The 72,089-nt window shown below is 41.6% G+C and overlaps 1 protein-coding gene across 1 annotated transcript; it reads right to left on the reverse strand.

Annotated features, from left to right (window-relative positions):
* Positions 1-12,534: 12,534 nt before the first annotated feature.
* On the reverse strand, positions 12,535-18,148 carry LOC148024518 (uncharacterized). The gene is made up of 3 exons (XM_087694171.1): positions 16,247-18,148; positions 14,519-14,646; positions 12,535-13,970 (listed from the first exon to the last, which is right to left on the reverse strand). Exons 1-3 carry the CDS (start codon positions 17,425-17,427, stop codon positions 12,673-12,675), a joined length of 2,607 nt encoding a protein of 868 aa, XP_087550297.1. The 5' UTR covers positions 17,428-18,148; the 3' UTR covers positions 12,535-12,672.
* Between the last annotated feature and the right edge of the window lie 53,941 nt (positions 18,149-72,089).

Consider the following 72,089-nt stretch of genomic DNA (forward strand, 5'->3'; position numbering starts at 1 on the left):
CGACACTGAAGATAAGTTACGTGGAAGAGATCGACGACCACAGCCATTCCAAGCAAACGGTAATTATGGATCTAAACAATTCAATTCAAATTTCAGAAGGTTTAATCCAGGTCGTTTTTCATCACCATCTTTCCGCAAAAATTGGCCTAAACCACCCGCATTACCATCTACTGTCAATCCAAATCCTAAGCCTATTCCACAAGCAAATCCAAATATACCTAGACTCCCAGCCATTGCAAATAATGTGACCAAAGCCAAGCCTATCGTATGCTACAAGTGTCACCAGCCAGGCCATCTCGCAGCAAATTGTCATTCAAAGAAGCCATCAGCACATATCAACTACCTTGGAGCTATGGACGAGGACGAGCATGAGGATATGCCGGACTTCACTGAAGAAGAAGATGATCCTACTACTACTTCCGACACTTTACCAGGTATGCCTACTTTACATTCATTGTTGACTATGAAATGTATGGTGCATGGAAAAGAAAGAATTATATTACATGATGACGGTAGTACGCATGATTTTATTTCAGCAAAATTGGTAAAGGAATTGAAATTGCATACAGTACCTACGCATTATCGCATAAAAGCTGCATTTTTAGGTACTAGGTACAATGGCACACAAGAAGTTCAAAATTTAGAAATTCAAATTGGTCCATATATTGAAAGAAGAAATTTCTTAGTTGTCCCATTACAATCTAGCGACATTATTCTAGGAATGCCATGGAGACACCAACATAATCCCAATATAGATTATTCCACACACACAATGAATCTTAATTTTCAAGGAAAATCTATTACATTATTTGGTATGCATGCATCTCATATGTTTCCACTGCTTTCGCATACTCAAGCAAAACGTGCACTACGCAAGAATACTAAATCATATCTCATTTGGGTGAATGAATTGCACGCAAAAGAAACTCATATGCACCCTAGACATAAGGAATTTCTTGCATATTTTAAGGACTGTTTTGCAGAAGACCTACCACCAGGTTTACCTCCATCACGTCCAGAAGACCATAAGATTGACCTAATACCTGGCACACAACCACCTTGCAAAGCCCCATATAGGCACAATCAAATAGAGCAAAAAGAAATCCAGACTCAAGTAGAAGAATTACTCAATAGAGGTTTAATTCGACCTAGCAGTTCCCCATTCGGTGCACCTGTGCTCCTAGTCAAGAAAAAGAATAATACTTATTGGATGTGTATTGACTACCGAGCATTAAACAAGATCACTGTAAAGAATATGTATCCTATACCTAGAGTTGACGACCTTATGGACAAACTGCAAGGATCTTCTATATTTAGTAAAATTGACCTTAAATCTGGATATCATCAGGTGAGGTTAGATAGATCCGACATATTTAAGACTGCATTCAGGACACAGTTTGGCCATTACGAATTCTTAGTTATGCCATTCGGATTAACTAATGCACCTGCCACTTTCAGTAGAATGATGAACCGTATTTTTCTAAAATATCAGTATTGTGTGATTGTTTTCTTTGATGATATTTTAGTGTTCAGTCAAAGTGAAAAAGAGCATTATGAGCATTTATCATTAGTTTTTCAATTACTGAAAGAAAATCAATTGTTTGCAAATCCTGACAAGAGTGAATTCTTTAAGACAGAAATAGAATATCTAGGTCATATTGTATCAGAAGAAGGAATAAAAGTTGATCCTAAGAAAATTGACGCAATATTGCATTGGCCTATTCCTAAAAATGTACATGAATTACGCTCCTTCCTTGGTCTTGCTAGTTTCTATAGGAAGTTTGTACGTAATTTCTCATTACTTGCTTTACCATTTACCAAACTTCTTAAGAAAGGCATTGTTTATCAATGGACTGAAACCCAGCAGAAATCCTTTGATTTACTCAAACGTGCATTGACCAATGCCCCTGTTCTACAATTGCCTGACTTTAATAGACCATTCTTTTTAGTTGTGACTGATGCTAGCGGATCAGGAATAGGAGCCGTGCTAATGCAAGACAACCATCCAATAGCATATTCTAGTTCTAAGCTGAAACCCTCTGAGCTTAAATATTCCACTTATGACAAGGAACTCTTAGCAGTTGTACAAGCATTGAAACAATGGAAGCATTATTTAATGGGTTCAGAATTCATGATAAAGACTGACCAGCAAAGCATTAGACATCTACTTAGCCAACCCCAAATTTCTGACCGTCATATCAAATGGGCTTCATTCATTCAAAGTTTCCATCCTATCATTCAATACCAACCTGGAAAAGAAAATGTAGTTGCCGATGCATTAAGTAGAAGACCTGCAATTCATAACATTTCTATCATATCTTTTGATTCTTTGATTGCTATGAAAGACACATATCACCAGGATATTACTTTTCATTCTGATTGGCAAAAATTAGTTCAAAATAATTTCATTCCTGTTGATTCATTGTCATATAATGATGGATTTATGTTCTTTGAAAAGAGACTGTGTGTTACTATTCCATTCCGATCTTTTGTTTTGAATGAAATTCATTGTCCCCCATATCAAGGTCATAGAGGTATCATTTCTACATTACGCATGTTAACTGAAGATTTTTATTGGCCGCATATGGATGCAGATGTGTCTAATTTTGTTTCTGAATGTCTGATTTGTCAAAGAATAAAAAGACATCATGGTAAACAGTATGGGTTATTAATGCCTTTATCTATTCCATCTAAACCTTGGGAACATATATCTATGGATTTCATTACTGGCTTACCAAATACTAAATCTAACCATGACATGATTTGGACAATTGTAGATAGATTTAGTAAGCAAGCATATTTCATTGCATGTAAGAAAACTTTAACAGCATCACAAGCAGCACAGTTATTTTTGAAAACTGTTTTTACTAACCATGGATTGCCGAAAGTGATTATTTCAGATAGAGATTCTAGATTTTGTAATAATTTCTGGATTACACTGTTTGCAAATCTAGGCACAAAGATTGATTTTTCATCTGCATTTCATCCAGAAACAAATGGACAAACAGAAGCCACAAATAGCACTATTTTAGATCTTTTACGTGCATACACTATCTCTAAACCTCAGACATGGGATACTCATTTACATTTATTACAATTTGCATATAACAATACACCGCACACATCTACAAAGAAAGCACCTTTTGAAGTTATTTATGGACATAGATTATCTACACCTGTTGCATCTTTGTCTAATAGAATACCAAGTGCCGATGATATTGCTGTTATGCATAACACTATTTTTGATGAAGTAAAGGATATGATTGCTAAAGCCCAACAATCATATACCAAACAAGCCAACAAGAAAAGACAAGCCATGAATTTCAAAGTTGATGATTATGTTTGGCTTAGAATAGAAAAGCGTAGACTGCAAAGTGTAGATAGACATCCAGTTGTCAAATTAGCCCCTAGATTCTACGGACCATTTAGAATCATTCATAAGATTAATGACAATGCATTCAAGTTAGAATTGCCATCTCATTGGAAAATTCATAATACCTTTCATATTAGTTTATTGAGACCATTTAGAGGACAATTACCTATCCACCCTGTCTATGAAAACCCACCTTTATTAGAAGAAGAGACTGAAATCCTTGAACCAGAAGCCATTATAGACACTGACTACATGACCACTAGAACTGGCCGAAGGTACTCTAGATATCTCGTGAAATTTAAGAACCATCCTGTAGAAGAAGCACAATGGATGCACGCTAGAGACCTAAATGCTTTCCCCACTCTGTTAGCTCCACATTGAGCTAATAGCAATTGAGGTCAATTGCTATCCCACCCCGGGGGTATGATGCCAGGAGGCATATTCCACGGTGGATTCCGTGAGGTTTTACGGTGGATTCCGTAAACTTAGATGACCGGGGCTCATACGCAAAGAGGATTCTTTGTGCGAGAAGTTGATGGGGACGCCTGTCCTTTTCGGGCGTTTCATTAATTTAGTGTGTACATGGGTGATTCCATAGCGGGTGATTCCGCAAAATGCATATTAAATTAATAAACGTTTATGAGTTTAGAGTGCGCACTCGTAATAAATTAAGGTTAGGATTTATTTCTAACCAGTTGATTTATTTATGTAGCTGAAGACTGCTAGGTATTCACTTTTGTCGGTTTAATTGTGTTATTTTACTAACGATTGTGAATGCTTCAGTTGATGTGTAGAGATAGCAGCAGTGGCGGAGGAAAGCATTGGAGTCTAGCGGGTTTTCGATCTTTGGACTATATTTTGATAGGCGCCACGCCTATATTTTGTTATGTCTATAGAGACATCGATTATTTATTATTATTTTGTATGCGCTTATGCGCCTGGATATGTTATTTTTATTTGGACATTGAGATTGGGCGTGCCAGACTCTTTGGGCACCATCCATTAGCTTTATTTTCCTATTTTTGGTAGAAAGCAAACTCAAAAGCTAAAAGCTTGTCATATTTTTGTAATTGGGCTATTTTTGAGCAAAAAGATTGGAAATATATATTAAATACATGCTTTGTGAAGCGCTCACACAAGGCATGGGGGAGATTCAACCCAATTTGTCTCTTGTCTCATGTCGTGCTTGTTTTTACATTGGTTTTTGTGCTAAAAAGTAGAGTGCTTTGTTCTTGGGGACCTTTGGGAATTCACTACGTGAGCTACCTGCGTCCGATCTGCGCACCATTCTTACTTTCTATCTTTGAGAAGAAAAATGACTTTCAAATAAACTTCTCGGGTGGTCCTCCATGGACAAGGAGTGGTCCTTCGCGATCCAATAGCACAGCAGGGTGTTCCTCACTGCTAGGAACACGCTAGTATTGACGGATTGACTATAAAGCCCGTTCGTTCCAAGAGCCTTGCCTTTGCGTGAAATGGTAAGCGATTAGAAGTCCTTGATCTCTACTTCGCTCTGATATCATTGGTACGCAAATTGAATACTGGATGCGTATGTAGCGAGCGCTAGAAGATCCCCAAGAATAAATAACTCTACTTTAAGCTCAAAAATCAAGAGGATAGACTTGCACGACACGAGGTAAAAAGACCAATTGGGTACAATCTCCCTCTATGCCTTGTATGAGCGCTCCACAAGGCATGTATTTATAAATTTATTCCTTTCAAAGCTCAAAAATAGCCCAATTTTACAAATAAGCTTGCTTTAGCTTTTGTGTTTGCTTTTGTCCAAATAAGAATAAAGTAATTGGGCGACCCAAAAGTTGGGTTGTACCCAAATACAATGTCCAATAATGAAATATTTAAACCGTGTGCCCATGCACATATAAAATAATAAATATTTGTCAAGCGCTTCAATAAATAAACGCACCTAAATAAATATTAGTGCTAGGCATTTAATGATAAGGTGCGTACCCATCAAAAATGATAATTCCTTCTAGGTAATTTGAATTCACACTATCACCCCCAGTGCTTCCCAACGCCACTACCGCCTGCTCTACACATCAACTAAAGTATTCACAATTGTTAGAAAATAATAAAATTAAATCGACAAAAGTGAATACCTAGCATTCTTCGACTACAAAATGAATAAATAGGTTGGAACTCTGTTCTAACCTTAAATTAATATGAGTGCACTCTAAACCCATAAACGTCCATTAATTTAAATATGTATTTTGCGAAATCATCCGCTGTGGAATCACCCACGTGCACATTAAATTAACATGATGCCTGAAAAGGACAGGCGTCCCCGTCAACTTCTTGCACAAGGAATCCACCTTGTGTGCAAGCCATGGCAAATAAATATAGTTTTACGGAATTTATCGCAAAACCTCATGAAATCCACCATGAAATAAAAAACTCACGGAATCCACCATGGAATATGTCTCCTAGCATCAAGGATATTTTGCACGGGTGGATCATCTTCAAGGTTACACTACGTTTCAACCCGAGAGGGCACTTCTCGATTCACATGCCAAAGATCGAGTGGTGAAAAGGCCAACCACAAAAGTTGTGTCTCGCTCCTAGGTTGCTTGGGGTCAGCGGGGCTCTAGACATCCCTTGCCTAATCCGAAACAGAGTTATAGACTACTGTGAGCCCAACGTCTAGGGTGTTGAAAGATCATATTCTAGATAATGGATGGAAATTATGGTGCCATGTGATTTGGACCGCATACTTCTATTGGATAGAATGGATACATAATTTCTCCTCTATGGGCAGGAGACAAAGATTAACTAGAAAATAAGTTAGTGAACTTGTTTGTCAAAAGGATTGCTTGCTCTATATTCATGTCTGTGCCATAAATTATGCAAATGAACCCTATTCCCTAAAATGCCTAATTAAGAAAACTAACTTTGAATGTCACACATAAATGTGATAGAACCTATTTAGAAAACTAAAGCTATCAAGGGAAGCAGGTGGGCAAAACTCCCGACAGGTTCATCCTACAGCAAGGTGGTCCCAAAGAACTAGGAGGCTTCTCATAGGGTTTTACCGTTGTTTGACTTTTAGGTATGGTTAGGTTAGAACCCGATTCATGCCATTCTAGGAGACCGGAATGGGACTATGCCCTACGGGCAAAGAGGTTGAGCAGTGCATCCCTCTCGTTTCCCATTCTCTTTAAACCAAGTGCGATATGGATCTACTTCAGATTGGGTATCTCTGCGTAAAGTAGGAAGTCCAGAATCGACGCTAGGATGTTATCAAGAGACCTTGTCCACTAGGAACCCAAATTTCAGGTCGATCCTAGTGGGTTCAATCATGGACGTTCCATTGCGAGGTGGACTCTAGAAACCCTAGGCGACAAACCTCATGACATTCCATGGAAGTGCCGGGCAGCTTTGCTTAGACTCGTCTCTCGATGGACCACTAAAAACATGCCTGGACAGCAAGCAAGTTACACTCAGGGATACCTCACTCCACCGACATAGGAGGTGGTTCGGGGGGGTGCTACAGAAATGCAGATGATGTGTTCCCACAATCGAATACTACTCAATCTCATACTGATTCCAGAGGGGTTAGCTCAGATGGGTGTTGTAAAGACAACGATATAATGTCCTCATCTCATTGGTCTAGTGGACACTCATCACCTCCAAGGTTTGTCACACTTGTAAGAACATCTACTCCCATAACTTTAGATTTCACTCAGCCCAATAAGGTACATATACCTTATGGATGAGAAAATATGTCATGATCATGAATGATGAGGGGAGGAGGGTGATGGCTCACATAAGAGTTGTGCTAAGTATTTAGACATAACGTTTTAGACCATTGAAAAAATATACCAGAGAAGCAAGGACTATATGGTAGTGTCCTTATACGAGTTCTCGATACCTATGGCGATAGAGAGATTTTCCACAGAATGGATGATGGATTGTATACGTGCATACATTCACACAGACGATCAAATACACACAAGGCAATCAAGTGTACTGATTCAAAGCCCGAGTGATTAGACGTAGAGGATTGGTGGAAACTCATGGAGAAGGCCGCAGACATCTCCAAGACGATGGCAGCAACAACTAGAAATAGTAAGGGCATGATTGAAGGCAAGGGTCATGTATCATCTGGGAGTAATGACCATAAAACTTATTTAAAGGATTTTATAAGTTTTCTTTTGGTTGTTCTCACTTTCTTATTTGAAATATCTTTTGTACTAATAACCTTATTTTTAACGATGTTACTTTGTTTTCTTTGTAACACTCCATCATAAACCATGATCCTAAAGATTTTGAGACTCAATATGAAGAGAGACACTGTCTCATTACACTCATCAATAGATTGTATACTTGCGATGTCCCAATAAGTTATGCCTCTTTTTTATTTTCAATCATTATCTTTTTTGTGATGCATTATGTATTGTAGATTAATCTTTGGCTGTTAATATTGCAGATTCCATTCAACGCTCCATTGCGTCAGGACGAACTCTCAGCTAGCGAGGAGCTGTAGCAGTTGCTTGGATTCACGGAGTGCACATCCTTTCCTTTTTTAGACCCATGATCCATATAAGCTCTTTCCATGTAACATTCATTGGATATATTTCTCATCCTTTGTATAGACCCGCATACACTACAACAAAAAGGCTCCATAGACGCGCTTGTAGATGCAATATTTGAATTGTGAAAAAAAAAGTCGGACACGTTTATTAAATCGTCTATTTTTGCGTCTACAAAATCGCGTCTAAAAGCGCGCTTATAGGCAGAAGTAGACGCACATTTAGATGCGCCTATAGACGCAGGTATAAATGTGCTACGTAAATATATAATCATATTTTTAAAAGTGGATATATTCATATTGTGTGTCTATACACGCGTGTATCTACATGTTTAACACCGCGTTTACTCTGAAAGTTTTTTACGAGAATAGACGCACATTTATCCTACAATTTAGACGCATTGATAGACGCGCAAAACAGAGGTATGAAAAAAAAACCAGAGAGCTCTTTGGTTCCCCCCCCCCCCCCCCCATCAACATCAAATTGTATACTTAGGGAAAACAGAGAAAGATTATTTCGAAGATTGGATACTGAAAACAAAACAATATATGTAGCACACAAAATTTCATATAAATAGATGAAACGTTTTTACATTATGAGTTCTAGTGCTTGTGACGTCATGATCGCAAGCACTAGCTGAAAGTAATACATATCAAAAATGAAAATTACAAGCCAAGGGGAGACATGCATGCATGGGACTCCTCTATATCTCCTCAGAAGAGACATCATCATTGCTACCACCACCGTTACATGTGCTGTTACCGTTGCTGCCACCGCTACTGCTAGTTCCCCCTTCGCTATCCTCAACTGCATCAGGGTTCGCCTACACAAAGGATTAAAGTATATAAATACCATTACAAACAATAAATCATATTGATCTATACTTTTCATGTAAAAAATAAAACATACCTCTTCTGGTGGTGGAATCCTCATGGCGCGATTATATTGCTCCTCCGTGATGAGTCCTTCCTCGTAGAAATGCTGCCAAGTGGATGCTCGGTTATGACCTCGATGGTAGCCTACCTCTCTAGGAGTAGGCATCCTACCAACGATATGGAACTACAAAACAATTTGAACATACAACGTATTAAAACACACTACATAATGAAGTGAAACAAATTATAAAATTTAATTTTAAAAAAAGAATCAAATAATACTTACAAACTCAGCCTCCCATGACTCCTTACCACTCGATCCATAATGCGACGATCCCATGGTTGCCATCTAGATACGTCGCGCCTCTGCATGCTGGCAACTTGTCATTTTCTCCGTTGCTCTCTTCTTGGCCTCTTTCCACTCCTTGCGGTGGCAATTGGGTGGTTGGCCATATCCAGGGCGCCCCTGCTCTTGTCTCCGCAATGATTCATTGGCGCGCGTCATAAGGTGAGACCTCTTGTTATGAAGCGCGTCTCTCACCTTTGACCATCCCTAATCATCTAAGAATCGAGAATTCTCGGGATTAGGGTACCTTTTATGTACTACCCGCAGCACCTCTTGCCACAAACTATTTTTTTGGTGCTTGAAGGAAATCATACAATCTTTGTATGTGGCATGCACGACACTCCTCAAGTAGGCTATCACTTCCCTCCCCTCGAATTCATGCAAGATACCACCAACATCAGTAATAGAGTAATACATTTATGGAGGCTCACCTCTCTCATTTTCCGATGAGGGTGATCGAGAGCCACCACCTAGGCAACCCCCACAAAGCCCTCAACCTCCTCGTCCTCCCGCACCACTCTCCCTCCTCCCTCGGCGTGCACTATCCTCTACCTCACTCGATACACGTGCCTCTGCAGATGTACGTGCTTCGGCCGATCCATGTACCTCAGCTGATCCCTGTGTAGGCAAAGATGTGATAGGTATCCCAGACATCACACTGAAAACCTCATCTGCAGTGGGAGGGCGACCAAGATAATTGGTCATCTCCCCCATGAATTGCTCATTGTTGAATGGGGTGCTGGAGGATCCAAGATTCCACATCTACACAAAAAAAATCATATTACCCTGTGTAGATAAAACATATTACATACAGCGTCTATACCTGCGTCTCTGTGCGCGTCTATACGCGTCTCTGTGAGCGTTTGTCGGTGCGTGTATCCTCGTGTGTACACTGTAGAGCACACGCGCCTGCACACGCGCTCAAAGACGCCCCCAAAGAAACGTTTTCCGCGTCTATATCTACGTCTACACTGAGATGTAGACGCGCTATCAGACGCACTTGGTCAGATGATATTAGCACACGACCGCCATTATTGATTTACAAAATGCAATACATAATTAAATCACAAATCCTAAATACACAGACAGAGCAGAGAGAGGAAGATAGAAAGAAAGAGAGAGAGAGAGAGAGAGAGAGAGAGAGAGAGAGAGAGAGAGAGAGAGAGAGACTCACCTTGGGTGTTTGGTGTGGCGGGTGGTAGCGCTTCTTCCTTCTCCTTCTTCCTCTTCTTGGTAAGTTACCCTCCCTTAATGCTTGCTTCCTTGCTTGCTGCTTCTTCTTGTTCTCCTCTCTCTTGTTCTCTCTTTCTTCCTCTCCTTGGCTTTCCTTTTTCCCTTCTTGTGTGTTTGAAATGAAAGAAGAGGTGAGTCATGAGGAGGTGAGGCATGAAAAGACTAGGTGAGGCATGAAGAGACTGCATGTTGGCTAAACTCAAGCTTCAGAACCGCAAAAAACGTAGGAAAAGAAAGGCGTAGTTTGAAAAAAAATGATTTAAGTATGATTTAAATTTTGACACGCGTCTATTTTTGCATATATAAACGTGTCTATTTGCGCAAATATACAGACACAAAAATCGTGTCTATTTACACGCACGTTTAGACGCGCTTATAGACGATGCGATAGACGCGCCCGACTTTGTGCGTCTAACATGCGCATCTATGCCTCGTTTCTGTTGTAGTGATATTATAATATCTATAGATACATTTTTCCATTTATTTTGGACTCTTCTCTCTATTGTTCCATGTAATTTTATAAATTGTCATCATCAATCTTGTACTTATTTGAATATTGGATCAAAAAAAAAATTCAACATCTCATGATACACATCTCCACAACAATTGTGTACTCAATTTATAATTGCTTTATATTGGAATATTGTTCAACACATGGTACTGAAAGGTGACATGGCAACATACTGTCCTACCACTTTTTTTTCTTTGTAACCATCGCTATTAACATATATGCATTGCTATGAGCATCAATAAATGCATTGAAAAACGATCCTAATAACGACAGATCCATAAAAACCTGTGTATCGAGGTTTCTAGCAATGACAAGGGTGATTTTTTAGATGAATATTTTAATCGCTGTAGACATCGATATATAGCCTATATATTGTAATGTCTCTTTGTAGCTCTCATGCTTATGGAGCTTACCCCACCTTATGACACTAAAGAGAGATAAGATTCATTAAAACGATTTTTGCCCAATACAGATAAAGAGTGTGTGAGATAAACATAGGGATAGTAAAAGCTTAATCAATTGTAAGACTTGGAACCACTTTAAACACATACAAGAGAGAGGAAGAGAGGCTCCTTTGATACACAAAGACACCTATTGTCTATATACATGCCATGAGAGAAAAAAAGCACTGCTATCCCAACTTTCTCGAGCTTTCTTTAATCCCCAAAAGAGAAGACGCATCTATTGCTTGACCACATGTAATTTTCCTCAAAATTACTTAGGTCTTCTAGTAATCCTTAAAGCATATGCCCCAATGGGCAATGCTTTGAGAAACAAAATAGAGTATATATATAGGTTTTGCTATTACCTCCCCACTATCATTTACAGTAAGGGCCCAATCGCACCCACAGTTAAGGGGGAGTGAAGCGCCACTTCCCCCACTAACCCTATGGTCACACTACTCGAGCTGGGGGAGTGAGATTATGTTAACCACCGCCTTCCCCTGCCAGTATTCCTTCACAACAGAGTTCTAACTTGGTGCTAACACCGTCAATTGTTTCCCGATTGGTTGTTGCTCTACACCGAGTTGTCAGATTTTTGTCAGCTGTTCACATGGAACCAACGAGATTTTATGTTTTTTATTGTCTTTAATCCTGTCAGCGACATCTTATGCTAATATCCCCATAGTGTGCCCTCTCTTTTCCTGGAGTGAGATTACATTGATGATATGCTGTTCTTTGCGCTGTAAGCACTGGTGCGACTGGGCCCTAACACACCCTTGATGTTGTCCTCTCACGTCTCTAATCTCAAAGCATGAACATTGAGCAGCATATCTGAAAACGTAGTATAAGCAAATACGTAAATCTCGTAGACCAGAATCTAAGCTTTTTTGTCGGCAATCATCCGCAAGCGAATCAGTCTACTGCAAAGCGTTGATTCGGACGCCATCGGATAATTCAATTAACCTTCGCTGCGTAGCCTGCCAATCTTTTCGTTGATTAATGTCGTAGTGCGAAAGAATGGTCCTTTACGTCCGATCGTCTCAATTCGATGGTGGTATTCGCAAATCACGGACACAAGCCCATCGATTCATATATCAGGATTATAACAACAGATTAGACCAGTGAGCGCGTCAATTGACATGTAGAATCAGAATGGAAACAGGTTGTACACTGGCTAATCCAATCCTTCGGTTGCTTGATCAGATCTTTGTTGCAAAATAAGAAGACATTAATGGAAACTGCAGAACGAAAAGGACAAAACACCGAGCGAAAAGAAGGGAATTACACACTAGACGTTTTGGGAGTCATTCGGATGAAAGCAATATCAGATCACTCGGCACCCATCTAGTAATTGGCGTGTGCGGTGAAGAGAGACGGCTCAAAGGAAGCAGCTGCTCTGAGAGAATGGAGGTTCTCATGATGGGAGGTGGACAACAGAAGGTCCACTGAATCCAAGCCGGTAGTGTGCTGGCCTGAATGGTTGACAGTGATGCTGTGGGAATTATCACTGGAGAAGGCACCTTGTTGCTGCTGTTGATGCTGCTGCTGCATCAGGCGCGCCAGTATGCCAGGGTTTGCGCCAGACAGGGCTTGCATTAATGGTTTGATGTTGTAGTTGGACGACATCATTGTCTCCTTCTCATCCAACACACTAGTACCGCACATGCCTATGGACAGTGCCAGCTGCTGGCTTGTGCAGGATAGAAGCTGATGGTTATCTGCATGGTCAGCTGCAGCTGCAGTCAGTGGGGAATCAGTGGTGGTAGTGTTGGCAGCAGCAATGTTGTTGTAGTGATGATGACTGTGCTGGTGATGGTGCTGGGCTATGGATAGTGAATTAAGTGTGGGATTAAGATGCTGGTGTGTGGGAGAAGGGGAGGAGGTGATCAGAACACTGGGGTGTTTATTGGTAAAATTTGTAGCTGTACTAGTGTTGGGCTGCAAGACCTGGCCGGATGACAGAAGAGAGAGAGCACGCCCGGAGTCGAGCAAAGCTGACTGCTGCTGATTATGATGAGTACTTCTTGTGGATGCAGCTGCTGCTGCCGCCTCCAGACTTGCCGCGAACAACATAGTATTGTTATTGTGATTGTCAGTGTTGTTAGTATTGGAGGAGGTTGGACCTTGGGAGCTGCAATTGCTGCTGCCTGCACTAATACTTGCAGTACTGCTGGACAGACTCAGGCCTTCACCCAATATACCATTATTGCCACCACTACTCTGATATTGATGATGATCCACATTGTTGCCATTAGACTTGAATGGCACAATCTCATGGCAAGAATTGCTGCCATAATCATTTTCGTAGGCCGAGGCCAGCTTGACATTGCTGCTGCTGCTGTTGTTGTTGTGGTTGTTGTGTTGGTGATGATGGTGGTGATTGTTGTTGTGGTTTTGAGCTTGTAAAATGTTAAGGAGTCGCTGTGCTGCATCTGCTGATCCTGCTGATGCGTTGCCGCTCATCAATGCTGCTTGCGCTCGGCACACCATTGCCAGATTGATGTCATCCAGTGATGAAGACCACGCTCCATTTCTGGCCCTGCTTGCTAATGTGCTTCCTGCATGGTCATATTGCTGCAGAGGCAAGGCTACAGAGAGAGCCGGATGCTGCATGAGGTAACTTAAGCGTCGCATTCTGTCATCTGCAGCCAGATTGTATACCAGATGAGCCTTGCATAGATTGTATACTAGATGAACCTTTTACATGTACACACACAGTGTCTCTCTCTCTTCTAGTACAGAACTCATGCGCTTCTACTGGGGTTGGGGAGGGGGGACACTTAGCTAGGTGTGACTCCCTGCCCCCCAACTGCACCTAGCCAGGTATGCAGTTCCTTCGTTGCAGAAGCCTATGATGTTGTCGTAATTCATGATGTGGAAATTATGGTTGGGAAATTGTCTAAAGCTGCTGCTACTCTTCCTCTCAGTCAAACATGCGCATATATTCGTATAACAATATTTTGTTTGGCTAATATGACATAGGTGTGAGTAATTAACCGTGCAATGAGAGTTATATGGCTAGACAAAAGCTTATATTTATAAAGACGATCTATTGGTGAAATGATATAAAATATAAGTCTAGCGTTCCTTGCGCCGTCTCATAACTATAACAATATCGCATATTAAAGCAACCGAGAAAGACAACAAATATTGAGAGAATTTATCAGATTAAGCAGCAATACTTACAAACCTTGGAAAATGGAGGCTGCGGAGAGAGCGCTCGAATCCTGCGACGATTTTCTGCGCCTCTCGTTGTGTCCCGCCAGCCTCTTCCTGCAGCTCCTCTTTGCATCGTCGAACTCACTCAAGACATGGAACCTATACCAATTATCGATAATAAAATAATAAAATTCATCCCCCAAAAAAACCTAAATACATAAACCAAACTCGGTTTAAAGTAATCCAGTTTCCATTTTCAGAATTTTGGGAAAAACGCCCTCTCAGAGTCTCGATTACTGATAACGTCTGTGTAGAATAAATACCGACTCGAGCGACCTCTCGCTCTCACTCTCGCAGGCGGCATGATGGGGGGGGAGACTGCGGTTCACCCTGCGGGTGCGCACCCACACATTGGAAACAGAGAAAGCAAGTGAGGGTCAGCTTTCTCGGCCAAGGATTGTTATGGCTTCGGCTGACTGATGGAGACGGTTTTTGACAAACCATGTACCACATTTGACAAAGAAGAAGCAGGATGTAATTACGCCATAACTCCCTCTCTCTCCCTCAGACCTCTGTCTCAAAGGCTCTCTCCCAGGAGGCTCCAAGGACACAATACTACCCACCGGTCCTTTAACCACAATCATTGACTCTTCCGCCCCGAATTTACTACCCCTACCCTGCCCACGTTCTCGCATCCGACTTCGAGAATCGATCCTTGATCCATCCGTCCCTGTAAAAGGCACTAGCTTGTCATGATGCTCATCGCATGACTCTGATGCAAGTCTGCAGAGAGCACCACTGATGATGCTGCCACAGTCCGCTTCCTGAATCCTCCCTCTCTTTTTCCTCCCTTACAAGTTGGTGTATCGGAATTTGAGTATCACCTTTCACATCAATATAGTTTCCCAGTGATTTTGCGACAATATGTTCGAGTGATGTTTCTTTCCCATGGCATGCGGACGGGATGATCTCATATCTGAGTATAGCCACTAAAAGATAGTTAAAGAAATGGACAAGACAAGACTGCTAAGATGACACGTTTGATGTGTATTATTTAATAGGTGGCGGACTCCAATGCCATCTCGTAGTATAGGCTAATTAGATAATACTGAAACTTTAAGAGGGATGGAAGTAAAGTCATAGGATGATAATATACCTGCTTGACAGCAGAGGGTGACAGCAGAGGATTGATGGATGTAAAGGAGAGAAAAGAGAAGAATATGTAAGGATGGATGAATGTCCAATGTCCATTGAGGCATGTTAACACAGGGATGGATATAGAAAGCGGAAATACGGACGGATGCAAGGAATCAAGGGACCAAGGATAATGTATTGGTTACGTGACCGCGTTTTTCTTTAAAAGATGATGCCATTTCTTATGCTGTTCCATGGAGAATAATATCAAAGGGTTTTGCCTATTATCAAGAAATAATGTTGAAATTGAAATTGAAATTATATATTAAGCTGCCTGCTAGCCAGAGATGTATGCAAAAGAAACAGGAAGCAAAGGTAAAATGATGACATGCAAATGTTGAATATACCTGCTGACAGAAGAGAATTAAGGATGGACGAGGGAAAATGATCAAGGGCAAACGCAAAGAATGTATGAAACACTAAGCAAAACACATACTAATAATGGGAATGGTTATAACGTGTTGTTATCATACCTCCTGACCTACAGAACCAAAGAATTAGTCGCAATGATGACATTTGCTGTTTGTGTTCGTATATATATACGCATGCATGTATATACATGTACCTGCTGCATTGCTGGCAGAACCGTTGCTCCATGCCGGACGCGATGACACGTGGCGCCTTGGAGTGGGCCTCGCAGACCTTGTGGCGACGATGGTAGTCCTTCTTGGCTTTGCTGAGGTCCTCACGGCAGCCTTCGACTTGGCAGCGTGGCACGTTCTGGTGCTGCATGGGATTGTTAGTATGACCGTTATTGTTGCTAGAATTGTTGTTGTTGTGGGAAGAGGAGGTGCGATGATGCGGCTTCTTGCCAGCCCGACCATAACTCGAGGCTGCAGCATCATTCATCTCGAGGGGACGCTTCGGATGGTGCTCGTGCGGCCCTGTATTTGCTAAGCTAGCATTACTGTTGTTGTTGTCGTCTTGATTATTGCCATTATTCAAATCCTTTTTAGTGCCATGATCATGCATAACACTGATATTCACTACTGTGGATACGTCAGTGGTTTCCGTATCAGGAGCGACTTTCACCGCATGAATTAGCTCGCTTTTGGGCTTCTCTAGTAAATGAAGACCACTGGCCACACGGGGAAACCCTGACCCATCGCTGACATTATACCGGCCGCCGGCCCTAGTTGCTGCTGCCATCTCCTGCATCACTGCATGATCCCCCGCATGATGATCCGATCGATCATTATATCGTCCATGATCATCAGCGGCTTCACCCTTTATGTCGCCCATGAACAGCTGCCATGATCCATTAACGCGCCCTCTTACACCAGCATGACTGCGGCCTTCCTCCTGATCAGACGATGATGTGGAGGAAGGCAACTGCGAAGATGTACCGGTACTGTAATTGAAGCTATTACCATTGGACGGATGGCCGGATGAGGCTGTGGCCATAAAGCCAGCCCCATTGGGACTGCCCTGCATGCATAGTTGGCTGCTAATTCTGCTCCGGCTGATTCCCAGCTGGGTTGGGACGACATTGTTATTGCTGCCGCTGCTGCTGTTGTGGTTGTTGCAGTTGCTGATATTGTTGCTGCTCGAGCCTCCTCTTGGCTGCAAATTATTGAAGCCGCTATTATCTCCGGCTTCTAGGATACTGCCCGGCCAGGACATGGGAGCTGTGTTGTTATGATGCAGATCGACATGTCCCCTCGTCGCACTTGCCTCTGCCGTCGATCCACCTTGCAGGACATCGAAATGATCCCACGTGGGGGGCTTAATCATAACCCACTCCATCTCCCCTTCCCTCTCTCTCTCTCTCTCTCTCTCTCTCTCTCTCTCTCTCTCTAATTCTTCTTCTTCTTCTCTCTCTCTCTGCGCACCTCACGTCCTTCTCTACACACCTACCTTACAGATCTGCACCCCTCCCCCCTTTCGCCTCCCCAGTTACACCCTTCTGTGGTAAGCTTTCCTTTCTCGACCACATAGATAGACTAAAAGAAGGCGATACTCGCATAGTAAGGCTAAAAGAAGAAGATGGCCTAGCTAGCTTGATATTAGGGCCCGCTGGTGAAAAGAGGGCCTCAACACATTGACAAGCAGACGCAACCACTCATATTGCTTCGTGAATTTCTGTGTCGAGGTAGCAGTTCCTCGAGTGACTATAACTCAGGCATGCAGTGGAAGCGGCTGTCTGTCTGTAAGGCAAGGAGTGATCCGATGGGGTGGCTGTCAAGGGCTGGAGCAGGTAGGGTGTTCTAATCATGGAGAGAGAAGTCGTAAATGCAGGCAGGAGCAGCTCATATTTTCAGTACGCTTTTTGAAGGGGGGGCAGAAGGGCCGGTCATGAAAGTATGGAGAGAAAGTGGACAGGAGAGATTGAACGATGGAGGGAGAGAGAGAGAGAGAGAGAGGAATCTGTGTCAATTGAGAGGAGGCTGGAGCTGGAGAAAACTGGAAGGAGTGGGAATGTTTGGGAGGACTGGACGAGACAAGCAAATGAGGCTGATCAGATAAAAGGAGGGTGGGAGGCAGGATTTTCTACTGGAGTTGATGAGGGTACAGGTACGTACGTGGAAGAGAGAGAGAGGCACAGAGAGAGAGAGAGAGAGAGAGAGAGAGAGAGAGATGGCGTGCAAGGAAGCTAGGGTTTTTAGTAGTGATGGACTGATGAGTGTGTGATACTACTAGTATTATTATTATCTTTTTATTTTATTATTTCTAATGTTACGCTTCATAATGAGAAATCCGATATCAATAATCATAGTAGGCGTTTTACTATTGCCCCTCGCTCGACATGGTGTGTCTTGCTGGGTGACACTGCTCCACGCTAGGGCCTAGGGCAAATTGTTTTCCTCCCTTCCGCCCTTTTCATCTCCTTTACGGAAGAAGGCCCCGCTGACGTGGCGGTCCCCATCACGTGGCGCTGCCCGCCCGATTGGCGGACCGTCCCGTCAACTTTTGTACCCGGTCCCTGCCACCCACCGGCAACTTCGTCGTCCGACGTGGCTGACACGCGTCCGCTCTGCGCCGCGCCCCGTCAGCCTCCCGAGCCTAGCTGGCAATCCAGAACTCCGCTTCCTCAGCAACCGTACGCGACCCCCGCGCCACCCGGCAGCCTCTTCCTCCGACGTGGTTGACACGCGTCGGCCCCTGGAGTTCTCCGTGTCAGCATCCCAGCTTAGCTGGCGCTGAACACGCCAGCTGGGCGGGGCGACACGTCAGCCTTGAAAGCCCCATGCCCTGAGACTGCAGCTTCGGTCCGCTTTACCCGCTGTCCCTAGTCCACTGTTGCATTTTTCTTCTGCCTTTGCTTTTGCTGATATTTACTTGTCCGCTGCAGAAGCACATGACTCGTGAGGAATCAGGATTCTGTCAAAGGCTCAGCGTTTTACATGGTTCTAAGGTCAAAGTCTTTATTTTGTAACCAACGCACCAAACATTTTTGGCAACCCGTATATACAAGCTACTAGATAGACATGTGCGTGGATTTATATCCCATTTGGGTTCGAAGGTGGGTTGAGTTCTATAGGTGCATGAGTTCAAACTATTGGATGTGTTTCCCCTTGTGCCATATAAAATATTGGTTAGCGTCTAAGCCACTAGACATCAATAGTAAACCTTACAATTCAAGTTTCTTCTTCTTATGTACCTATCCTCTCATTGGCAATAACCTCATAGACATGCATATTCAAGCCCCTTATTATACTTGTGACATGTATGTGTGTAATAGCTACCTACTACAAGCTACACAAAATAAGAATGCTTAAGGTGCGCATGAATATTGCCCAAAAGAGGCTCCAAGGATCAACAAAAATGAGGCATCAGGTGTTTGTTCAATGAAAGATGTTTCCAAGTCTAAAATTATGGAGAAAGAGGAGAACTTGCACATATACTACCTCACTTTACTTCAATTGATATGATTAAGTAGCTCCACCAGCAATACACATCAACCATTACCATGTCATGCCCTTAACAGCAATGCTGATTACAAACATTTTGTCATTGGAATCCAAACCAACATTGACCATGAGATTTCACTTGTCTGGTAGCATGGAGCAGAAGTTCAAGGCAACACCATGTGTGGAAGGGTCATAACTTATGGTCAAGGCAAGGATCATGGTTGAATCAAGCAATATAACCATTATACGATTTGGGTTTGGCAACATCGTGTGTTGAAGGGTCATAACTTATGGTCAAGGCAAGGATCATGGTTGAATCAAGCTATATAATCATTATCCAATTTTGGTTTGGCAAACTTGAGTATCCACCTCTTCCTAAAGCCCCTATCAATCCCAACGAATCTTTCTTAGCAAAGAGTATTAAACGAGAGGACTTGATGCAAATGCCCCATTTTCGGGTTTAAACATTTGGGCATGGATGATCTACATCACCATACCCTCTTCAACCTTGTATATTCATTTACAAAAGGCTCTTGTTGCAAGAATCCATTTCTAGCCTTACATGAAAAATCAAAGGTTTTCCAATGCAACTACATCAAGGGCATGGTGTCAAGATAATTGACTTGTGAAATCACCATGCCAAAAATATGTAGGGGAGGACAATTTTCAAGTAAAAAAGTGCTCACATTGCAAATCTCCATTGATTATTGAAATCAAGGCACAAATGAGGTATTTGGATAGTAATAAATGGAACTTCTAAAATGAATGAATATGACAAAAATGCACAAGATCCCACCTCAAATTCCTTTAACTACTAATGGGTTTGCAAGCCTTTTCATGAATTGAAGAAGAAAAGGATTAGGTCAAGATTACAAGAAGCAAAGGGAAACAAGAGAAGGAGTTTCATGCAGGCCCCATACAAAGCAAGCTCATCTTTAGAAGCCATCCAACTTACAAAACTATTTCAAACCTTTTGTTGCTATTCTGGTTCTTGACCTAGATTTTACACCCTCTCCTACCTAATGGATTTATGTTCTTCACCCTTTCAATCACCCTAGGCCCTCCACCATCTCCATTCTCCATCCTTCTACCCTAGTGATTAGGCAATACGGCCTTCACTATGGTGCTCGCCACATACCCTTGTGCAAGCCTTCCAAACACACCCATGGCCTATTATTGTAGGCCTTATACACTCATTTGGTCTATTATTGTTTTTTATGAGCTATCAAAAAAGCTTAGAGGCATGTTTGTATGGGCAGTAACATTCACACCAATTGAACTATCAAGAAAAATTATGTGAATATTTGTAAGGATGGTAACATTCACATCAATTGAGCCATGTCTATAAGCATGTAACAATGAATCATACATGTGTCTGTAGCCATGCTACTACATGGGTGCACGTACACGCTGATTTCTAGCACAGAAAAAATAAGAAGTTGTTGATTATTGAATTGGATCTTGAAGCCAACCCCCTGATTATTGGCATCAACCATGTCACACAAAATATAACAATAAAACTCCCAATTAACAAATTGGAATGGAAAATTTTGCTGAGATATATATTTGTAAAAGTATATATATGCCCAAACCAACATTAGCTTGTGTTACAAAAGAGTTTATAGACAATATGTACAAATAGAGGTGCATTCCAAGCCAGATTTAGCTAATTGGCTTACAAAAACGAGAGTTAATATAACCTACAAGTACAAAGAGGCATCCTGAACATGCATGCCTTGTTGTTGTATGTGGGGCTTGCTTCCCAAGAAGCGCATGTCATGGAGGAGGATTATGATCTCCTTATGACAACATATGCATCAAATGCGGAGTAATTGCAACATTATCCTCCATATGCATGTCCATCTCCACCATCCCTAATACATGAAGCAAGTTTAACATAGAGGACTATTGTACCTACCATAAGATATATGACAATGTGTGCCTTCATCTACACATAAAATCTTTGAAAAATAAACACTTTAAAAACTATTGCAAACTATGATGGAGCCTTGCATAGAATACTATTGAGCGCACAAAACACTACAAACCTTTACATAGAGCACATAGTTCTAGCTCGAGGAACTCATTATCTATATCACGTGTGTTTAAGGCCTATTTGTGAATATCTTTATCTGTGAATTTTTCCTTAATAAAACATAACCCTTTTCTATTCAATTTGTAAGTAACCCCTTTATATGGGACCCTTCTGTATGTAAAATATGTGTAAACATGTTATTTTAAAACCATTATGTTGAACCCTGGTGATACACACATATATTTATGACTAAACTCCCCAGGAGTTCTAGTACATTTTGAATCTCATTTATATGTGCATCTTTAATAGTGTTGCTAACTGTATTATAATTGCATTATTAAATGTGCATTTAAATGTGGTGCTACTATATAATAATATTCATGCCATACATAGAGCACATTCTAACAAGACTACATAAATACTAAACCTAAATCCTCAATAGATTAATATTGAGCAATTTATAAGTTAAACATTTGCATACTATTTCTAAAAAAGAACGGACGAACGAGAAATATCATGTTGTTTGCTTATTATTTATGATCCCTTTTTCCTTACTCCTTTCTCTTATACATAAAACCAAAGAAAATAATATTTAAATTTTAATAATAAAATTTATAAAAATATTTGAAACTTATCATAGACAAAGAGCACATCTAGATTACTATAGAGCTTTGTATAGATGTGAAAGCCTTAGAGAATTCACCATATGTATATCTTATATATCACATGTGTTTAAGGTCCATTCATAAATACTCTTATGATAAATTTTATTGGAATAAAATACATCTAATTTTTATTCACTCTGTAAATAACACACTTATATGGCACCCTTTTATATGTAAAAAATATTTTTAAATGATATTTAAAAATACTTTATGTTGAACCCCCATGATACATATATATATTTATGAGTGATCTCTCTCTCTCTCTCTCTCTCTCTCTCTCTCTCTCTCTCTCTCTCTCTCTCTCTCTCTCTCTCTCTCTCTCTCTCTCTCTCTCTCTCTCTCTCTCTCTCTCTCTCTCTCTCTCTCTCTCTCTCTCATCCTAGACATGTAAGAATTACAACATTTTGTTGCATATTGTTTATCAATGTGGCTAATTGAATTTTAGCCACATTGATACACATGCATTTTAACACAACTTGAGTATAGTGGCATGTTGTGCACAAATTACTATTTTAATATGAAAACCTAAACCACTAAACAACACAATATTATATACATGTCTGTTTTTTTTTAGTCGATAAGCTTATTAGCTACTACTCCTCATTAAGTTTACTTCTCATTATTGAGCCACTCTAAATTGATTCATTTGAGGTGGAATTTCAATTAAGTAAGCCAACTCAAAAATTAACAAATTTCTAACAAAAAATAATGAAGGTATACACACACACACACGGGGGAGCCAAAGATAGAGCCTCAGGAGGTGCACCTCAAAAACTAGAAGTGTACTACATGTGATCCACAAAAGGATTGTTTTATTTGAAAAATTATGGACAAATTTATAATAATATATTTATGCAATGGGATTTTTTGTTCTAATTTAGGAAAAACTCCCAAGTTTCTTAATATAAAGGATCATTTTATTATCATATAGTACCTAACACTACAATTCAAGGTTGATGTAGACATGTGTTATAGACATTATTGTATGATGCATCTATAATCGTATTTATATCCATATTTATTAACAAATCTAGTTTATGTATTTGATGCTCCTATAGACATGCTTATAAATGTGCAATATATAGGGATAAGATATGCAAACCTTCCAATAATTTATTTTACTTCTAAATGTCTTATTGAGATAAGGAAGGTGTCTTATAGACACAAATTTATGATGCATGTATAATTGCATTTATATCCACGTTTATCAACAAATCTAATCTATGTATTTGATGTGCCAATAGATTGCATGCTTATAAATGTGCAATATATAGGGATAATATATGCAAAGCTACCTATAAACTATTTTAGTTTTAAATGTCTTATTGAGATATGAAAGGTGGAGGAAGAGTTATGTTAGTATATTGTTATTGAAAGTGGACTCTAATGTTTTTTATTTTATTGCATTTTCATTTACTTTAATGTGTGCTTACTATCATGTTAGTTTAGTGTAATTTTACTATACTTTATGTTTGGCTTTTAACTAAAGTTATTTTTAAATGTGTATTTTAACTTTCCTTAGATTTATTTGGTTTTGTTTATGTGCAAATGGAGCAATGCATAGTTTTCTAAATTGTAGCAATATAAATTCTCATTTATGAGGGTATTATGTGCATGTTTAGCAAGTTGATGCAAGCATGAGTGAAGTTTAGTATAATTTTAGGATAATGTGTGTCTAGTTTTTAACTAAAGCTAGTTTTAACAATCTAGCTTATGTCTCGTATTTTAATTTTCATTAGTTTTGTTTATATGCAGATTGAGTAACACATACCTTTCTACATTGAAGTGAGAGCAATTTTGGTTTATGAAAACATTTTTAAATGAGCACCTAATGGGTATTATTTTGTGCCAAATTTTCACCGAACGGGTGCCAAGCTATCACACAACAACAACTAGGAGGATTCGATCCTTGGACCAATAGTAACTCATGCACCCACCTCTCCCAGTTGGGCTAGCTATGACTCATTGGCAATTTATGACAACATTGCATGTATGTTTAGCAAGTTTATGCAAGCATGGGTGAAGGCCAACACACAAGCAAGCAATATATTTGTGAAGCAAGTTGCCATGACACCAACTACTTGGATATGAGTTTGATACCCCATCACAAGGAAATCTTGATGCTCCTCCACAAGATATAATTCCAGTAGGATGAAGCATTGTATGCACTAACAAGGCATGCATATTCACACAATACCCCTCCCCATAGTGCTTCTATTTGTATATGTCCTAAATTAGACTTATATCAATGCATAATGCATTAACTTAGCCATAATTGAAAATATATCATCTCTCTTTTTAATACTTCAAATGTAGTCTCTCTCTCTTTTGCAAGTGAATGACGACTTCTCTATGAATATCTTTACTCATTGAATAAAATTGTAGAAGTATAAAGTTTAACAACAATGTTTGGGTCTATACATTTTTGTAAAATAGTATAATGATGAATTTTATTATTACATTTCATGCATGCTAAATGTCTATTAATATTTAAAAATTAAGGCCTTTTTAGTTATATTATTGTGGCTCAAAATGGAGCTACAATTCTGTAAGTCGTAGCTCATTAGAATGATAGAAATGGTGCATCTATAACTATATTGATTTGCATGTTTAATCTACAAATTTGATGTGTTCATAGTAGATGCATGTCTCTAAATGTGCATATAAACATGTTTATAGGTTCGTATGTTCATTTCTCAAATCCAAGAAAATATCTATTTATTGTCAACATGCCTATTTCCTTGTAGTGCAACTAAAGGGGATATTATAATACCTTTGGATGCAAGTGATATGGATGAAATCTTATAAGTGCACCCCTTGGGGGAGAGAGAGAGAGCGAGAGAGAGAGAGAGAGAGAGAGAGAGAGAGAGAGAGAGAGAGAGAGAGAGAGAGAGAGAGAGAGAGAGAGAGAGAGAGAGAGAGAAGTTGATCAAATGCTAATTTCTCAATCAATAGGAAATAACAAAGCTCAAAAGCCAGGTTTGTAGGCTAACAAGCCAATGGCTAACCATCGATCTACAGCATAAAGATTGCAAAAAGAAGAGATATTAGCCAATTATTACCAAGGTTAGAAAAAAATCTTGCTTATTTTTATTGTGCTTCTTTTCAATAATTCTGTCATGCACGTTTCCTTACACAATCTATTATCCTAGTAAAGAAGAATTTGGTCTCAAAGTTCAAAGATGTTGTTGAGACATATAGCAATAGAGAGATACCAAATGTTCATTTACAAAAGAGGATTGTTTCAAGTTTACTTAGTTGGTCCAAATTGAGCTTTAAAAGTTTTCAAAACTGTCTCAAATTGTGTAACATAGCACACTTGATTGAGTTGTATATGTGAGGGAAAACAAATGTGCTCTCAACTTAATAACATGTGTGACTTTTTACTCACGTTGTGGATTTAAAATAATATTGAACTCCAAGAGTAAGGATTTGAAGTTATATGCAAAGGTCTCAATAAGCATAACTTCAAGAGCCCATCCATGTACCTATGATTTCATGAACCTAAAGATCAAGGAGCTATGTACAACATCCCCATTGAAGCATCTCGAGGTACACATTTTGGAAAGTTCTAGTCATTATTGATGAAGTGCTAATTGATAGCACAGACCCTTACATTAAATCTATTTGCTATGAAATCATGTATAGATCGTTATAGCTTTGGACTTTGTTACTTTGTTGCACATGAATAGAGCTTAACCTTACAATCATAGTTCAATTTTATGTAACTTAAATATGCACTATTAACAAATTTTGGGAATTTATGTGTCTAATAGTTGTGCTCCTCCTAATTAACTAACATTGGCAAAAACCAACACAAGTTGTAAAGTAGGAATTCACTAAACAATCCTTATTTATTAAGGGATATATTTTCTACAAAGAAGCATTAGGTCATATTTGATTTACTGAAGCTAAGACCATTTGTAAATCCATGTCTCAACATGTATGAATGCAACTTTACTTTTATTAGGTGATCTATTCACAATGAAGTTCTTACTAGCCATAAAGATCATGTGGCAAATGAGCATATGAATTTTGGTGTAAGCACCAACGTTTGTTCTTTCCAATCAATTAGATGAGATCGGAGAGCATAAGAGGGCCTTGTACAATAAGAACGTGTAAGGAAAGCTTCTTAGACTCAATTTCCTTGATGTGATTAATGTGGTAGGGTCAATATATAGCAGTGGTCGATTTCGTGGAAGATATTAAACAATCCACCAAAAGAAATCACATATGTGATAAATTTGGAATAATACAAGGTAGGAAGGACAAAAAATTTTGGGGGTTGGGGACCAAGGATGGCGTGTGGTTTCAATAGTGAAGATAAGGCTACGATGGGTTAGAAATGCCATTCTTGGTCTTACTCTTATCCAATTATGGCAAGGGGTCCATATCATTATCATTATCTTCTTATAGCACATGAAGACATCATAAACTAGTACTACTTAAGGGGGGATCCTCAACTCGGATGTAAGAGAGCACGTGAATTCAGCAAAAGAAAGCTTTGAGAATCTTTTTTTTAAAGGCTTGAGAGATTATAGAAACAAACGAGGCTTTAAATTGCAAGAGTCAAGAGTGTCACACATAGGGGTACTAGTGAAGTGAAGGGTACATATAAGGTGCATGAAACATGGATGTAAGTATGGTGCTTTACGGGTTTGTAATGTACTTAGGGACCGGGGGGCGGGGGGGTTCTGTATAATATGTTCCCGTCCAAAACATGCTACGGTAATCCGAAATTGTTATATTGCTACGGTAATCCAAAATGGTTATACATCAAGATTACGATAAAGGACAAATCTAACAGAGGTTAAGGCGTCTTGAGAAGGTTGCATGAAAGCATGAAGGACAGAGTACCATGAATATGGAGGCGAGACGCATGCATGTGATGGGGGGGGGGGGGGTAATGTTATGTGGAGATGGGGATGGATGATGGTACTTTACTACTACTGGACTGGCGAGGAAGGAATTGGGAGGGAAGCTGAGAATATGACTCACATGGGGGGAGGGGAGGGGAAGGGGCGGGGGAGGGGGAGGGGGAGGGGGAGTCGGGACTCGGGAGATGAAACGGCGTTGGATGTGTGAAAGAAAGGAAAAAGGATATTGTGGAAAGTGCAGTGGTGGCTGGCGCGGCCACCCGACAAAAAGCAGGGCACAGGGCGCACTGGTAAAAATAAGAAAATTAAACCAATAAATAAAACGGGTGAAAAAGGAAAGGGAAGTTGAAGCATCACTCTGAGAGACACAGAGAGAGAGAGAGAGAGAGAGAGAGAGAGAGAGAGAGAGGCGCTGCTGGGGCCAGCAGTCTGCTTTCGACTGTAGGAGAGCGGCAGGCGCTTTGTATTGTACTTCAAACTGCTCGTCCTCTCACATCAAATACCAACAAAAGCTTCCCTTCTCTCTCTCTCTCGCTCTCTCATATTCACTTGACACTGTGACTTGATACATCGTAGGGCCCCCACGCACCCCTTCCTTCCTCCCTCCCTCCCTCCCTCCCTCCTCCCCCTCAGAATGTATGCTTGCAGCAGGAAACATTACATTGTGAACAGTACTGTGCGTGGGGTGCAGACGCCACTTTAAAAGAAGTCATGGCGCTTTTTGGGTCTTGATTCGATCGATGGTGGTGGTGGTGGTGGGGTTGATACATAAGCCTTTTGCTTTTTTACCTGCGTCTATGATGATGATGATGATGATTTCGGGAAGCAAGATCTTATTTGCTGCCTAATTGCTTTGTTGGCCTAGTTCTCTCTCTCTCTCTCTCTCTCTCTCTCTCTCTCTCTCTCTCTCTCAAGCAAAGAGAATATACACACCATCATGCAAGCCTAAGCTTTGAAGGTTGCAACACCCTTTAAAAGGGCATTTCACCCGTCTAGGAAAAGGTGACAATTACATTACCCTTCATATGAATGGTAATAACTTTTTTTAAAATAAAAAAGCTATAGAATCAAGGAGAGCTTCTTTGCAACCTTCCCAATGAAAACATGGGCAAACATGGAAATTGAAATCCATTTAAAAGCCTATAATATTAGGCTTCTCTTCACTCTCTTGCCACCTAGCACCACCTCTCTCCTCTCTCCTCTCTCTACCAATAATTACAAATTACAAAGAGATGCACAAGCAATTCATGTAAGTAATCTACAACCCCCAACTTCTATTCACTTACTAGCCTCTACCCCCAACTTCCCCCCTTTCTCTCTCAACTCCCCCTTTTTGCTTGCTAGTGACACTACAAGTCCCCAACTTGTCATTCACATTATGCTTACCATTCCTTTTCCACACAATGGAGGACCCTCTTAGGTCTTTGGATCGATCCCCATATCCAAGGCCATCAGTTGCCATGGATCTTCAAATCAACAAAGGCAATGACGTCTACAACATCATACATGAAACATATCCCTTTATTTAGTCACATGGGATGTAGACTTGACTTGCCTTGATTTAAGCACATCTTGCGCTAGTTTGTTCATTATATTCCTCATCCTCACCATTTTCCATTACACTTTCCACATGACACCTAGACTTCCACCACTAAACCAAATCCCCTTTACCACTTTGAAGTTTGAACTACATGAAAGCTATTGGTTCTTTGGAGAAAGTTTATTCTCATAAATCTTAGTTTGATTCCACCACATGTATACATCATTGAACTTGCTTCTACACTATAGCAACCTTAAAATGCAAAAGTAATTATATGTAATGTTCAAAATAACCCCCATTGATATGGATAATCTTACCAACACTTACCATCAATTATATGATATGCACTTTTGAAAGCTACAATTATGTGATTGTTTACACAAAACAATGCAATGGATTAGTGACCATAACACATCATAGTAGCCAATTAAATATTTTGTTTCTCTCTTCAAGGTTTTGAATATTTGCATCCAAACATGCTAGACTTAGGATATAACATCACTACCCTCTTCATAATCATAATAATCAACACATTGATGAGTATGACATGATCAATATGCAAAAAACAATATTCTCCTAAAGTGATCAAATAAAATTGCTCACCTTTTGTACTTCTAAGATTTTATCTTCTCAATATCCTCCTAATGATATCCTAAGTCGAGATACATTAACACATGATAGCATCGAAGTATCTTTATCAAGTCAAACTTTTGGTCTAGAACAAGGCATCCTTTTTCTACTAGATTGCTTACTCCATGTTTAGGTCACATAAATCTTGTCAATGTGTGTTTGGCTAATGTCTCATTATTAAAACTAATGTCTTCTTTGTCATTAAGTACTAGATTAAGAAATTAGTACCCATTAATTTAAATCATAATATTCTAAAACTTGTACTTCTTCTCGTTGAGCTAACTTCAGAGTCCACTCTCTACGATTCAACAATTTGTTTCATGGTCGGACATTGTGAAAATCATTGTTAGTACCTTCCATAGTCCTTTCTCATGATTACTAATGGGTCCACCAAAATTAATCAATCTCAGTATGCTTGCATAAAGCCGAAGAAATCTCCCTTGAAGTCAAGAGATCTCTTAATGTAGAAACTTATGCAACTTTACAATTGTACACTTTTAGAGCTACCCATTAAGGCTTACCTTGTAATTCATGAGTTGGAATTTGACCTGTATATAGAATCACTAAATGATATATAACATTGTTTCGATAAGTTACATGCTTATTTGCTTATTTTGCAATAAATGTATTCTTTGTCATTTTTTTCCTAGTGCAGTAATGACTATAAATTAGACAAGGCACGTGGTTCAATCTTATTATGGTTTACTTTGATTCAACAATGAAATGGTAGTGATGATATGAAGACTATATTTCTTGATCAATCTAAAAGAGTAATAGTTAAACATGTCATTTCAATAATCTAATTATGTACGTAACATACAATTGTACTTGCTTATAAGAGCATTAATGATCTACATAACATATCCTTGTACTTGTCTATAAGAGCATTAATCTAGCAATGCTCTTTAAATCTATTAACTAAATGTTGAAACCTATGCTTTGTAATATTTTTGTTGGCATTTCATGATCAATGAAAAATTGTGTGAAATGGAATTCCTTGCAAAATAAAAAAAAATTGTGGCTAGGCCGTAGGATTTCAATGGGCTTAGCACCACATTGTAAACTAGCAAATATAACAAAGACCAAAATTGTGGCATTTCATGATTAGCAAAAATCTACTTGCCTTTCAAAACTTGGATTAGTCCTGCTAATTTCTCCTCTACCATTGTTCTAACTATTACAAAAAACTTATCAAGGAAAAATGTAATAATGTGAAATCTATCAATACAAATGTGCATTAAACTCACAAGTAGATTGATATGTAAAGACACAAATAAACATCAACCTAATTGCTTTTATACTTAACCACTGTATGTACTCACGAACAAAGTTGATATGATAGACGTGAGATACTTAAGAGTCATGCAATTCTAGAAGGATTACAATAATACAATGATTATCAAGCTAGATCTTTAATGTCATTCTCAATGAGATCAAAACTATCTATTTCAATGTCCATGCCAATATTTAAACCTACAAACAAATTGATTCCTACACCCCTAGTATAAATTCTATCCTCATCGTCATTATCACCAACAATGGCTTCATAATCATCCACATATGTGATGGCATTATCATGATTTTCACCATGATCATAACTTGGTGCTAACATGATCATGATCACACATAAAAGCATGGGACATTGATGCTACCACAACAACGTAATTCCCTTGCCATAAATTTGTAGACTTGAGGGTTACACAGCCATTGACATGGCGTTGGATTGTTGCATTGAGACCCGTTTCTACCACATCCTTAAACCACTTAACATCCATAACATATAATTGAGTGTATCTAGATAGTTAAAGATAAAACATTGTGGCAGTTTGCACATTGCTAGCTTGGCTATATATATGCTTAAAGCTATTACTATACTAAGTCCTTATTTGGAGGGTATGTCACAACATGACCTTTCCCACTAGCCTTCTTGGGAGAAGTGCAAGGGGAGGTGAAGCTTCTCTTTATAGGGGTCCAAGAGAGTCTCTCGGGCCCAAAAGTCCATTACACTAAACACCATGCATAATTTATGGATATATTGAATATATGTTCCAATGGTCAATTTTGGTTGCATGGTTGAAAAAGCATGCATGCAATGCTCTAATTAGTATATTAGTTTGAGGCATGTTTTTGTTTCTATAGCCACACCTTTCTATATATACATAGTCTTTGCTTTTATCATAATCTGTTTCCTATGTGCTATGGAACCTTCATAATAGAAGGATATGGTAGGGAAGTATTAACTTTCTATTGTACTTATCTCTGCCATATCAAAGTTTGTGATTCTTCATATTTTTGATTCATCACTTGCTTACAAATTTCATGTACTTTGTTGGATCCTGTTCTCTTAAATTTTTGATGCAAAGGGTATGTCACATTGCCCTCATTATGTATGCAAAATACCACTCTCTTCTTATGCCTTCTTACCTTTCCCTTGTCATACATTGCCACCCATCGAGTCATCTCATCATTATTGATGTGCACACATGTAATGGGAGCTCATGCTCAACCACCAAGACCCACGGACCGCTTATTCTTTCAAGCATTTTAAACGAGCACAAATGGTTATCTCTCACCTAGCCGATGCGCCTTCGATCCTTTGGGGGTGTAGTGAGCTTACCTTGATGCCTGAACGAGTAGCCTCCTCCCTCAAGCAACCGGATAGCTCCACAACTCTAGATGCGAGCTCAAGAAACCTCAAGCCTCTACCTTCAAGCTCCATCCTCCATAGTCATGTGCGAGATAAGAGAAGGGAAGAAGAGAGGAGAGGATGGAGAGCTTCTTCTCCTTGATCCCTCACCTTCACACACTCACTCCCTCACTCCCTCCCACTCTCACACTGCCTCTCTCAAGCACACACAAGCAAGCCAGAAGGAGAGAAGAAGAGATCACGTTTGCCACACACCCAAGAATGAGCTTCTCATTCACTTTTTGGGTTTATATACAAAACCCTAATCCCTTTTGGGTGGTCATCCCCCTTTTTTACATGGTCGGCCATGACCTAGGATCTCTTTCCTATTGTCCCTCTATCTTCTTAGCTCCCTTTCTACCGCCCATCTACCCTTACAATCTGCACAGGAGAAAGCTTGGTACTCTTTTAAAAAAGTTTCAAGGGCGCCTTGCATTTAAAAATGGGCTTTTGACTTTGACTTAGCTTTTGAGGTTGCCCTCGTGCTTTCGGCCGTTTCCCTTCCTACTTCTTTCATTGTGTCTGATTTTCTTTTGGGCCGCCCCTTTCACCTCCCAACTTGCACTTTTCCACATTTTCACTTTTTCTTGTGGTGCTGAGGTGAACATTACCCCCTCCTAGTTGAGTGCCAGTCCGATGGCATTGATGGGTAGTAGTTGGAAGGTGGGATGGGTGTAGCCAGATGGATTTTTGAGTTTGTATACAAGCCCTTGCTGAGGATAGTATTGGCTGGATCTGCCCTTGAAATTGAAGATGAAGTTGGGGTGGTTCCCTCCCTAACACTGACGGTGGGTGGATTTGTCTTTTGAAATTGCAAATGGTGTTGGATGAATTCCCCTTGGAGAATGGCGGGAGGGTGGATCTGTCCCTGAAATTGAATATGGTGTTGGACGGATCCATCCTCTCGCCCTTTGAGGTCGATACGCCGTGATCTTAACATGGCGTTTTCCTATTCCCTTCTAGTTGCCTTATCCCTTCACCTATGTCCGTTTAGACTTTTCAACTTGTGCAGGAGAGAGCTTGGCACTTTTATAAAATGAATTACATTGTGCCTCGCGCTTTCCTTATGAGAGCCCTCGGAGGTTCTCCCTCATCCTTGAGAGAGCCTTGCTAGAACATTTGATGCTTCCCCACGTTCTTTCTGAGCACCTTGCTAGAATATTCGGTGCTTTCCTTCGTTGTTGAGAGCACCTTGCTTTCTCCTCCACTTTTCCTACCTAGGTAGAATGAGCTTCTTCATTCACTTTTTGATTTGGGTTTGGTCCTCCTGTGATTTGTTTTGACTGCATGGTGACATGTCGTGTAACATTACCCCCCCTCCTAGATGAGTGCTAGTTCCATGGCACTTACTGTTTTGAGCTAATGAAGATTCGGTGATTTTAAAGGCAGTTGTGTGAGTTGATGATGATGGGGTGTTGTGGGGATTGGTCCTCGAAAGAAAGTGAGCAACCGTTTGAGGTGGTGGAGGCCGAGAGTGAATTGAGTGGATGATGGGGTCTCCAATGTATTCGTATTTTTCTGGAAAGAAAAGAAGCTGCACTACCTAGGGGTGTGTCTACTTACCATGTGGTGTATTGTGCTCGTGCTAGTGGAACTAGGTGTTGGCATGAAGCCTATGTGTTTTCCCACACTTGAGGACCCAGTTTACGCATAAGAGTGGTGTGGTGAGTGTGGCTTAAGGAGACAGGTCTAACCATAGGCGTGGGTGACCTACCTAAGTATGTCTTGCTCTTGATGTGCCCTAATCGTGATGTGGGGAATCAAAATGGGCTAGGGGGTTAGAGATGGAGCCGGCTAACCAAAGCCACCACCAGACGTTTCCACTTGAGGACCCCTACGTGCTGTGACTCTGACCTATGTGTGGTGCATTTTGCTGTGATTTTTTTCCCTTTTTTTTGCCACATCATTGATCTAGTCATTGCACAGATATCCTTTTCGGCGTTGAGGCCAAAAAAGAGTCGTGGGAGGAGGCATTCTTGAGAAGTAGGATATTGTCTTAAAAACCTTCTACTAAGGAGCCTCGTCTTTCTGCCCCTTTCAAAACTTGGCCCTGCATCTTTAGTCGGCCTATGCCTCTCTTCTTCACTGTGCTCTAGTGGCTGCCTCTACCCTGGTCTCTGCTAACACCCTATCGCCTTCCGCAAGGGCTAGCCGGTGTGCTAAGTTTCTCACTCTTTCTTCACTTCTGTCCACCCATTCATCTGCTTTTTTTGCGTTTCTTCCAAGATTTTTTTGTGATTGCAGATTAACGCCCTTAGCCTCCTCTCCTCTTCCTCAATTTCTCTTTCCAAGCATTGTTGCTCTCCAAGCTCTGAGGCCATCCTTTTTTTACAGATTTTCTATATGCTTTTGGTTCCATTGACTTTTCTCTTCTTCTACCGCTGCTAGTAGTTGCTCCGCGAAACTTTGGATCTTTTCATTTTCCTTTTGCAGGTCTTTATACAACACTACTAGCTCATCATATTGGCGTTGTAGGCTCACAAGGCTGTGCATTTCTGTCTTGCAAGCTTTGCATGCCACCTCTCTCCTCCTCCTCCCTTGACCTCGAGCTTCTCTTTTAGCTCATTGGTCTATTTTTGATACATGGCCACTTGATGGGTTCTTTTGAATTGAGAGGCTACCATCGTCTCTCTTTCAACCTCGAGCTCATCAAGATGGCTATTTTCTTGTCTTCTTTCACGTGCTCCAGTGTGACAGGAGTTCTTGCACATAGTTATCGTAATGTGTAGACAACGGCGGTGCGGTGGGACCCATGGTTGTAGATGCTTCTATCTTCTGACTTTTGGGATTCCATCTGGATTCTGAATCCGCAAGGCTGCCTATCTTTTGCTCGAGTCACGGGGATTCCTCCACTTGTGCCTTGAATTTCCTCTTTATTGACTAGAAACTGCACCCAAGCCACAAGATTGTTGGCGTCCATCGTGGTAGAAGAGCCTTGGGTGGGTGCAGGGACTGGGGTTGCAAGAAGTAGGATGGGTGGGATGGGGTTGATTAAGCCCTTATCCTTACCCTTGATTACTGGGGGTGACAGGTTTTGGGTGCTTTAGAGCTAGTGCTTGGGCCTTCGCATTTGGATGGACTCATGGCAGCTAGCTCTTCTTCCCTTGAAGGCCGCTCCACTAAGAGGCGGATGGTGAGGACTATATCTTCCTCTTCCTTTCTCCTTAGCTCCTCGGCCTTCTGCTTTGCTTTCCTCCTCCTTTCCTCTTTAGCCTTCTTCGATTCCTCTTTTATTCTTTTCGTCTCCTCTGTCTCTCTCTTGTTTCTTTTTTCTATTTTCATCTTCTCCATCTCTCTCTTTTTTCTTTTGTCTTCGGCACTTGGGGGCTCCCTTTGGGCTTTTGTTAGATCTATTTTTTCTTTCTTCCTGCTCTCTTCTTCGGCCTTCTTCTCTGGAGCCTTTTTCTTTAATATATTGGCCCCTCGGTTAGATTGTGCTTGATGCTCTCCTTCTTTCTCACTTATTATGGTATTTTTTTTGCTTTTAGGTGGTGGCCCTTGATGTTTAGGTATCCATTTGAACTGTGGTGTAGGGCCTTAGCTTTGATTTCAGCGATTTGCTGGCTTTGAGGTTTAGTAGGTTGTGACAAGTCATGATCCTTCTCCTCAGGCTTGGTAGTGGGTTGCTCTACTAGTGGCTTTGCAAGCTTCGATGGAGCCGCGCTGCCCTTTGTTGAAAGTTGTGATTATTCGTACGTTGTCGATGGCTAGATGAATGCACTGTGACTGGTAGTCGACATTGCACATTGTTTTCTAATTAAACATACATCCTAATAGCAATTCCATACCCACATTCTTCGTATTTCGATAACACATAAAAGATTATTGGTACACTTTTTCAGACTCGATAGAGACTGCAACCCTACACTTTCCCAGAAGTGCATATGATCCCCATATGGGCTGAGTTTGGCATTAGTGGGTTGCAATTGTAGTCTGCCAATTTGGATCTAGTGATCCTGAGTCAGGACATTGAAGTCATAACTCTCATCGATCAATGCATCAAATGTATGCATTTTCTTGTTGGCAATGATAGTCATGCGTAGGTAAGACAGAGCTATGGCTTCCTCATCTTCATCTTCGATTTCTGTGATAGTGGCCACTCGTACCTTGACAGGGTTGGGTTGTGTATGTGAGCTCCTTGCCATCATACAGACTGGTACTGAGGGTGCGCCACTAGGCTTACCAATTGCCTTAGCCACTTGCTCGTACTCCTCACTATCTGAGAATGGTAGATCGATTGTGGATAGCACATGTATCCAATCTCGCTCATCCTCAGACAAGGGATCTACTTGGTGAGTGGCCTGTACGATTTTCTAACTTGCGCATCACCCTTCAGTATGGCTGAGATGGCATCTAAGTTGACTTGTGTCGTCTTCCAAGTATGCATCTCTACCCTTACCACTTCCATTTGATTGCCTAGGAAGATCAGAACATTGCCCCAGTCTTCTAGGACTCGTGTGTTGTGTATCCATGGTTGCTCTAACAGGATCTCTGGTAAGTTACTCATGAATATATATGTGCATCACGTGGGTTCAAAATAAGTAATTTTTAAAATACAAAAAATATATATTTTTTACATACAAAAGGGCGTAATATAAATGGGTTATTTATAGATTGAATAGAAAAGGGTTATGTTTTATTCAGGAAAAATTCACAGATAAGGATATTTATAAATAGGCCTTGAATGCACATGATGTAGAGGATATACATATAGTAACTTCCCCGAGAACAGGATGTCGTAATCCACTCCTTTCATGATAATGAAGTTCACAGAAAATTGGACACCTGTGATCTTCAACGGCCAGTTCTTCAACACTCCGAATGGCCTAGCTTTCATTTTATTGGCCAGTGTAACATTAAATCTAGCATTCTCGGCAGGTGGATTACCCCAAGCCTGGAGTACTGCATGGCTAAGCACACTGACTCCTCCCCATGTCCACGATCCCTTTTTGTGTGGCATCTCCTAATGCTAGGATTGGTATGACTGCATGTATCTTTTTGCCCTCCCAAAAAGCATTAACATGCAAATACTTGGGCACTGAGAGTATAGCATCAGACTGGGTATTTGCATTACCGCATCATGATCATGTAGGTCAGCTACCCCTTTCTCCATTAGTCCTTCAATCCACTGCTTTAGTTCTTGCCATAGGGTCAGATGCTGCCTAAGAAGATCTCCTAAGCTTAGCGTAACTAGGGTGGTCACTAGTGTTGTAAAAAGACTACTAGCTATTAGCTCTTCTTCTAATCATGTGTTCTGTGGCCAATGGCCTTGACTGATTTGCTGGCTCATAGCATTTAAACTTCATCTAAGTAGCAATGTGCTTGTGGTGCAGACACATCTTTCGACTTTAGTCGTGGAGGAGAAGTTGGTATGCTTATGCTTGAGAGATCATTGATCTTGTCCTCCAAGATGGACGTAATGTCCTTAAGGTGCTCTTGGGCCTCTTTCACCCACTCCTTGACCTTCTCTATGGCTTCAAGCTGGTATTTTCGGTTGGGGTACTCCCCCACAATAGCACTTCCCCACGGGGGGTTCACTCATAGTAAAGAAGACATGTCACCTGCGTGCAAGGACTTCTAAAAACCCCCTATTTATGAAGCTTGTAAGACTAATATATCCCCCTATTTAAGCTCATAAGATATATACATGTATGATTTTTTATGTATCCCCTTTCTTAAATGTAAGTCTTCATAGAACATATACTAACTTTCTTTTTAAAAGTTGGAATTATCCCAAGCAATTAAAAGTATCAAAATAGTCATATCACAAAGTGATTTATGTAGTGGCACTTGGATACCATCGAAGTATGTGTCGCAATGTTTTGAGTGTCCGTGCCCCCTTACCACATGAGGGGAGAGAGTAGGGGAATCGAACCCCTTTATACTTAAAGTGACTACAGCAAGCGGACACCAAGCTCTCGTTGGAAGAAGGGGAGTTGAATCTCTCTACCAAAACCATGGGAGAGTGCCAAATCCCCCCCTTCCACACTATGATTTTCAATAACCCTACTAATGTGAGGGTTTAGGGTTTTGACCTTACTTGTCAAGGTCTATTGTATGCCATGGAGAAACCAATCTATGGAGAGAGGTGATCAAATGCATCCTCCCCCCTCTTTTTTCCCTCTATTCCCTCCTTAAATTTAAGTTCAATATAGGAAATTAAGAGGGGTCTACCTCCAATGTATATGCTTAAGTGTCCCTTCCAAAAACCCCCCTCCCTTACACTCACGTGATACCATACAACATCTATAGTGAACCCCCCGGGCACTCCCCTTCTCAACAGTCCTTGGAGTAGATGTCTCTGCCTCTGCGTCGGTGACTTTCTTTCCTATGGGCAGTGTCATAGCACTCTCTCTTTTAAGTGTAACCATTGCCTCCATTCTCTTCTTCCTTCGCTTATGACTCTTTTTTCCTATTGAGGTTGCATCTAGATTGTTGGGTCTAGGTAGTGATATGTTGGCCTACTTTGTCTATGCCCGAGTCATGACGTGTAACGAGATAGGTGTGTCCTCTCCCTCAAATGTCTCAACTCCAAACACCCCCAATGATACTAGTGGCTCATTCGTCACACTGGAGGGTGGCTTTCGTCTAGGGCGTTCGGAAAACAAGTGAGTGATTCCAAATTTTGGGCATCTAAGATTGGCCTTCTCTCGATTAGCCTACTCCCGTTCAAGGCAGTGTGAGGAGATGTGTCCTAGGTAATTGCAAACTGAAACAAGAAATCGATTCTTGAGTCTGCCCTCCTAAGCCTCGACCTCTACCTCTAGCTAGCGCCATCATTGGCACTGGTCGATAATCCACGAGGATTGGATTGCACTCTTCATTGTACGAGATGTAAGGGTTCACATAGGACTCATCGTCTTCAGCTTCTCCACATAGTGGACTGGAGCATCACTCGGTGGATGGGTTACGAAAGGTCCAGGTGGCCAGGGTATGCCTGTGGGATTTATCTCCATCCTAAGAATGGCTGGTTTAGCATCATTAGGTACCATGAGAGCCAATGGTACTCCCCTCTCGATGAAATTTGACAGTCTATTCCCTAGGTAAGGATGGTTGTAAGGTTGCGAGTATGGAAGTTGTCTCAATAGCGTGCAATGCATGGCATCATGATTGAACCTAGCGCAAGTGGCACATGATTGCGACCTAGGGTCCTGACACTCGGCTGGCAGGTTGTGGAGGGTGCTCACACTCAACCGCCAAGACCCACAGTCCACTTATTTTTTAAAGTGTTTCAAGCGAGCTCTAATGGCTATCTCTCACCTAGCCAAAGCGCCTTCGAACCTATGAGTGTAGTGAGCTTACAATGATGCCGAAATGAGTTGCTTCCTCCCTCACACACACCGGTAGCTCCATGATTTTAGATGCTAGCTCAAGCATCCTCAAGGCTCCTCCATCGAGCTCTATCCACTATAGCCGCGCGCGCGTGAGAAAAGAGAAGAGAAGAAGAGAAGAGGGGATGGTGAAGAGATTCACTCTCTTGATCCCTCATTCCCACACACTCACTCCCTCACACTCTCATCCTCCCTCTCTCAAGTGCACACACACAAGCAAGGTGAAGAGAAGAGGAGAAGAAGAGAGGACTCTTGTTAGCCACACACCAAAGAATGAGCTTCCATTCACTTCTTGAACTTTATATACAAATCCTAAAATCCATGGGTGCCCATCCATTTTTATGTGACCGGCCATTGTGGCAAGGTCATTTTTCCTATTTCCCTCTTCTTGTCTCATACCTTAAGTCTACACCTGTCTATTCTTTTACAAATGGGATAGGAGGGAGCCTGGTGCTCTTATACAAGAGTTTTTAGAGGTGCCATCCATTTAAAATTGCGTTGTTTGCCTCAGCTTAGCTTTAGGGGCCACCTCTATGCCTTTTTTTTTGTCCCTTTTTTGCTCTTTGCTTCATATTTTCACCATCTCAAATTGAGGTTAACATTATCCCCCTCCGAGACGGGTGCCAGTCCCATGGCACTTTGAGCTCTTTGTTGTGGAAGGGTGGGCTCTGGGCAAGTGGCCAGTGGGGTGATGATAGGGCCACATGTGGACTCCATTGATTGGGAAGCTTTGGCAATGATTTGGATAGAGAACCCAAGGTATGTCGAGTGGATGATGGGGGTCTCCGAAGTTGGTGGTTTGTAGCATCTTGTTGTAATTGAAAGGAGAAAGTGCTCTACCTAAGGGAAGTGTCTACCTCACTGTGCAGTGCTTTGTGCTTGTGCTGGTGGAACGGGGAGTTGGGTCTAACAAGCGTGGGCGATGTCCCACACTTGAGGACCCTGTTCGTGCAAAGGGAGGTGCAATGTGTGTAGCTTAGGGTGACATATCTAACCACAAGGGAGTGTTACCTCCTTAGGTATGTCCTGCCCCTGAGATGCCTTAAGTATGAAGTGGGGAGTCTAGGGATTAGGAATGGAGCCGGCCAACTGAGGCTATCAGATGTGCCTAACTTGAGGACCCCCAGGTGCAGTGACTATGAGCTATTTGCCGCAAATTGTGTTTGGACGTGTCGTGTGTTTCTTTCATTGTTATTTGTTTGTTGTCTTTGTGTTTGGCCTTCTCTTTTCTTTTCTTTGCTTTTCTTTTTTGCTTATTTAGTTACATGATTCAGGCAGTAGCTAATTGCTAGTTATCATCATCAGAATGTGGTGGGTGTAACGTGTCCACCTGCTCTCTCGTAGGACACGTCTTAGCAGCCCATCGGGAAGAGAGTCCAGAAAGCGCCGCCCGGCACTCCCACAGAACGACACGGGGTTTGCGATCTAGGTCTTCCCGAGTCTGCCACGAAGCGGAAGCATTCCGGCCGTTCCCACTTAGGACCGATCTGAATCAGGGTTTTCCTAGTGGTCAAATTCCTAGAATGGTAGCTAGCGTCGAACCCCAGGCGAACTACTTTACGCAAAAACATCAGGGACGAAGCGGATTCATGCTACACTTGGTTCAAGGAAAATGTGAAACGAGAGCGATGCAAAGCTCGACCTCTCTGCCGTGAGGCATAGTCCCATTCCGTTCCCCTAAAACAGCATAAATCGGGACTTTAACTTCCTAGATTCTAGGTGATCTTTTCCCTGTTGTCAATTCTGATGAGAAAAGTTCCCGGCCAACCGGGACCACCCATCCGTAGGACGGACCCATGGCCACATCCACCGCACTTTCCTCGGGGTTTCTTTAGTTATCTAATTACCTACCACATTTAGTTCGACATGCAAAAACAACTTCCTTAATTAGCCAATTAATCACCGGTTCCTTCACGTAACTTAAACACTGACATAGAAAAACAATGTCAAACAAGTTCCTTTTCAACAATTGATCTTATTTATCAGTCTTTGGAATACAGCATAATAATCCAGCCTGTAGGCTAATCCATAATCCGCCCAAAGGCAATCCATAATCCGCCTGAAGGCAATCCATAATCCACCTGAAGGCAATCCATAATCCTTAGGGATTACTAATCTAAGTTTTCGCCCGTAGACTAGTATGCGGGCCTCGAGATCCAATCTCGAGTCACGTCGGCCTCTTGTGCAAGACTCGGAGGGAAGGGATTTACGGCCAGAGCCCCCCTGGCACCCAAGCGTCCTCCTGCTCCAAGTAGCACCCACGGAGAGATCTCTCGCGGTGGCTTCGATCCACGTATCCGTCGCGGCTAACGACCCCCTTGGATAGGGTCAGGCAGACAGTCAGGGGTAACTAATGCTACCTCTCCCTTCACGCCTTTAACTTGAAGCATTTATTATTTTTCCATCCTTAGTTCTTTGAGCAAAGCAATATAAACAGTGCTCCTAAATTATACAAACACAATCAATCAGTGGTCGTTTGCTTGGCCAATTGCTGATGTGTGATTCCATCTCTCCGAATACATCCAGCATTCGATCCAAGATCGATTGCGACTTGGCAAGATCCCTCCAGGGTTTTGTTACTTGTTTTACCCTTTTATCCTTGGGTTAGGGTTTATACCCAATTAACCCAAATTAACCAACACCTTAGGTTTCTTAAATTAAGACAGTAATTCATGGGCAACCTTGTCGCCCTAACTCAATTGGTCAATTCTTGTTAGGCAATTCATAGTTACCCTAACTTGGCAGCTTAGCCTTACAGAAGGGTAATGTAATAGGATGACTACTCATCCTCTCACAAATTATACTTGTACTTAGAACCTGTCAACCTAGTTCCAGGGAGTGGCAAATCTATCTTGTGATTTAGGCACAAAGCCATGCGACGTTGCAACTTGTTGCATAGGAGTCGCATCTAACTTGTGGGATCAATCTCCCATCAACGATGTTTCTTGGTCAAGAAATGCGCTTGATCAAGATGTAGGGTTTGGGAGTCCTCTTGACCCAACCCAACCCTAACCTTACTAGGCCCACAAGGTTTGACCCTAGGGTTTCTAAACTCAATCAGAAGTCTAGTATTAGGTCATTCGATCCTTAGGGTAAAACCCTAGATCGTTATTGTATGGGCGACTAACTAACCCTAACATTCCGTGAATGTGGGTATGACCTTTGGGTTTGAAAGTCTTGACTTGCCATCCTAAGTGCGATACTTGGCAGAATTCTTAGCGTACTAAACACTACCTAGCGCATTGAGGTAATCACCGTTTGAGTTACACCACTGCAAGCGAATTACCTATTCGAACTAATTGTCTTGACAAGAAGGGATCCTTCGTTAAGATGCTAATACTTTTTCCCTAAAAAGATGTAAATAATCCCAAAATGCAACATTCCATGTGAGTATGCAAATCATAGACTTTACCTTCTTTGCTACTATAAGGCTTGGAATAACATTTCTTTTCCTTGCCTAAATCATAGTGATTAACGATTTAGACTAACGCATATAGAAACCTACATTGAGAACTATTCCTATAAACCCTTTGTCCAATGCATTGAATTCATGATTTAACACGAAATGCATCTTTTTCTAAAACATCTTCGATAAAATAAGTTTATGAATATCATGAGACCATTAATGATTTTAATTTGTCCTTTGATACTTAACGAACCTAGGATGCAATTAACATCACATGCAATATGCATGGTACATAAATCCCTTCCATGTAATGCAATTACTTGGACAACATTTTTATGGACGTCGACGATTATTTCCTACGAATCACATCTAGGGAATCATTGCCTAAATGAGTTAAGTACTTGTTCTTTCTTGCGAGGAAGACAAGGATGCATTTAAACAATTTCATCTTTTTAATCTATGCAATATGCGTTTAGGATTGTTGTCAAGATTGTGGGAGAGAAGGAAGGAGTCTCACTTGTAGCTTTCTTGCTTCCACAATGGGGGAATACACACAAGGGTGGAGGCTGAAAAAAGTTTTCCTCTTCTTAGTTGTGTAAGCCAAAAGAACTCTAGTACAAAAGAAATAGAAGAACCCTATATATGGGTGTCAAACCAAACTCAACTAACTAAGGTGGCATACTAACTAAGCCACGAACTAGAGTAGATAAGGATAGTTGTCATCTAGCTATTATTCATGGGCGGTGTACCGACCGCATCTGCAACTGACAAGTCGGTGACATAAATACACAACGGTCACCCTGGCATATCACGAGTGGAGCTCGATATCTCAACACTCCCCCTCGAGCTCAATCCCAATTCCTGCACACCAAGCAGGTCTCTGAACTTGCGCAGCTTCTCTGCGCCCAATGCCTTCGTAAATATGTCAGCTACCTGATCCTCTGTGCTGACATAAACTAGATCAATAAGACCTAGTAAAACCCTCTCCCGCACATAGTGATAATGCACCTCAATGTACTTTGTTCTAGCATGATAGATTGGGCTATTTGCCAAGTGTATACTGCTCATGTTGTCACAATAAATGACAACTGGCCCATCTGTAGGCTAATGCATATCATAAAGTAGCTTATGCAACCAAGCTACCTCACATGCAGCCATTGATGCACCCATGTACTCAGCCTCTGTGCTCGATAAGGCAACTGTAGGCTGTTTCTTGCTGCTCCAAGTGACTGCAGCACTCCCAAAAGAGAACACATATCCACTGGTAGATCGTCTATCAGAAATACTACCAGCTCAATCAGCATCAGTGTATCCATGCAACTGTATCTGAGCCCCAGTCTCATAAAGTAGTCTATACTGCAATGTGGACTTCACATACCTGAGTATGCGTATAGCCGCATCCAAATGCAGTTTCCTTGGAGTGTGCATAAACTGACTTACCAATCCAACAGCGTAGCTCAAATCTGGCGTGGTAATAGTCATATAAATCAAACTTTCTACTATGCGTCTGCACATAGTAGGGTCTTCCAGAAGCTCACCTGCATCTGCGCTCAGCTTTACATTCTGCTCCAAAGGAACTGAAATAGGCTTACAACCTGTCATCCCATATTTGGACAGCATGTCCAATCCATACTGCCTCTGTAAGAGCCATATCCCACTTGGTGATCTAATCACCTCAATGCCCAAGAAATAACGCAGCTCTCCCAAATCCTTCATCTCAAACTTCTGCTTCAATAGCATTTTCACATGAAGGATATCTTCATCACTGTCACCTGTGATAATCAAATCATCAACATAAATGACAAGTAGCATAATACCTTTCTTTGTTTTTCTCACATAAAGTGAGAAATCTGCCTTGGAAATTTGAAAGCCAATAGTGACAAGATACTGTCCTATCTTGTCAGACCATGCTCTAGGCACTTGATTCAAGCCATACAAGGCTTTCTTCAACCTGCAAACAAACTCAGGATGAACAACATGCACATAACCTAGTGGCTGCTCCATATATCTCTTCTTGCAAATCACCATGCAAGAAGGCATTCTTTACATCCATCTGATGTAAAGACCATTCCTTTGATGCAGCCATAGCAATGACTGCTCTTACGGTTGCCATCCTTGCAACTAGACTAAATGTTTCTTCATAATCAATGCCATATGTTTGTGCATACCCCTTGACTACTAATCTTGCCTTGTATCTGTTCACGGAACCATCTGCATTGTGCTTCACCTTATAAACCCACTTACAACCAATTGCATTCTTAGCTTTAGGCAAAGGTACCAATTCCCATGTAGCATTTACTTCCAAGGCATCCATTTCTTCATCCATGGCTTTCTTCCATTTTTCTTTTCCCATGGCTTACTCAAAAGAAGTGGGTTCTGGTTCATGTATGACTTTGACCATATAGGCATAGTGAATGGCTGTAAATCCATCATATTTCAGCCTATCCACAGGATACCTAGCTCTGGTAGACCTGCGCAAAGTAGGTTCACTCCCAGATGCTCTCAAAACATCCCTGGTCTCCCTTACTCCAGGTGTAACAATAGAAGGAATACCCAACTCATCATCAATGCTCTGTTCTGAGCCACTGGATTCACCATCCACATAAGAGTGACCTGCATTCACATCAAACATGGGTTGATCTACCTTCTCTTTTCCTTTTCGTGATACCTGAATACCACTATCTGCATTTCTTTGAGAAGATTATCTTGATCTCAATCTGCCTGTCCATGGCGAAGAATGTGAACCACTGCTAGAGGACGTTCCAAGTTCACTAATATTTTGTGACTGCTGGTGTGAATTCTGTGCAACATTACCATTTTGTGCATCTACATCATCAATCACATTTACTGGTTTATACTAGCTACTCATCTCATAAAAAACAACATCTCTGCTCACTGTAAACTTATGAGTAGAAGGGTTATAGCATCTATACCCTTTCTGCTGCTGTAGAGAGTAACCAATAAAGATGCACTTCTTAGCTTTTGGATCCAACTTGGATCTCAACTCATCTGGCACATGAACATAGGCAATGCAACCAAAAATCTTCAAATGAGAAATATCTGGTTTCCTACCAGTATACCTCTCCTCTGGAGTCATGCCATGTATGTCAAGATTGTGGGAGAGAAGGAAGGAGTCTCGCTTGAAGCTTTCTTGCTTGCACAATGGGGGAAGACACACAAGGATGGAGGCTGAAAAAAGTTTTCCTCTTCTTAGTTGTGTAAGCCAAAAAGAACTCAAGTACAAAGAAATAGAAGAACCCTATATATGGGTCTCAAACCAAACTCAACTAACTAAGGTGGCATACTAACTGAGCCACGAACTAGAGTAGATAAGGATAGCTATCATGTAGCTATTATTCATGGGCGGTGTACCAACCGCGTCTGCAACTGACAAGTCGGTGACATAAATACACAACGATCACCCTGGCGTATTACGAGTGGAGCTCGATATCTCAACACTCCCCCTCGAGCTCAATCCCAATTCCTGCACACCAAGCAGGTCTTTGAACTTGCGCAGCTTCTCTGCGCCCAATGTCTTCGTGAATATGTCAGCTACCTGATCCTCTGTGCTGACATAAACTAGATCAATAAGACCTAGTAAAACCCTCTCTCGCACATAGTGATAATGCACCTCAATGTGCTTTGTTCTAGCATGATAGACTGGGTTATTTGCCAAGTGTATACTACTCATGTTGTCACAATAAATGACAATTGGTCCATCTGTAGACTGATGCATATCATAAAGTAGCTTATGCAACCAAGCTACCTCACATGCAGCCATTGCTGCACCCCTGTACTCAGCCTCTGTGCTCGACAAGGCAACTGTAGGCTGTTTCTTGCTGCTCCAAGTGACTGCAGCACTCCCAAAAGAGAACACATATCCACTGGTAGATCGTCTATCAGAAATACTACCAGCCCAATCAACATCAGTGTATCCATGCAACTGTATCTGAACCCCAGTCTCATAAAATAGTCCATACTGCAATGTGGACTTCACATACCTGAGTATGCGTCTAGCCGCATCCAAATGTGGTTTCCTTGGAGCCTGCATAAACTGACTTACCAATCCAACAGCATAGCTCAAATCTGGCCTGGTAATAGTCATATAAATCAAACTTCCTACTATGCGTCTGTACATAGTAGGGTCTTCTAGAAGCTCACCTGCATCTGTGCTCAGCTTCACATTCTGCTCCAAAGGAACTGAAATAGGCTTACAGCCTGTCATCCCATATTTGGACAGCATGTCCAATCCATACAGCCTCTGTAAGAGCCATATCCCACTTGGTGATCTAATCACCTCAATGCCCAAGAAATAACGCAGCTCTCCCAAATCCTTCATCTCAAACTTCTGCTTCAATAGCATTTTCACATGAAAGATATCTTCATCACTGTCACCTGTCATAATCAAATCATCAACATAAATGACAAGTAGCATAATACCTTTCTCTGTTTTTCTCACATAAAGTGAGAAATCTGCCTTGGAAATCTGAAAGCCAATAGTGACAAGATACTGTCCTATCTTGTCAGACCATGCTCTAGGTGCTTGCTTCAAGCCATACAAGGCTTTCTTCAACCTGCAAACAAACTCAGGATGAACAGCATGCACATAACCTGGTGGCTGCTCCATATAGACCTCTTCTTGCAAGTCACCATGCAAGAAGGCATTCTTTACATCCATCTGATGTAAAGACCATCCCTTTGATACAGCCATAGCAACGACTGCTCTTACAGTTGCCATCCTTGCAACCAGACTGAATGTTTCTTCATAGTCAATGCCATATGTTTGTGCATACCCCTTGACTACTAATCTTGCCTTGTATCTATTCACAGAACCATCTGCATTGTGCTTCACCTTATAAATCCACTTACAGCCAATTGCATTTTTACCTTTAGGCAAAGGTATCAATTCCCATGTAGCATTTGCTTCCAAGGCATCCATTTCTTCATCCATGGCTTTCTCCCATTTTTCTTTTCCCATTGCTTCCTCAAAAGAAGTGGGTTCTGGTTCATGTATCACTTTGACCATATATGCATAGTGAATGGCTGTAAATCCATCATATTTCAGCCTATCCACAGGATACCTAGCTCTCGTAGACCTACGCAAAGTAGGTTCACTCCCAGGTGCTCTCAAAACATCCTTGGTCTTCCTTACTCCAGGTGTAACAATAGAAGGAATACCCAACTCATCATCAATGCTCTGTTCTGAGCCACTGGATTCACCATCCACATAAGAGTGACCTGCATTCACATCAAACATGGGCTGATCAACCTTCTCTTTTCCTTTTCGTGATACCTGCATACCACTATCTGCATTACTTTGAGAAGATTCTCCTGATCTCAATCTGCCTGTCCATGGCGAAGAATGTGAACCACTACTAGAGGACGCTCCAGGTCCACTAATATTTTGTCACTGCTGCTGTGAATTTTGTGCAGCATTACCATTTTGTGCATCTACATCATCAATCACATTTACTGGTTTATACCAGCTACTCATCTCATAAAAAATAACATCTCTGCTCACTGTAAACTTACGAGTAGAAGGGTTATAGCATCTATACCCTTTTTGCTGCAGAGAGTAACCAATAAAGATGCACTTCTCAGCTTTTGGATCCAACTTGGATCTCAACTCATCTGGCACATGTACATAGGCAATGCAACAAAAAATTTTCAAATGAGAAATATCTGGTTTCCTACCAGTATACCTCTCCTCTGGAGTCATTCCATGTATTGCTGCAGTGGGAGTCCTATTCATTATGTAGACTGCTGTAGCAACTGCTTCAGCCCAATAAAAATCTGGCAAGTCTTTTTCATTGAGCATGGCACGAGATACCTCTCCAATATGCCTGTTTTTTCTTTCTGCAATTCCATTTTGTTGTGGGTTATGACTGCATGAATATTGCTGCTTTATGCCATGCTCCTGCAGGAACCTTGCAAACTCATTTGAGAGGTACTCTCCCCCTCCATCTGACCTTAGGCATTTTATCTGCAAGCCTGTTTCTTTTTCAACCATAGCTTTAAGAGTTTTGAAATGCCCAAAAACTTCACTTTTCTTTTTCATAAAATACACCCAAACTTTTCTGCTATAGTTATCAATAAAACTGACAAAATAATGACAGCCTCCAAGAGATGCAGCTTTAGTTGTCCACACATCAGAGTGGATTAATTCCAATGGCTTCTTACTCTCTTGAACATGTCTAGGAAATGGTTTCCTTGCCTGTTTTTCAAACTGACAGGCTTCACATACCTTATGCATTTCTGCAACCTTGAATTTTGGCAAACCTGCAACAATATTTTGGGCCTGCATTGATTTAAGTCGCTGTACATTAACATGACCAATGCGTTTATGCCAGATATCAATATCTGCAACTACACCGGTCCCATGTGCAAACATTGCTGCACTCAATTCAGACATGTCTGCATCCAATGTAAACATTCTGCCCTTCTTCTTTCCTTTTGCTATCAAGCGACCTTTATTTTTCATATCCTCAACAAAGCATCCATGAGGATTAAATCTGACCTGCAAGCCCTGCTCAACCATTTGACCAACAGAAACCAGATTCTTGGTAATATTCGGGATATGAAATACATCGGACAGGTATTTCTTTTTCCCATCCTGCATAGACAAATGAATTTTTCCAATCTGCACAATAGGATGTGCAGTATCATCACCAGTCTCCACAAATCCTGGTTTTTCCATTTTCCTTGCATCATCCATCCATTCTGCATGACCTGTCATATGGTTTGATGCACTTGAGTCAACATACCATACATCGTTGCTTTCTTCTGCACTTGTCACAGAATTGTTCATGTGCTGCACCATAAACAGATGCTCATTTTTGTCATCACCCTGTCTACTAGAGGATGCATAATTTCCTTGTTGCAGTTTTCCATTCATGATGTCATTCTGCTTTTTATAGTAGTCTTTAGCCATATAACCCATTTTACCACAATAGTAGCATTCAACATTACTGTTTGCATTTTGGCCACTTTGCCATCCACCACGACCTCTTTGGCTCCCCCTGCCTCTACAGTTACCACGTCCTCCTCCATAGGACTGGTTTTCTTGAGTTTGCTGCATATTATGATTTCTACCACGGCCTCCAGATGTTCGGCCTCCTCTACCTCTGCCTCTACCTTTCCAGCATTTGAGTAGAAGACAACTTCTTTTGAAGTTCCTCCTGAAGAAGATGCACCACCATTTCTTTGCTCCTCAGAAATTAGAAGAGCAATCAGCTCCTCAAAATCAGAAAATCTTTCACGAACTGAAATGGATGTTCGAAACTGTGCATAATCCTTTCCTAGACCATTCAAGGTCACAGAAACTAAATCATCATCTTCCACTGGTGACCCAATGGAAGCAAGTGCATCTGCAATCTTCTTCACCTTCATGTGGTAGTCGTTGATGCTCATATTTTCTCTTTGCACATTGTGCAACTCTTGCTTGAGCTGCATTTTCCTGGCTTGCGTATTTGTGCTATACATTTTTGACAAAGTATCCCATGCCTCCTTTGGCGTACTTGCATCCTGAATATGCACAATCATAGAGTCTGAAATGCTGATAGACAGCCAATACATAACTTTCCTGGCTCTCTCATGCCATGCTTTAAATGCCTGCATTTGCTGTTGATTGGGAACATAAGGAAGAATTGGTTCTTCTTCATTTCCTGCAACAAATTCCCAATATCCTTTTCCCATAAGGGAATTCATCATTCTAAACTTCCATGCTTGGAAGTTGTTCTTGTCAAGCTTTTCAGTGACAATCTGTGAAAGAGAATCAAATGCCATTATAGAAGACTGCAAAAAATTCTGTCACTGCAAAAACCACAGCTTCACCCTCACAAGGGAAAATCTGCAAAACTGGCGAAAGTGGTATTTGACCACACAGTCACTTCCTAGTGACGATTTTGCATCAACAGGCAACAGGGATGATTCTGTAACTCCCAATGTCTCTGCGCACAAGCATACAATGCAATTTTTACAGTAACTATTCACCGACCTGTAGAATAGTGGCTGCACAGCATAAAACTGGGCCTTTTCCTGAGTGCGTGCAGAAAACTTCCGCCTCCAAAACAGGCCCCGAAATGGCCTCAAATAAAAAAAACAAGTGCCCTCTTGCTTCACCACGAAGGGCGTCTCAACCTGAGACAATGCACTCCTGCACTTTCCGGCTGTGCTACCTGCAGAGATCTGCTCCCAAAACAAAAAATGAAAGAACCACTGCTCCTCTTACCAGAACACCGCGAGCTTCGCTTGCTTTCTTGAGCTCCTTACCACGAACAAGGCTCTGATACCATGTCAAGATTGTGGGAGAGAAGGAAGGAGTATCGCTTGAAGCTTTCTTGCTTGCACAATGGCGGAAGACACACAAGGGTGGAGGCTGAAAACAGTTTTCCTCTTCTTAGTTGTGTAAGCCAAAAAGAACTCAAGTACAAAGAAATAGAAGAACCCTATATATGGGTCTCAAACCAAACTCAACTAACTAAGGTGGCATACTAACTGAGCCACGAACTAGAGTAGATAAGGATAGCTATCATGTAGCTATTATTCATGGGCGGTGTACCAACCGCGTCTGCAACTGACAAGTCGGTGACATAAATACACAACAGTCACCCTGGCATATCATGAGTGGAGCTCGATATCTCAACAATGTATTGTTGGAGTGGGAGTCCTGTTCATTATGTAGACTGCTGTAGCAATTGCTTTAGCCCAGTAAAAATCTGGCAAGTCTTTTTCGTTGAGCATGGCACGAGATACCTCTCCAATATGCCTATTTTTCCTTTCTGCAATTCCATTTTGTTGTGGGGTATGACTGCATGAATATTGCTGCTTTATGCCATGCTCCTACAGCCCCCCTTCATCTGACCTTAGGCATTTTATTTGCAGGCCTGTTTCTTTTTCAACCATAGCTTTAAGAGTTTTGAAATGCCCAAAAACTTCACTTTTCTTTTTCATAAAATACACCCAAATTTTTCTGCTATAGTCATCAATAAAAGTGACAAAATAATGACAGTCTCCAAGAGATGCAGCTTTAGTAGTCCACAAATCAGAGTGGATTAATCCCAATGGCTTCTTACTCTCTTGAACATGTCTAGGAAATGGTTTCCTTACCTGTTTTCCAAATTGGCAGGCTTCACATACCTTATGCATTTTTGTAATCTTGAATTTAGGCAATCCTGCAACAATATTTTGGGCCTGCATTGATTTAAGTCGCTGTACATTAACATGACCAATGCGTTTATGCCAGATATCAATATCTGCAACTACACCGGTCCCATGTGCAAACATTGCTGCACTCAATTCAGACATATCTGTATCCAACGTAAACATTCTGCCCTTCTTCTTTCCTTTTGCTATCAAGCGACCTTTATTTTTCATATCCTCAACAAAGCATCCATGAGGATTAAATCTGACCTGCAAGCCCTGCTCTACCATTTGACCAACAGAAACCAGATTCTTGGTGATATTCAGGACATGAAATACATCGGACATGTATTTCTTTTTCCCATCCTGCATAGACAAATGAATTTTTCCAATCTACACAATAGGATGTGCAGTATCATCACCAGTCTCCACAAATCCTGGTTTTTCCATTTTCTTTGCATCCTCCATCCATTCTGCATGACCTGTCATGTACTTTGATGCACCTGAGTCAACATACCATACATCATTGCTTTCTTCTGCACTTGTCACAGAATTGTTCATGTGCTGCACCATAAACAAATGCTCATTTCTGTCATCACCCTGTCTACTAGAAGATGCATAATTCCCTTGCAATTTTCCATTCATGATGTCATTTTGCTTTTTATAGCAGTCTTTAGCCATATGACCCATTTTACCATAGTAGTAGCATTCAACATTGCTGTTAGCATTTTGCCCTCTTTGCCATCCACCATGACCTCTTTGGCTCCCCCTGCCTCTAGATTTACCACGTCCTCCTCCATAGGACTGGTTTTCTTGAGTTTGCTGCATATTATGATTTCTACCACGGCCTCCAGATGTTCGCCTCCTCTACCTCTGCCTCTACCTTTCCAGCATTTGAGTAGAAGACAACTTCTTTTGAAGTTCCTCCTGAAGAAGATGCACCACCATTTCTCTGCTCCTTAGAAATTAGAAGAGCAATCAACTCCTCAAAATCAGAAAATCTTTCACGGACGGAAATGGATGTTCGAAATTGTGTATAATCCTTTCCTAGACCATTCAAGGTCACAGAAACTAAATCATCATCTTCCACTGGCGACCCAATGGAAGCAAGTGCATCTGCAATCTTCTTCACCTTAATGTGGTAGTCATTGATGCTCATATTTTCTCTTTGCACATTATGCAACTCTTGCTTGAGCTGCATTTTCTTGGCTTGAGTATTTGTGCTATACATTTTTGACAAAGTATCCCATGCCTCCTTTGGCGTACTTGCATCTTGAATATGCACAATCATAGAGTCTGAAATGTTGATAGACAGCCAGTACATAACTTTCCTGGCTCTCTCATGCCATGCTTTAAATGCATGCATTTGCTGTTGATTGGGAATATCAGGAAGAACTGGTTCTTCTTCATTTCCTGCAACAAATTCCCAATATTCTTTTCCCATAAGGAAATTCGTCATTCTGAACTTTCATGCTTGGAAGTTGTTCTTGTCAAGATTTTGAGTGACAATCTATGAAAGAGAATCAGACGCCATTACAGAACACTACAAAAAATTCTGTCACTGCAAAGAACACAGCTTCAGCCTCACAAGGGCAAATCTGCAAAACTGTTGAAAGTGGTATTTGACCACAGAGTCACTTCCTAGTGACGATTTTGCATCAACAGGCAACAAGGATGATTCTGTAACTGCAAATGTCTCTACGCACAGGCATACGATGCAATTTCTACAGTAACTTTTCACCGACCTGTAGAACAGTGGTCGCATAGCATAAAATTGGGCCTTTTCATGAGTGCGTGCAGAAAACTTCCGCCTCCAAAACAGGCCCCGAAATGGCCTCAAATCAAAAAAACAGAGCTACCGCCAAAAGAACTCTAGTACAAAAGAAATAGAAGAACCCTATATATGGGTCTGAAACCAAACTCAACTGACTAAGGTGGCATACTAATTGAGCCACGAACTAGAGTAGATAAGGATAGCTGTCATCTAGCTATTATTCATGGGCGGTGTACCAACCGCATCTGCCAACTAACAAGTCGGTGACATAAATGCACAACGATCACCCTGGCATATCACGAGTGGAGCTCGATATCTCAACAATTGTCAGTTTGGAAATGCATGTAGAGAGCAACATGCAACTAAACTCGTAAGACGAATGAGTAATTTGCATTCATAACTTTCCCATGAAAATTAAATGTGCCCAATGCATTCCTTTTATACAGAATTAAACATCTAAAAACCTAGGTATGAGGACTCGCAGTGATGTCCATGTGTAAACTTGGATTGGAGACTTGTGCATGTGCACCTCGCGTCTTTGACTATGGGGCCATTTATGCAGTGTATTTTTTTGTTGTAGTAGCTTCCCTTGGTTTACTCACGCGTCTTGAAGACTCACAATCCGTGATCTTCCTCTCCTGCGCAGGATTAGGGGCCTTGGAGGCTTGGGTTTAAACTCCCGGGGATAAGCCGTATGCACAAGGCTTATGGAAGATTTGTCTTTAGAAGCTTCTAACTTTTGTGAGAGAGCGTGTCATGGAGGGGAAATGATTGGGAAGGAGGAAAGATGACGACGAAGAGGATGATTATGAAGGTGATGATGATGGCGATAGAGTGGGTGGCAGGCCGACGGACTGCACGACGTGATGGCGACAGCATGGCTGCCCACGAATCCTTTTCTCTCTTCTCTTCCCTCCCTCAAGCATGTGGAGGGGGTGGTTATATAGGCTAAGGGGGGGTGATAGCCTCCCACGTGGGTGGCTTGTATGGTTCCTCTCTTCCCCATGCTCTCCACATAACACTACCCCTCTCACACTCCCTCTCCCCCTACCATGCATTGGCTGAGGGGAGGGGTTAATTATTAGAAAAATTTTCACTAAAGTTATCAATTAACCCCTTTTTCTCTGTGAAGGGTGTTCCCGTGCGGCTTGCGGGTTTTAGTCTTGGCCTTATTTGCACAACACGGTTGGGGTTTATTAACGCACGTGCGGGGTAAGCATTTAACTGCCAACATTTTAGGATGTGGCAGATCACTTTGGGGTGCTTTATTGCGCGAGGTGTGCGGGGTTTAAGTTCGACTTAATATTTCGAGTGGAAATATTACATTCTCTCCCCCTTAGAGGAATCGAGATGTTCTCATCTCGAGAAGAACTGGAGGTATTGTTGGTTGAGAGTACTTTCATCCATCCAAGTGGCATCCTCTTCGGGATAATCTTTCCACTGGATGAGGTATTCTCTCAAGGTTCTGGATCTCAAATGCCTCTCCCAAATATCTAAGATCCTGTCAGGCCGTAGCTCAAAGACTCCTTGCCTAGGCATTACAACTTGTTGATCATCAAGCACGTGATTAGGGTTAGGTACATACTTCTTCAGTAGATCCGTCAGCAGTGCTGCAATCAAAGCATAGTTTTTGATAAAGACCATGTACCATCTTGTCAATCCAAGAAAACCACGTATTTCTTTGATAGTTGTTGGCGTTGGCCACTCCAGAATGTCTCTGACTTTGGCCGGGTCTACTGAAATTCCTTCCACCGATACAATGAATCCCAGATATTCAATCTGTCGTTTGAAAAATACACACTTCTTCTTTTTGGCATAAAGCTTGTGTGCCCTCATTGTCTCAAGTACAATGCAAAGCTGGGGTTCATGATCTTCTTCCTGCTTGGAGTAGACTAAGGTATCGTCAAAGAAGACGAGTACGAAGTCATCAAGATATGGCCTAAAGGTATCCTGCATTAACCTATTGAAGATAGTAGGTGCATTTGTCAGCCCGAATGACATAACTAGGAACTCAAAGTGTCCATATCTTGTGCTGAATGCCGTCTTTGGGATATCCTCTTCCTTGATCCTTATCTGATAATATCCAGACCTGAGATCAATCTTGGAGAAGATCTTCGCACCTTGAAGACAGTAAAGAAGTTCATCTATTCTTGGAATGGGATATTTGTTCTTAATGGTTGATTGATTCAACCCTCTGTAATCAATACATAGCCGAAGCGTTCCATCCTTCTTCTTTTGGAACAACACTAGAGCTCCCCATGGTGAACTGCTAGGACGGATGTAGCCTTGATCTAATAGTTGTTTGAGTTGCTCCTTCAGCTCAATCGCTTCCGGGATGGACATTCTATATGGTCTCTTTGCAATTGGTGTAGCTCTTGGCACTAGCTTGATTTCATGATCAACTTCCCTTTGAGATGGAAGTTCTGTCAGCTCTTTAGGAAATACGTATGTGTACTCCTTTAGCCATGAAGCTTCTTCACTAGACTCTTGATTCTGATCTAGCTTATTTAGCTTAATCAAATAGACAAGTAGCCCCTTTCTAACTCCTTTTACTGGCCAGTTGAATTTTTGGCTTACTAGCCTCTCCTTGAGTTGTGACCGATTCCCCTTCAGAATTTCGAAAGGAAACTTGGCCCTTTCCACAGTGAATGTGGGCATCATTAGGTTTAAGCCAATCCATTCTGAGCAAACACTCATAGATACCTAGGTTCATAACCTTAAATTTGACCGAAGTTGACTTTCCTCCCAGTAGGAATTCCACCTTAGTAGTTTGCCTGGTACAAGTGACCTCACGACCATTTGCTAATTCCATAAGCAAGGTGGGTGCATCTTTTGTGGCTATTCCTAATCTTTTTGCACAAACTGGTGAAATAAAGGAATGTGTGCTGCCATAATCAATCAAGGTTTTGAAGCCCTTACCTTGATAATCTGATGGGGTTTAAATCACTGAGAATTGGCGATTCGGGCCTTTCTTATGAAGAGCGGCATGGACTGTTGCTCTCTCAAAGTGTGCTTCCATGGTCCAGTCTTCTTCATCACCGAACTCCTTGTCGGCAACACATGCTGTTCTTTCTCTGGTCCTGACGGCGGCTCCTTGGCCACGGACGGTTCCTTGAGATGGTCCTTGACGTTGTCCTTTGCCAAGCTTGGGACATTGCCTTTTGAAATGACCAGGCTCATTGCAATGGAAGCAACGGAGATCGTGGCCATTACCTTGGGTAGGAACAAAATTTTTGACATTGTTGGTCCTAGCTTTCTTCCTTTGTCCCAGATTTTGGCCTTGTGCTCTCTTCGCTTGAGACTTATATACTCCTTTGTTTTGATTCTTGTAAGACCAAGTCTTGTTACTTCTTGGCTTGGTATGCACCTCCTGTATTATGGGTGTAGCTTGAATGAGCGCATCCTGAAGGTTTGTTGGGTGCATTGATTTGAGGTGGGTGTTTATAGGCAGATTTAATCCAGCACAAAACTTTGACACTTGTTGTGTCATATCCATTTGCGGCGCATACTTCAAAAGAGAGACGAACTTTGAATAGTAAGCATCAAGGGATAGACCAAGCTGCTTCAACTCATAGAACTCGTTCATCTTCTGCGTGTGGTAGATGGGTGGTAGATATCTTCCTCGCACAGCTCTTTTTAGCTTCTCCCAAGTAACTAACCCTTCCGAGATCCCTTGGTCTCTGCACCATTGCTTCCACCAAAGTCTTGCTTCGCCGGTAAGCTTCAGCTTGGTGAGAATTGCTTGGTTGGCAGGTGCAGTACTTGTTGCTTCGAAGTAATCCTCCATGGATTCGATCTAGATCTTGGCATCAATTTGGACGGTCCTTCCCTTGCCATCGAATTCAGGTGGCTTGATTTTCTTGAGAAGAAACTTCTTCTCCTGAATCACAGCCGTACTTGGAGTAGAGGTCGGACTAGGGGTCTGCACTTGAGGTTATGTCTCGGCATTGAAATTCTTTACTTTAAAAACTTGCTACCTTTCTCACATTTCATTACATGCCCAGTTTAGCTTTCAGCCAAGTGACCTAATCACTTAACTTCTTTATCAATACTCACAGTCAAGACAATCATTGATAAAAAAAGTCTATTTTATTCATATGGGCATAGCCCTTTCGAGTACAATTATTCTTGGGAAGATGAAACAAACTGATACATTAATTCGAGGAGAATAAGATTGTGTTGCATTCAGCTACGAAAACTGAGTAATAGTATGGATTGGGGTCATAAACTTTCAGGAATCGATAGGTCATTGGAAGATTAGGGTATCCTTTCCTTTGATACCCATTCTTTTCATAACGTCCCAATACCTTGATTCTATCGGCAGGGATAACTCAAGTTACTTCCTTGTACACATACGTGTTTTGCTTGACTTTTCGATCGCCGACATGTAGGGTTGCATTTGCGTGAGCCTCAACAAAGATGAAAAGCTTCATAATCTTTAGATCCTCCAACCACTTGATTCTCTTTAGGTTGGTTCGAAGGTATGCAAATCGGTGGGCAGCTATGTAATAGATTCCTGAATCACCCGTCCATCTCCGTTCCACGTACAGGGGTGAATGATTGTAGATGTGGTCTAGGATATTCATCATATCGATCCTCCGTCGATAATCTAAAGCACGCATCGTGATCATAAACATAACTTGGAACACCAAGAATCTATTCCATGCTTCGCGACTCTACAAGTCAGCATTGATAAGTCAGTAAGAAAATGTTCTTAATAGCAACATTTGCTGTACTTCTCCTCATTAAGTTTTCTTGTAAATATTAGTTCCTTGTTGGTTCGCTCTGATATCAACTGTAACATGTCCAACTGTTCTCTCGTAGGACATGTCTTAGCAGCCCATCGAGAAGAGAGTCCAAAAAGTGCCGTCCGACACTCCCACGGAACGATACGGGGTTTGCGATCTAGGTCTTTCTGAGTCTGCCATGAAGCGGAAGCATTCCGACCATTCCCACTTAGGACCGATCTGAATCAAGGTTTTCCTAGTGGTCAAATTCCTAGAACGGTAGTTAGCGTCGAACCCTAGGAGAACTACTTTACGCAGAAACGTCAGGGACAAAGCGGATTCATGCTACACTTGGTTCAAGGAGAATGGGAAACGAGAGAGATGCAAAGCTCGACCTGTCTGCCGTAAGGCATAGTCCCATTCCGTTCCCCTAAAATAGCATAAATCGGGACTCTAACTTCCTAGATTCTAGGTCATTGTTTCCTTGTTGTCAATTCTGTTGAGAAAAATTCTCGGCCAATCGAGACAACCCATCTGTAGGACGGACCCATGGCCACATCCACCACACTTTCCTCGGGGTTGCTTTAGTTATCTAATTACCTACCACATTTAGTTTGACATGCAAAAACAGCTTCCTTAATTAGCCAATTAATCACTGGTTCCTTCACGTAACTTAAACATTGACATAGAAAAACAATGTCAAACAAGTTCCTTTTCAACAATTGATCTTATTTATCAGTCTTTGGAATATATCATAATAATCCAGCCGTAGGCTAATCCATAATCCGCCCGAAGGCAATCCATAATCTACTCGAAGGCAATCCATAATCCTTAGGGATTACTAATCCAAGTTTCCGCCCGTAGACTAGTATGCGGGCCTCGAGATCCAATCTCGAGTCACATTGGCCTCTTGTGCAGGACCCGGAGGCAAGGGATTTACGGCCAGAACCCCCTTGGTACCCAAGCGTCCTCCTGCTCCAAGTAGCACCCACGGAGAGACCTCTCGTGGCCGATTCGGTCCACGTACCCGATGCGGCTAACAAGCCCCTTGGATAGGGTTAGGCAAACAGTCGGGGGTAACTGATGCTACCTCTCCCTTCAGGACTTTAACCTGAAGCATTAATTATTTTTCGATCCTTAGTTGTTTGAGCAAAGCAATACAAATAGTGCTCCTAAATTATACAAACACAATCAATCAGTGGTCATTTGTTTGGCCAACTGCTAAGGTGTGATTCCATCTCTCTGAATGCATCCAACATTCGATCCGGGATCGATTGCGACTTGGCAAGATCCCTCCAGGGTTTTATTACTTGTTTTACCCTTTTATCCTTAGGTTAGGGTTTATACCCAATTAACCCAAATTAACCAACACCTTAGGTTTCTTAAATTAAGACAGTAATTCTTGGGCAACCTTGTCACCTTGACTCAATTGGTCAATTCTTGTTAGGTAATTCATAGTTACCCTAACTTGGCAACTTAGCCTTACAGAAGGGTAATGTAACAGGATGACTACTCATCCTCTCGCAAATTATACTTGTACTTAGAACCTGTCAACCTAGTTCCAGGGAGTGGCAAATCTATCTTGTGATTTAGGCACAAAACCATGCGACGTTGCAACTTGTTGCATTGGAGTCACATCTAAGTTGTGGGATCAATCTCCCATCAACGGCATTTCTTGGTCAAGAAATATGCTTGATCAAGATGTAGGGTTTGGGAGTCCTCTTGACCCAATCCAACCCTAACCTTACTAGGCCAGCAACGTTTGACCCTAGGATTTCTAAACTCAATCGGAAGTCTATTATTAGGTCATTCGATCCTTAGGGTAAAACCCTAGATCATTATTGTATGGGAAACTAATTAACCCTAACATTCTGTCAATGTGGGTAGGACCTTTGGATTTGAAAGTCTTGACTTGCCGTCCTAAGTGCGATACTTGGAAGAATTTTTAGCGTACTAAACTCTACCTAGCGCATTGAGGTAATCACCATTTGAGTTACACCACTGCAAGCGAATTACCTATTCGAACTAATTGTCTTGATAAGAAGGGATCCTTCCTTAAGATACTAATACTTTTTTCGTAAAAAGATGTAAATAATCCCAAAATGCAACATTCCATGTGAGTATGTGAATCATAGACTTTACCTTCTTTGCTACTATAAGGCTTGCAATAACCATTTCTTTTCCTTGCCTAAATCATAGTGATTAACGATTTAGACTAACTCGTATAGAAACCTACGTTGAGAACTATTCCTATAAACCGTTTGTCTAATGCATTGAATTCATGATTTAACATGAAATGCATCTTTTTCTAAAACATCTTTGATAAAAGAAGTTCATGAATATCACGAGACCATTAATGATTTTAATTTTTCCTTTGACACTTAACGAACCTAGGATGCAATTAACATCGCATGAAATATGCATGGTACATAAATCCCTTCCATGTAATGCAATTACTTGGACAACATTTTTATGGACGTCGACGATTATTTCCTACGAATCACATCTAGGGAATCATTGCCTAAATGCATTAAGTGCTTGTTCTTTTTTGCGACGAAGACTGCATTTAAACAATTTTATATTTTTAATCTATGCAATATGCATTTAGGATTGTCACTTTGGAAATGCATGCAGAGAGCAACATGCAACTAAACTTGTAAGAGGAATGAGAATTTTGCATTCATAACTTTTCCATGAAAATTAAATGTGCCCAATGCATTCCTTTTATGCGGAATTAAACTTCTAAAAACGTGAGCATGAGGACTCGCAGCGATGTCCACGTGTAAACTTGGGTTGGAGACTCCCGCGTGTGCGCCTCGTGTCTTTGACTTTGGGGCCATTTATGTAGTGTATTTTTTTGTTGTAGCAGCTTCCCTTGGGTTACTCGCGCGTTCTGAAGACTCACAGTCCGCGATCTTCCTCTCCTGCGTAGGATCAGGGGCCTTAGAGGCTTGGGTTTAAATTCCCGGGGATAAGCCGTATGCACAAGGCTTATGGAAGCTTTGTCTTTAGAAGCTTCTAACTTTTGTGACAGAGCGTGTCATGGAGGGAAAATGATTGGGAAGGAGGAAAGATGGCGACAAAGAGGATGATTATGAAGGTGGTGATGATGGCGATGGAGTGGGCGGCAGTAGCACGGCTGTAGGCGGCAGCAGGCAGACTTCATGGCATGATGGAGGCAGCAGGCAGACTTCATGGCATGATGGTGGCAGCGCGGCTGCCCACGAATCCTTTTCTCTCTTCTCTTCCCTCCCTCAAGCCTGGGGAGGGGGTGGTTATATAGGCTAAGGGGGGGGGAGATAGCCTCCCACGTGGGTGGCTTGCATGGTTCCTCTCTTCCCCATGCTCTCCACATAACACTACCCCTCTCACACTCCCTCTCCCCCTGCCATGCATCAGCTAAGGGGTGGGGTTAATTATTAAAAAAATTTGCACTAAAGTTATCCATTAACCCCTTTTTCTCCGTGAAGGGTGTTCGCGTGCGGCTTGCGGGTTTTAGCCTTGGCCTTATTTGCACAACATAGTTGGGGTTTATTAACACAAGCGCGGGGTAAGCATTTAATTGCCAACATTTTACGATGTGGGAGATCACTTTGGGGTGCCTTATTGCGCGGGTGTGTGGGGTTTAAGGTCAAATTAAATATTTCAAGCAAAAATATTACAGTGGGGAAGGGGATTTAATGGAGTGACTCAAAAATTTCTAACTCTGCATGTAACCCTTAAGGTTCAAGCGAACATAGAGAGAGGTGGTGGAGAGGAATGGGTGGTTATAGCAAGTGAATTGGCAGTCACTCATATCCTTGAGAATAGCTAGGCAAAAGGAAGGTAGAAGACTGGCTCGCATCATTAGGCAGGTCATTGCGTAGCTATCTATGGTGTTAGGATAAAAAAAGAGGGGGGAGATCACATTCTACCAGGGTGGGATCTTGCTTAAGTAATATTTTTAATAGCCTAACGTAGTTGCATGTAGTAATGAAGACTGGATTGGGAAAAGAGGAGAAGTCAGCAATGAAGCAGATCATGGTAGTATCTAGGCTGCCCGGGGTGAAAGTGATGGCTTGTGCAAAGGTAGTAGTACGAGGGTTATATATGATGGGGAAGTGGTAGCGACCATGGGTGTTTGTATTAAAATCTACTCCTACCCTACGAGGATATGCCATGAAGGTGGGATGTTTCTCTCAGAGGGGAGGATATTACAAAAAGCCATCCAGGAGAACACATTGTCCTCACAAATGCGTCTCTGCCATAGTGGCTAGCACTTGTATCCAGGCACATATCGAGGCACTTCAAAAACCTTATTTTGCCAATACTCCGCATCCTCAGTGTCCCAGAGGGTGGGGTTCTTCTCTCTTTCTTCTAGTCATTGTTGGCCTAGTTGGCTTTCAATGCCGATCACCTTTTCCACTACTTTAAGGGGAAGGACTCTGTGCAAGCCATTCGGGAGGAGGAAACTCAAGTTAAGAGGCTGTTTTTCTTTTTCTTGTTTCTCCCCCTCAGACTACGAGTTTTGCATGGAAGCTGGCCGGTAGGTCACCTGGGCATGGTGGAAGAGGTGCGGACGACTATGCCATTGGTTTGGCCCTCAATCTCTGTCTGGCTTCTTCAACCATTTTCTTTCTCTTTTCCCTCGGGGCAATTTTTCTTTTCATAGATGTGTCTGTTGACTGATGCTGTTCTTCGGAGTGGGGTGAAGGGGGTTGTGGGATTACTTCTTATTCAAATCTGCCCATGTCAAATTGTAGTTCTAGCTTCATCCCTTTGGCGATCTTCTTATTGTACCTTCTCTACCCACCCTAGTGTATCAATATCCTGGGGGGCTAGGCTAGCCAACAATAGGTACTTGTATTGTTCATCAAGGCTCAATCCAACTGCAACGGGTTGTGGTGGCACGTGTAGCCCTGTTTGTAGAGCTTTGCGTGCTATGCTAAGCCTCTTCTTTACCACTTCAAGGGATTCCCCTTCCTTTGTGTGAGTGGCATCCATCAAAGTATTCAAGAAAGCTCGTTGTTGAGTATTGAAGCCCACTTGGGCTGTCTTTGCTCTGCTTTCTACTAGGACTTTCTCTTTTTCCACGAGCGCCAGAGGCGATACGCCAAGGTCTTCACTCTTCGTTCTCCTTGTCTTTGTACCAGGGCCATGAGTCTCTACTCTTGGTCTTCTAGTTCCTTGCTCATTCTCTCCTACTCTTTTCTTTCAAGGCTCAACTTTTTGATCATGGTTTCCATCTCTCTGTGGTGTTGCTCCTCTTCTTGCTTCCTTTCTTCTTCCCTTGCAGAAAACTCTTCCACGCCTCGTTCGATCCGATCTGTTTTTGTTGCCAAATCCTCATGTTGCATGATTAAAAGTTTATATACTCTCTGCATTTTCTCTAGCTCTTGATTTTCATATTCGAGCCATTGCCACCAGCTTTCCTCCTTGTCATCTTTGGCCTATAGTCATTCTAGTGTCATTCTTTCTTGTAGCTCTTGCTTCTGTCCATTTCGTTAGATAGTCAATGGCTACAATGATGTACTTGGCTTGCAAGTATTGTGCTACAGGACTAATGGGTCCTATGAAGTCAATTTTCCATTTTTCAAAGGGTTTTCATGCAATTATTGGGATTAGCTCCATTTGATCCTTGCGAATCGGGACCTTTGTCCGCTGACACTTGTCATAGTGCTTAACAAATTGTACTACATTGCGAAAAAGCATGGGCCATCAAGTTGAGACTGCAACACCTTGGGGGCTATTGTATCTCTACTAAAGTGTCCTCCAGTGATTCCGCTGTGCGCCTCTGAGAGCGCATCGTGCATCTCATGCTCCCATATACATCTACGCAACAATTCATCTTGCCCTAGCCTTTATAGCTGGCCTGCTATCAATTGATAGGGTTAGATCTTGAGGATAAGTCGCCTAAGTCGTCGGGCTTTCTCTATCGATTGTTCAGGTAGTTCATGCTCAAGCACTTAAACTATGTCATCTGTCCAATATGGCATCAAGTTTACTCGAAATAAATCTCTCTCGTTGGATAGGCTAAAAAAATACGCGTTTGGCAACTCATCGGCGATGCCTTTGACGAAGGAAATTTGGTATGACAGCCTCTATACTATGCCAAACTCCCTTCTGCCACAAAGTGACTGAGGTAAGGGCACCACCTAGTCATGGAAGAGCGGACTAGGACACTATGCAAGAGCGAGAGGAAGGAAATTTGGTATGGTAGCCTCTATACTATGCCAAACTCCCTTTTGCCACAAAGTGAATGAGGTAAGGGCACCACCTAGTCATGGAAGAGCGGACTAGGACACTATGCAAGAGGGAGAGGAGCTTGTAAGAGAGAAGAGAGGAAAACTAAGAGAGGGAGAGAGAGACAGAACTACAAAAAAAAAGATGAATCAATAAACTTAAAAGATGGAGAACCCTCGAGACATAACCAACATACACAATGTGGACATCAATAGCATGGGCTTATTACACCGTAGAACATGCATAAGCTATAGTAGGGGAATGAATTTCATAAGCTCATGAGAGAGAATGGGAAAGGCTCAATAAGGTTGAAGAAGGCCTCTTGGCTTTCACTCTTCTTGCAAATTACAAAGGAGAAGGCCTCTTTATATAGGCCTTGAGGGTGTTTAGGGAGGAGGTTAAGATATAATAGGAATTAACACCACCTCCACCAATGTGGAAGCTTAATCTAGATGCTTTGTTAACCAATTTGTACTTAATCAAGCTCCATCATAGGTGAGTTGTCTCCATTCTCTCCCCCATAGCTTGAGTCCAAGAGCTCTCCTATAAAAAAATATAGAGAATCTTCATAAAATAAGATCATATCTAGCAATAATAGAGAGAGAGTAGTGAGAGTTCATACATTACTACTACAATTAAGGATGATTTGAGGGTGATTTAAGAAGGGAATTCTAATGGTTTATTAGCTTGAGAGAGAGGAGAAGAGAGGGGAAAGGGTTGGGAGTCTAATGAATGATGTTTTATGCAAGTGTTAAGTGTGGGGAAGAAAGTATGGGTGTGTATAAAATTGGAAGGTGGTCTCCATCACAGTTGGAAAAAGTTGGCATCCACCATTTTGGTCATATCTCCCGACTTGCAGCTTCAAAAAGTTATAAAAAAATACCAGCCAAAACTTCAACTCACACGCTACAACTTTCATGTTGAAAAGTTTTTTTGGATCAAAGTGGAAGTATTTTTGAAAAATCTTACAAAATCATGTGCTTGATTTTTCTTCCACTAATGCTTCCAAGAAGGGTCCCATTTGGTTGAATTATCATAAGGCTCCAAAGTCATGACATTATGAGCCTCACATGTCCTTTGGATGGCTCCAAATCCATTTCATATCTTTTCTTTTCACATTATACATTTTCCCTTCACCTTCCTCCATTGATCTTTACTCTTCACCCCCCTTGGTAAACCGATCCATGAAATATTTCCATCCAGTGATTTCTTGGATTTTCCAAGAGGTTGTTCCCACCCTCTTCTTTATTTCAAGGCTCCAAATGTACAAAAAATCAACAAAGTGTGAGACAAATATTTTTTTGCGATTTTCTCGGATCATATAGCCCCCCCCAACCTAGCTAGAGGTATTTATGCCTCTAGACACTCTTTGGTATCTTGAGCTGACCCCAACCCTGATGTGATAGGGTTTTAAGCGCCATCCATTTACCCTGGTCTTGTGCACTTTTCCCTCAATGTCTTGAAGTTTGTAGGAGCCATTGTTGAATTTTTTTGCGACCCAAAATGGTCCCTCCCACCAGTAGAGAAACTTGCCATCCTTTCTTTTATCAAAGCGATTGTCATATCGAAGCACTAAAGATCCCTCCTTGATGTTTTTATCTGTTAGCTTCTTGTTGAACTTTTCTCTACGCTTCTCAGCTTCCTGGGAGTAGTGATTGATGGCTTCTTCACGATCCAATTGTAGCCTCTCTAGGTCCAGTAATCTTTGATGTAACTTCTCCTTTTGAGAGTCTACTATGCCACCTAATACCCGAAGGCTAGCTAATTTCACCTCAATAGGAAAAAGAGCCTCTTGTCCATAAACTAGATGAAAAGGTGTGAACCCTAACATGGTTTTGAAGGAGGTTCTATAAGCCCATAGAGCTCCACTAAGGTGCTTGTCCCAATCCCGGGGCCTTGAGTGTACCTGTTTGCTGATGATTTTACAAATCATTCCATTTACCTTTTCCACCAATCCATTGCATTGAGGGTAGTAAGGGGTAGAGTGTCGTCGTTGAATATTTAGCTTTTGCACGAGTTCACCCACCACATTAGCTCTAAACCCTGGTCCTCTATCTGATAGTATTTTAAGAGGGGTACCAAACCTACAACAAATGTGGTCAAATATGAATTTACTCACTTCCTTAGCAGTGATTCTTCTAGTTGGCATAGCCTCGAACCATCTAGTCATGTAATCTAGCCCCATGATAATATACTCTTTTCCTGATGGAGTGCGTGGTAGAGGCCCTATGGCATCAATTCTCCACTTCTCAAAGGGTCCATAGACCTTGATTGGGGTTTGGGGTTCTGCTATGAGCCATTGTGGTCCTGATTTCTGACATTCTTCACATGTTTGACACCAATATTTGACACCTCGATGTAGACTGGGTCAAGTGAAGCCGGCTTGTAGAACCTTTCTACTTGTGATGTCGTGTGCAAAGTGGCCTCCACACACATCATCATGTCAAGCTTTTAAGATTTCTTCAATTTTCCATTTTGAAGGCACTTTCCTAAGCACACCATCCTTACCAAGACAATACAAATTGTCATTTACCATGCGATATCTTGTAGCCTTCCAAGCTAGCCATTGTCTTTCTCCCTTAGTCATGTGTTTGGGAGCTTCTCCTTACTCTAAAAGATGTAGAATATCTTCTAAGTCTTTCTTTCCTTGTCGAAGTGGGGGTTTGATAATATCCACTGCTCCCACCATTGACTCATTCAGCTTTGATGATGCTAGATGGTCGGCATCTTTGTTCTGGTCTCTTGGCACATGATGTACTTGTGCCTCCCTAAATCTTCTCATAAGAGATTTGGCCTCTCTCATTTTACTAGAGAGGTTTGTATTTTTGCATGCCCATGTACCTTGCATCTGCCTTACCAATAGCATGGAGTCTCCAAAAGCATTCAACCTCTCGATTGAATTGCTAAGACATCGACAAAGACCATGAATTAAAGCTTGATATTCTGCCTCATTGTTAGAGTGGACACCTTCCAAGATGATTCCTTCACCATAGATTTTTTCTCCTAAAGGAGAGAAAACAACGATGCTTGCGGCTGTCTTATCCTTAGTTCTCTTGTATGCACCATCAAAGTAGAGGCTATAAGCATCTACAAGAGTTTCTATGGATGGGGGTGGTGGAAGGTTCATTCTTTTCACCTTGAGATTTTTCTCATAGCACCTGTTTGTCAAAATATCAGCCAAACATGCCCGAGTTGTTTTTTCAACCTGCACTGTATAATCAAACTCTTGAAGTCGGACCACCCACTTTGCTATTTTGTCAGAGATTTCCATATGTTGTAGTGTATAGGGAAACATATCCTCCATAGTGATGATCACACACCTCTTTGGAAGCAAATATGGCTGAAATTTGGTTACTACAAACATGAGGGCCAACACTAGTTGTTCCATGGAGGTGTAAGCCTTCTCTGAGGCTTTCATGAGGCAGTTGGCAAAATACACATGCCTCATGAAGGATGTTTTTGGATCTTTTTGTAGGAGAGCAGCACCAATGGCCTCTTCTCTCACATTAGGGTTTACAAAGAATGTTTCTTCCCAACAAGGCTGGAGGATTATAGAAAGTGACCCCAACATTTTCTTTATCTCCTTAAAATGTCCTTCACTTTGTTCACTCTATACAAGTGTTTCTTGGCGTGTCAGTTGGCTACAGGGGATATATGGCCTGAGAGAGTAAGTGTATAAATCTACCCAAATATCTTACCTTTTGTAAGAAGGAGACTAATTGTTTGATGGAGGTTGGGGAAGGTAGAGCTAGCAATGTTTCTACCTTATTTGAATCTACCTCAATTCCTTCAATTGACACTACATGCCCTAGTAGTGTAACCTTGCTTTCCCCAATGTGACATTTATCCTTATTTAGTTGTCCACCCAACCTAGCTAAGCAAGTAAATCCTTCATCAACCTTGCGTAGATGTATGTTCCTTGAGCTGTAAATACAAAATTCATCTATGAAAACCCTTATGGACTTACCAAAGTAAGGTTGGAATACCATATTCATGAATCATTGAAAGGTTTTTGGGGCATTTGTGAGACTAAAGGGCATGACCCGAAAGGCAAAACAGCCCCATGGTGTGATGAAAGTGGTCTTCTTTTGATCCTCCTTTGCAATGCAAATTTGGAAGTAGCCAGAGTAGCCATCACACACCGTATACCGCTCATGTCCCACTACTTCATTCAAGATTTCATCCTGAAATGGGAAAGGGAAGTGGTCCCTCTTTGTTGCAGCATTCAGTGGCTTGTAATCTATGCATACTTGCCACTTACCATTTTTCTTTGGCCTCACTACTACTGGGAAGACCCATTCTGAATCTTCCACTGGGTATATGAATCCTGCATTCAAGAGTCTCTTCACCTCCGTCAATAGTGCATCCTGTTGCACAACTCCGAGTCTTCTCAATCTTTGTACTATAGGTTCACTTTCTTCTTTGAGTTGGATGTGATGCTTCACTGCAGTGACACCTTTAACGTGAGTATAATTTGAGTTGGATGTGATGCTTCACTGCAGTGACACCTGTAATGTGAGTATAATAAAAAATAAACAATGATGGATGCTTCTTGAGAACATTCACATAACCCTCTCTTTCTTTATCCTTTATATCCTTGGATATCATCTTCTCTAGGCTAGCATCCCATACATCTTCTCCTTGGATTCTTGGGTTGTCTTCTGATGAGGTAGGTTCCTTTAAGGTGATGCCCATAACTTCGAGAGTGCTATCACTCTCTCCACTTGAACTCTCTTCCTCTTCTACCGATGAGAAACATCCACTTGAGCTCTACTCATCGGCAGATGTTTCTAGTTCAAGGTTCTATTGACGCCCACTCTTCAAGTTGTAAACCACCTTTTGATCGTGGCCATCCACCTTACGTGGCCTCAATTCTAGATCTCCTGTTGCCCAATCTTGCCTAGCTCCGATACCCATAAGCCAAGGTCTCCCTAGGATGAGGGGATATCCTTCTCCCTTTACTGGCATCACATAAACATCCACTGCTACAGTGATTCCAAAAATAGAAACTCTCAAAGCTTTCACTACAAGTGTGACCGCATCATTGTTGGCCATCTTTGCCCTAAAGGTTGAGGATTCCATTACTTTTAAGCCTAATTGATGCATAAGCTTTTTTCTCATGACACAAACCTCTACTCCACTATCGATGTATGTTTTTCAAATCCGTTGACCTTTGATTTGAGCCTCCACTAAAGACACTATATCTTTGAGGCCATATGCCTTAATTGCATTAACCATTTTACCTTGCCTTGCCCTTGTGCTTACTATTTTTTACCATTGTCGTTGTAGCTTTGGAGAGACATGAAGTAGTTGTGGCCAAGTAATTTTTGGCCCTTTAGAGCTTACATTTGCTACTAGATCATAAGGTTGTGTCCAAGAACCCAAAGGGAATTTGGAGATATCAATTTTAGACCTAGCTCGAGTCTTTCTCTTCTTTCCTTCATCTCTAGGTGCTGGTGATGTACTTGCCTCATTGATTGCTTCCTTGCTTGCCTCAGTTTGGACACGTACCCGCTTGATAGGCATGGTCTCTACTACATCTACCTTCATCTTACCTCTCACTATTTCTTCTTGGAGACTTCTATCCCTGACCACCTCCTCTTTTTTTATGACATTAACATTTGGTTGAATAGCAGGGGTTTTAGCTTGAACATAAGGTGGTTGTAAAATTGCAGGTCGTGACTGCTCTTGCTCTTGAGTCCTAGCACGAGGAGAGCTTACTTGTTGTCGAGGACCTCTGGGTGGCAGGGTGATCATATCTTCTAGGGTGAGGACAATTATACATGCCATGTCCATTTTCTCCATAGTTGTAACACAACATTTCTCCTTCTTGTTGCCGCATTTGTGGTCGATTTCCACCATTCCCCTCGATGGGTCTTCTTGCACCTTGCACAAGATTCACTCTCAAACCCTCTAGTTGATTAGTAGGATTGTTTATTTGTTGGATCATATCTTCTTGACCTCTAAGAAGGCCTGGTGCATTAGATACATTTGGGGGAACTTGAGAGGCCTCCATAGTTGTGATGTTGTTTCCCAAAACTGCTTGGCTAGCTTGGGCTTGGTAGAGAATCTTTCGATTCTTTTCCCTAGTGATTCTCAAAGCATCTTCAAAAGTGTTTGGAAATTTCATCTTTACCTTCTCCTTGAGCAAGGGGCACAACCCTGAAATAAATCAATCCTTTTGAAGGCAGTTTGGAGCTCTCTCTCTAGGGTTCAGTGAGTCTGACCACTGCCCACAAAGCTTCAAAAACCCTTCCTCATAAGTTGCATAACCATAAGGATCACTTTGATGGAGGGCTAAAAGCCGTTGCCATAACTCTTCAGCTGAGTTAGTTTGTTGAAATCTCTGCAAGAAAGCTGCCTTCAATCCCTCCCATTTAGCTCTTTGGGCCGGATTTAGAGTTTGGAACCACATTCTAGCTTCTTCCCTAAGCACCAAAGGAAAATCCCTAAACTTTAATGCTTCATCATCTCTCCTAGAGACAAGGAAGGCCATCTCAAGGTTGTCCAAAAAATCAATTGCATTTTTCCCATTGCGCCCAAAGAAGCTTAGAAATGCCATGTTGCCTTAGTAGAGTACAAAGATGAACACGTCTAGACTTAAGTTGTATTTTATGATGGGAAGGATGAATGGGTTTATAGATGCATTGATTTCATCAAGACGTCTAGGCCCCAGTATGCTTCTAATAATGCCTTGGAATCTAAGCTTTGTGCTGGCTACAATATGCACAATTTGCATAGCAAGTGGACGGATAGGTCCATACAACTCGTAGTGATTCATGAGAAACTATTATAATAAGATAAAGACATGTACATTGAAGGATGCATTGTAGTCTAGCATTGGGAAGATTATAGATTCTGGTGATACACGAATCTCTCTTAATCGTTCAGCCCCAAAGTACATGACAAGACGCTGCTGGAAGAAAATCTTCATATTGATGCATACATTAACTTGGATGTTTTGTACAAAGTGGAAGGCATAGAAATTCGGGCCATTATTATTATTCATGAGTGGAGACTACTTAAGGGAGTAGAGGGAATGCACTTTCTTGAATTATGAAGGATTTTTCCCAGAGTGTTTCTTTCTGGAACCCACCAACTTTGCTATACAGAGAATTTGCTCACCAGTGATTCTTCTTGCCTTAATGTGTCCATCCTCGGCGACATATATTTCATAAGGTGTGATGGCCACCTTTTCAACCACACCCAACCTTCGAGCTAACAACAATTGAAGGTAGTCTCCATACTTTGCACCTCTACAAAACTCCACACCGTTCATGCATAGTTGTCCTCCTTTGATGTGGATTAGGCCACAGAGAGAGGGATTTGATGATTTGGAGATGAGAACCTCCCGGAAGGGCCTTCACTTTGTTTGCAAAACACTGACCACAATTATGAGAACCTAGCAATTGATGGCAACATGATTTTTTCCATTGTGAGAGAATGGAGTTTCTAAGGTGAACACCTTTTACCCGCATACGTGCCGTCATCTGATAGGCATACTTCCTTTCTTGGGCTTCCTT

Source organism: Lygodium microphyllum, chromosome 15, assembly GCF_053477565.2.
Source record: "Lygodium microphyllum isolate KBCC chromosome 15, Lygodium_microphyllum_v1.1.10, whole genome shotgun sequence".
Classification (NCBI taxonomy): Eukaryota; Viridiplantae; Streptophyta; class Polypodiopsida; order Schizaeales; family Lygodiaceae; genus Lygodium; species Lygodium microphyllum.

Excerpts from the sequence above, each read along its gene's own strand:
- LOC148024518 (XM_087694171.1), bottom strand. The coding sequence starts at position 17,427 with ATGGAGTGGGTTATGATTAAGCCCCCCACGTGGGATCATTTCGATGTC. Across the intron at positions 14,647-16,246 it reads TTCTGCCAGCAATGCAGCAG|GTTCCATGTCTTGAGTGAGT; the intron begins GTACATGTATAT and ends TAATTGGTATAG. Across the intron at positions 13,971-14,518 it reads CGCAGCCTCCATTTTCCAAG|ATGACAGAATGCGACGCTTA; the intron begins GTTTGTAAGTAT and ends ATCTGGCTGCAG.